This window comes from Erithacus rubecula (assembly GCF_903797595.1).
Source record: "Erithacus rubecula genome assembly, chromosome: 6".
NCBI lineage: Eukaryota > Metazoa > Chordata > Aves > Passeriformes > Muscicapidae > Erithacus > Erithacus rubecula.
In genome coordinates, this window is record NC_136688.1 from 31,714,464 (window position 1) to 31,786,552 (window position 72,089).

General features: G+C 38.9%; 3 protein-coding genes across 3 annotated transcripts; all 3 read left to right on the forward strand.

Annotated features, from left to right (window-relative positions):
- The first annotated feature begins 28,880 nt into the window (after nt 1–28,880).
- LOC306803781 (ciliary microtubule associated protein 1A-like) lies at nt 28,881–31,181 on the forward strand. The gene is made up of 6 exons (XM_079309594.1): nt 28,881–29,305; nt 29,432–29,632; nt 29,852–29,953; nt 30,308–30,429; nt 30,836–30,973; nt 31,073–31,181. The coding sequence occupies exons 1-6, from the start codon at nt 29,200–29,202 to the stop codon at nt 31,142–31,144; spliced, it is 741 nt and encodes a 246-aa protein (XP_079165720.1). The 5' UTR covers nt 28,881–29,199; the 3' UTR covers nt 31,145–31,181.
- A 1,694-nt stretch (nt 31,182–32,875) lies between these two features.
- On the forward strand, nt 32,876–35,188 carry LOC306803780 (ciliary microtubule associated protein 1A-like). Its single transcript, XM_079309593.1, has 6 exons — nt 32,876–33,285; nt 33,412–33,612; nt 33,832–33,933; nt 34,288–34,409; nt 34,816–34,953; nt 35,064–35,188. The coding sequence occupies exons 1-6, from the start codon at nt 33,180–33,182 to the stop codon at nt 35,157–35,159; spliced, it is 765 nt and encodes a 254-aa protein (XP_079165719.1). The 5' UTR covers nt 32,876–33,179; the 3' UTR covers nt 35,160–35,188.
- A 1,966-nt stretch (nt 35,189–37,154) lies between these two features.
- Nucleotides 37,155–39,158, forward strand: LOC306803549 (ciliary microtubule associated protein 1A-like; the record flags this gene model as incomplete). The annotated part of the gene is made up of 6 exons (XM_079309097.1): nt 37,155–37,287; nt 37,414–37,611; nt 37,831–37,932; nt 38,287–38,408; nt 38,815–38,952; nt 39,063–39,158. The coding sequence occupies exons 1-6, from the start codon at nt 37,182–37,184 to the stop codon at nt 39,156–39,158; spliced, it is 762 nt and encodes a 253-aa protein (XP_079165223.1). The 5' UTR covers nt 37,155–37,181.
- Between the last annotated feature and the right edge of the window lie 32,931 nt (nt 39,159–72,089).

Here is a 72,089-nt window from a genome sequence, read left to right on the forward strand (position 1 = left end):
GAGCTCTTCTATTGTTTTGCTTGAAGCAAAATTTGACATCAACACGATGTTTCACCTTAGATTGAACTTAGTGGGGAAACAACATGAAAGTAAATTAAAATCACTGCTCATTTCCCACCACTTTTGCAATAACATCTTTTTACTTTGCACCAAAAGCTGTCTAAAACCTTTGGAAGATATTTCCAAGAGGAAAAGCCAGTTTTTTTAACTTCCTTTCCCTGACTCCAAGATGCACCCAAGGCAATATATTTCAAGTTTAGGCAATATACAAAATAAATTAGATGCACTGTTTTTCCTCTGTGTGTTTTTATACCGATGAGATTATCTGCTGTGTGCTAGGCTGAGTCTGCACAAGCACAACTGAAGAGAAGGGGAGGCATATTAGAGTAAGAGAGGGAGCTGCATGTTCTGAGTCTGAGATTACCACATATGTGTAAAGTATTTTCCTGTTGGAAAAATACAGCTGTCAAAATAGATTCACAGGTAGCGTGTGAACTGGGGACTGTGGGACAGGAAGAAAGGGCAGAGGTTGAACAAAACCAGCAAAGGTTTGGCCTCCAGTTTTGGCTAAAATAAGAGATAACCTGAATTAGTGCCCAGAATTCAAACTAAAGCAGAAGTGAACTTGTCAAAGGCTTAAAATAATATTTCCTATTTTCTTGTTCTTCTGCACTTCCTAGTTGTATTCAGTTCTCTGAGTCAAGGGCCAAGGTAAAATTAAAAGTGCTGGTCTTGCATTCTGGTACACACACTGGCTCAAACAGCATAAGAAATCTCACATGAAGTCTGTTCTTATGGAGTTGCTAGGTAAACACTGCAGTTCATTAAATTAGTTTGAATAAGACCCATAAAATTTATCAATATCAAGTCTGATTTTTCCCATAATTAGACATAAAACAGTTCCTCTCATTTTCTTAAAACTCCCAAAATTTTACAAGAACTTGAATGACTATGAGTGTCAGAGGTCTCAAACTAGTATGGACCAAGATTAAGGGAGCCTCTTTCCTTTCTTTCCTTCCCTTTCTTTCTTAAAGGTATTACATGAAAGAGAACAATCATGTGGCATTTGTGCAAACAGTACAAACAAAAGCCTTGGGACTACTCAAAATGCATAAACTTAAGCATATGTGCAAAGCTTTGCTGGATTGTGCCCAAAGGGCGCATCTATAAAGAGCTACAAGTATAAAACACTGAAATTACTTCCACATGTGCTATTTAGGTCATTATGTACAGCATTTCAAAGAAAGAGAAGGAGCTTTTTCTGTTATTTGTGTCTATTTATAGACTTTGCCCAAGATTTGAAAGAACTCTTTGTGAACTATTGTTAATTGACTAATCTGTTATTTCAGGACCAGAATGATAATAAAAATAGTAAGGAAATGCTAAGTAAGGAAATATCTTCTTCTGTTATATGAAACAATCAAATGACTTCAAGAATTAGAGGAAAATTTGATCTACAGTGATATTTTAAGGAACATTTTTTCATAATTTTAAGCCCTTGGATTTGCAGACTTGCATCTTGAATTTTTTTCTTAAATATTATTTGCTGTTTGTGTGACTGTGAATTACTTGTGTTTGCTTTCCTACCAAGAACAGAGAATTATTTTTGTCACATCTTCATTTTTAACCTTTATAATGTCATGCTAATTTGGAAACATTTCTGTTTCTGGACACTTTGCTTCTGGACACAATGATAAGGTAGACCTCAACCTGTGTCCACATTGTTCAGTAGTACAGAATTATTGCAGGTTACTGATGGGGAACTTTAAGCAAAGCCACATGATTTCCAGGAAATTTCTCTTATTTCATAATATGTAATATTATTAATAAAATTAAAAATAACAATAAATTAAAAATAATAAGGACATAATTTATTAGGTATGCTAATCTCTCTTTAGGAGTGTGCAGTGTAATAATCCCTGTGTAGGTTTCCTGCACTGCCTAACAACTCCTCCCACCAAGTAAAACAACTTCTGGAAAGACCTTAGTAAATTTGCCCACTAAAACTAAGAGTTTTCAATTTATAGGTCAAGTTAACTGTAATTTTCCAAGTTTATAAATTTCAATAAAAAAATTCAGTACTATAAAATGCATTGTAGTCATCTGCAGTCTGTTCAAGATAGAAATACAACTGTCATGAAGTAAATAGGAAATGTAAAGACAATTATTGCATATTAACTCACATATATACAAAATTAAGGCTGCAGCAAATACAGTAAGCTTCCATATGCAAAATAAACAATGAATTTCCTACTTTACTCCATATGCATTACTACAATTAGAAATAGGAAGTTTTCACTGAGAAGACACTGTGAATTATGGACTTTTTTAAAGGGCAGAGATGGGAGGCAAATTTATCTGAAGGATTAGTATTATGCATGAAACTTATAACCTACCATAAAGAGAATAATATCATAACCTGCAGTTTTGTATGTGAAGATTAAAAAAATGTACACAGTAGAAAGAGATTGAATTATATGCAAGAAGATTCATAAATCTACATAGATTTTTGGAAGAAAGCAAATCATTGTGTACTAAACTCTGGAAAGTGATCCTTTCTAAGGTATGCATGAGAGTTGTCCTTAGTGAAATAAATGGAAAGGGATTTATCACCCACAAAGAAGATACTAAGCCTCAGCAGTTGTGGCTTGTTCAGGTCAAATGCACAACTAAGCTAAGGATTCAAGAAGAGAATCAGCAAATAAAACAATGTATCACATTAAAAACATATCTATGCTCTTACACAAACAGAAAAAAAAAGGTTCAAGAAGTATTTTATTTTTTCTGTGTAAATAGGCATCTAGGTTTATTGCATTTTTGGAGGTTTAGAATGTATGATTTCTTTCGTTTATATTCTTCTATTGAATGAATGATAATAGTAATAACGCTTGCAATAAACCTAAAACTCTGCTTCTGCCCTTGCTACAAAGTTATTTCAGCAGTTGCCTGTGTTGGTGTTTAGTGCATCTTCTATCACTCCCCCGTTTGTGTCCACTTTCAGTTCTTTCCTCAGCAAGTATGCAATCATTTAACAAAGAAGCCAATTTTTGCTAACAACAGCTTCCTTCTTTACAACCTCTGTCTTTATCGGTATGAACACTGCATTTCTGTGAATTTGCTGTTAAATATGAAGCATACACACATTAAAATAAACACAATGTACTAATGCTGCACAATAGTCCTTCTATGACTCTTCTATGATAATATCCATAGTTTTCTTCTCAGTATTTTTTATTTTAGTCTACAATAGAAAAACCATGCAGAGGTGCTGCTTGCCTTCCATCTGCCCTTATTTTGGAAACCAGGACAACAAATTTCATGTTATGTGGGAAATCCAATTGCACCTGCTTGCCAACTTTGTTGTATGTGTAAATGGCACAACCAGGTTAATGAATGAAGATGCAGAGGCAGAAATATGCATTCTTTACAAAGAGCATGGCTGAGTGGAGCAGTGCAGATGGAGAAGCACACTTCATGTCTGACTGGACTTCTCAGATAGTATAAAGTACATTTTGGGGTTGATACACAACTTTTTAAAACAATTGGGCCAACAGGACTGAGAAGAAATGTATGTCCTTGCAAGTTTTTGCACTATCTTTTACAGAGAGAATCATGTGAGCTTTGGGTTTGACCTTGATGTTGAGACTAGTCTTTGAGAAACTGGCCATTTATGTCATCCTATAATTCCTTTTAAAAAATAGTCTAAGTGCTGGGTGTATGTCTCCACTACAGGACAGATAGCTATGTGTAAACAAAGCAAATTGCAATTGATGTGTAGACATACCCAGTTTACTGTCTTTTTTCCTACAGAGAACTGATCCAAATAGTGATGCTTCCCAGGACAAAAGCAAAAAAATACTAACTGCTTGCAAGTGCAGAGATACATATCCTCATTTGTTAACTAAACCAAATAGTACTGGTTCATTCAGAGAATCATTTAGACAGATTGTCTTCATGCTTATTTATGCCTTTTTTGGGAGTATATTGCATAATTTAATGTACAATTTAATTTTTAAGTGCAATTTTCAGCAATGAAAATCAATTTAAAATGTTATAAAAATTATGTTTATTAAAATTTGGTGATTTATATTTTTATTTATAAAATGTGGTTTACATGATACTTTTAATTTCTGGGGTTTTTTGGTTGAAAATATCTTCTGTTTTATGCATATGTAATGACTACATTTAATTTTGAGTTTTTGGACAACAAGAAAGTCTAAAGAACACTTAGAATTTTCTTTTATTCATGAATTCCACTTTTCAGAAAACTTCCTGCAACAGGTATTTTTACAAGAGACAGAGATTAAATAAATGATACCAGTTTGTGAAGGCTTTGTTGCCTTTTGGTTTTTTCACATTAGTAGTGAGTAACATGATTTGATAGAGCTTGAGGTTGTATTAGATCACAGCTCTTAATCCTTTCTTCTTTCTTTACAGCATGAACAAAGCATTTTAAACCTCTCTTCTATCAGACACCTGTTCATAATCTTCTCTTATAATGCAAAGGTGAGGGAATATGGTGTTATAGAATTATGCTGAGCCATCAACAAACAAAAAAAAAACAAAAAAAAAATCCAGCCCACCAACTAAACCCATAACGCATGGTTAATATTTAGTTTGTTATAACAAACTTTTGAAGTTAACTATATCTTTTTATTTAGGAACTCTTGTTCCTGCATTCCTCCTAAGAAGAACAGAAATTGCAATTATTTTCTTTACCTGTTATTTAACCTGTAATAAAATCCTGTTTAGTGCTTTTCTCACAAGCTGTTAAAAAGTTCAAACCAAGAAGAAAAACTGTCCAATTGATGGTGGAGATTGCAACTCTTATTATTTTAAGAAAGAAAAAGGAGGAGGAGGAGACAGGTGCAACAACTGTCCTTCAGCTTTATTGTAGCTTGATGTTTTTTCCAGGGTAGCAGTTCTGTGGAGTAGTGGGAGAATGGAAAATGATTAGCATAGAGTCATGGCTCTGCATAAAGTTATCTCCTATGTATGAAATTCCATTAAAATTAAGAAAACCAAGAACCCTTAGAACCTCAGAAATCAGCCTCTGTTTGCCTTACCAGAGTCATTGTATAAAATGATGTTCTAGACATTTGATGACTTCTAAGTCAGTTGTCTGCTTACATAAGTTATATGTTGTGGATAAAATTATGTTGTAGATAAAGCAGGAGATATTCTTTCCCTATAATAGTGTTTTAGAATAATTAGGAATCAAATGGTAGAGTTGGAGAAAAACTGCATGTCTCTTTTTTCTTGCAAAAACAACAATCTACAGTTAAGGGAATCTCGTTCACAGGAAAAATATGATTAACCATGTCTCTCTAGTTTTAGAAATGCACTGAAAGTTCTAATTCCTCGTTTTTTCTATATGCATTGCCTAACTATACAATTCTGAGGAATACTATGTGTATTTTCAGTTGTTTGGTGAAAGTAAGAACCCAGTTTTCATGCTTCCTTGGAAAAGCATTTTGAACCAAGGAATTGCAGTAAGGGGATAGGATATTTTAATCTAATGTAAGGGCAAGCAGCACCCCTTGAAAGAACTCTACCTCAGTGGCAGCTGAATGGTATTTTAAAAGGGTATCTTGAACTAATACTATCTTTGATAATAGTATCTTTCTTCTATTTCCTTTCTCATAAGGTTTGTAGTAGTGTAAACATTGTGACAGAATAAAAGCAGTCTTCTTACGTTGACGAAATTGAAAATGTTGTCCTTCCTAATCTAAAGTTTTGCTTGAAACTGTTTCAGAAATATACACGACTTGCAGTGCAAGTCTTTAGAAGTTAGACTGAAATTAGTTTCAAGTCTCAATAAATTCAAGAAATTATAGACAATAGCAAATCTTTATTTTGTGATTCATACCTTAACTCAAACTTAGGTGTTGCCCTTAGCATTCTTAAATATAGCAGAAAGAAGCTCAAAATACAGGCTTGTACATCATTATGTCCTTTTTTTATTCTGCTCTAGTTGTAACTTCTAACAATTTTTGATTTTCTGAATGCTTAATTTGTGGGGAAGGAGGATTGTTTACCTAAAATGGAATAAATACTACAGAAGTTCTGCAGAAGTGTGGAAAAAAATCAATATATCTAATTTAGGCAGAGAGGTGCTGCATGCAGACCCAACACATATTCATCAAAAATCAAATAGGATTTTAACGTCAACATGTTCCCATGGATCTGAGCATTTGGGAAACCTCTATGGCCTTAAAATGACAAATGGTAATGTATTCCTGTTGGATCACTTCTAAATAAGTAATAATCCCATAACCCTTATATTAAATGTGTAGGCTTCACAGATGCTCTCTTCAAATCAACCGGTTATCATCGTCTGTACATGACATCACTCTAAAAGATGATCTTGGCTTGCAGCACTCATACATAAATAAATACAAGAAAAGACTTGGGGTCCACCAGGCTCAACAGCAATATTCAGAACTACTCTAACCTTTTCAGTACAGATTTTTTTGTAATTTTCAAAATAATGTAATTTCACCCCTGTTTTAGCTTGCATCCCCTTACTACCTCGTTATGGTTACTCACCTAAAACTAAGATCTTATTCAGGTTTCCCTTATACCTGTGTAACCCAAATACGTTCCAATATCCAAGCTTGAATTCAAAACCGTACCTCTTGGTTACTAATATATCATCATCTTCCTTTTTATCTACGTCACAGAAATGATGACTCAAAAATTGGTTTTATGATTTACTTGTTTATTGTGTTGCACCTTGGACATTTACATAAAATGGACTCTCCTCAGCAGAAATATACTCTTTATCCCTTCTTAATTTGGCTTAGTTTCACTATCAGATGTAGATTTACATCTATTTCTTTTTTATTTCTTACCTTTGTAATGAAAGGATGATTTATAGCATTGAACAAAAACCTTACTTCTATAAATACCTGGAAGTGATATTTAAATTCCAGAACATAACAGATGATCAAAAGGAAAATTAGTAAATATATTCTGTATATGTTTTAATGGAAAAGTTATCCTTTTTTAAAGAAAAATCGAATAATTATGATTGAAGAGGTTTCATTTAAACATTGAGTGTTGCATGCATCTTTTACTATGTGCCCTGGTGTTTTAACACTTGTGAGTCAACTGATATAATATAACATTAGGAGAATTTCACCTCCTGAGAGGAAATCTAGCTAAACAAAGTGATGTTTAATGTTCATATTATATTTATTAACTAAAATGGGTGATTAGATGTTAACCAGAGCAGAGGTTAATGATCTTTGTTATTGGATATTATAAAAATTAAGAAAAGATAAAATAGGGTTAATGATGTATCCATTATTGTTATTATGGGGAATAAACACATGCTATTGTCTGCTACACTGAAAAATTAGCCCCAAGCTGTAATTAGCAAAATTATATTATTGTCTAACCTCTGTTGTAATTAATTACTCATGACTGTACTTTTCAGTGTAGATTCTATGTGTTTTAGTTAAATCTTCATCTATGTATGTAAAAAATGGAGATATAAACTCATCTCTGATTTCATCCAACCAGTATTAAAGCTGTTATTATTGTGTAAATAGAAAATAGGAGACTTCATAAGATAAAACGTGACTAGGTAGAGGATAATTGAATTTGTTCCTCATTTTGTCTTTCATTTTTCCTTTTGTTTTGAATATCCATATTAGCAAAGTGTCCACTGGGAATTAGAAAAGAAATCAGCTGGTAAGATAAAACTACTTATTATTGGGGTTTTTTTGTTATGATTGGTTGTGCCAGCCCAGAATAAGATTGTGCTAGGCTCTTTACAAACAGAGAATACCAGATAGTCCTACCTCTGGAAAGTTTATAATCTGAATCAACAGGGTAAATGACAAGGCATAACATAAAAGAGCAGTTGAACACTGTGATGGAAGCAAACATTGCACTAGTTCCATGATTTCTTGCTGGAAGCAAGGAGGGAGGGGTGAGTTTGTTTACTGGTGGGTCACATCTCACATGGCAATGGTGGGCTCAGCACTTTGCAGAACTGTGAATACCTTTGATGATGACACTGGAAAGCAGCCTCATGGCTACACACTTTCTTCCCCACCTCCAAACTGCTCCTGCAGCTCTGCTTGGGGACTAGAAAGGTGCAGAGAGATGGGGAAAAGGGTGATGATATCAGAGACAAGAAAGCTGAGATGAAACCACTGTAATGGGAGGACAAGTTAGAAGAAAACATCTAACCACATTTTTAGCCAAAGAAAAATTACCTGCTTTGGCCATTTCTACTTTCTCCTGCTGGATCTTGTCATTGGCTTGCTTCTCTAATTGTGTGGAAATAGTGGTCAGAGGGAGAAGAAGCCACATGAAAACACCTACTGTGGGCTGAGCACACACCCCTATTGCTGGGGTGAGGAGGAAGAAAAGAAGAAAAGTCTCTTCTACTCTCTGCAGGTATAGTTCCAATTCTGTCTTTTGATAAACTATAATCTATAGATAGAGTTCATATGAAACTTCATTCAACCTGTGGGATAATCTAAACATTATTTTACTCTTCCAGACTTTAAGAGTTCAAGGCAGGTCTTTCCTCCAAATTTTTTCTATCCTCAGTGTTTTTACAGGAACTGAGCTTAAACTAACAGGTCTGTATATGATTTTAACCAGTTCCTTTAGTTAGCTAGTGTTGGCTCTTTATGCTAATCATGAATACCAATGTTGGTTTTTTTTTAGCAAATGGAATACAGAAATGCTCCAGTTGCATGTTTGACAAGAGCTGGTACAAGGCCAAAGCAGTGCATCACACACCTTTATGAATGCTCGTGGTATCCAAAGTCCAGAAACAACAGAAACAACTTACATAGTTCTAAGGGTTGTTCACAAAGACCATAGTGAAGAAATAGGTTTTAAAAATAGTTTTCAGAGAGTCAATTATTTTTTTTTGTTTTTCCACAATTTCATCTACACAAGGAGATTAGCTCAATTGAAAGAGGTAGCTAGCAATCAATAACAAAATAGAGAATGAAATAAGAACCTAAATTTTAAAATATCAAATTTAAATTTAAAAAACCTTTAATATTTCTAGCAGCTTTATATTTTATGTATTGCAAAACAAGGCCCAAGTTTTAAATAAATGGTAAGAATTTGTTTTCAAAAAATATTTTTGCAATTTTGGACCTTGTATTTTGTTTTCTCAATCTGAGTTTATATTAACAACCTTTTTTAAGTTTATGCTTAAGAATACTTAGCTTTTCTTGAATAATAAATCAAAAAAGCAGAAACACTTAAAATACCTTGCATATATTTCAGGTCTGTTAAAATCAAGCTTTGTGTATATGGATTTTGTAACTATCTTGTGGAACTTTCAGTGGAGGCATTTTGAGGCAAAGGTATTCTCAAAAAGAAAATACAAAAAATAGAGGTCGTTTACTTTTGATTTTTTGCAAGTTCAATGCCCTTATACAAAAGGAATGCCAGCTGAAAATAAGAAATTATGGGGGGAAAGAGACTGCAATACATTTTAATGAATGACTAATTTTTCAAGTATATCTATTACATACTCTAAGTTCTTTTTTTTTTTTCCCACTGAGTATACACTCATGGTAAGCATAATTCTCTATTTTGAACAGCCAAATTTGCTGAAATCCCTCATTTGTGATTGCTGCCAGACAGATGATTAAATTTTAGTTCCATCTAATCTCTGCCATAAAGGAGCATGGAGGCTGTTCAGGAAACACTGCTGTATTATCCTCTGGGTAGCTTATGGATTTCTATTGCTGCTTGTCATTCATCATGTATTTATTTTAAGAATTTTAGAATTTGCTGGCACAGGGAATCTTGACCATTGTGGGACATCTATACCACAGGGAAAAAAAAAAAAAAAAAAAAGAAAAGAAAGAAACATAATGTGACTGAAGTATGGATACATTTGCAGTACAGCAAGCAGAGCTGATATACATTCTTAGAACTGTTAGCTATTCCTTTAACTATGAAATCATCTGCTGGCAAAATGTCCTGTTTTCATCTGTTTTTCCTAGCATAAGGTAATGAGCACACCAAATACCAACTAAGACAGCAGGAGCAGACTGAACCATTCCTACTTCCTTATTACTGCACCTGCCTCTCTGGATGGTCCTAGAAACAGGAATGGCATCCCAGAAAAAGGAAGATGCCCTCTGAATATAATTAAAGACTACATGACTGTTTCTCAAGTAATTGTTTTGATGTCAAGCCAAATGCTCAACTCTTGTTGTTCGACAATACTGTTCACTCTTTTTGATCTGTGAAAGACAATTTTCTAACCAAATATTTGCATATATTGATTAATGGATGCTTGCATAATCCATATTTTATCAAATGTCTTTCTCTGTTGCATACCATCTATTTAAGTCTGTTTTTGCCTCGGCAATTCATGAATTATTTTGTTAAATACCACGCACGTTATACAGTTAGTCTCCCTCACCTGTTTAAGAATATGGGGGGTTTAATCAGGTGTGATAGCAAAAGAAAAGTGATTAATAAATTAATGTAACACACATTGTACCATTGGAGAGGAACCACTCCAGATTTTCTGCATTTAGTTAAATTCAATGTGTGAAAAGCAGTTTTCATGTTAAGCATCTCTTGCTCTTATACAATCAGAATTTTTAAATTCTGTTCTGTGATTTGTGTTAAAAATAGAGATGTAGTTTCAATAAGATTTAAGAAATCATTTGAAAGGTGTCAGATCTTGTCTTGTCTTGAATAAGCTTGTTTTCCAGAAGCAGGTGTTTAACACCTTCCAATCACTAGTCTTTTACCCAGTTGTGTCAATAATACTGAGAAAATTCTGCACTCTGAAAAGAGTCTGGACACTCACACTGTTAATATTTCATTTGTAAATCTTGACAAAAGTGACTTGACAATTTAATGACCTTAATGGTGAATCTGAATGAACAGATACAACCATAAAAAACACATCATTTGGAAAAACGTTTATTTTACCTGTATAACAACTATTCAATTTTTCTGTTGATCAAAATGGAGCCATTGTTTTCCATGGTGGTGTGTGCTCTATGAGCAGAACAGATATAAGCAGTGAAAATTATTGAATGGACAGCAAAGCATATATTTAGCTAGGTCTGAGGACTTCAAACTTCAGTATTCTCATATGTAACTCGCTAGTTTAAGCTTACTCTTTCACTGTCATGCTGGTAAGGTATTTAATGCTTCCATGCAGCTATTTCTGTATATTTCTGTACAGTCTGCTTTCCTTAAGCAGACATGAGATATGTCTGCTTCCTACTTCATCTGCATATTATCTGTAGCAACAGGCTCCTCAGTTCAATGAAGCATTTTGAAATTATGACAGCACAAGTTATGTCAATAAGAAAATGTCCTAATTTTTTTTATTCTCTATTTTATTTGTTACAGAATATTTTATAAACCGTGTATGTGTCATGCTTCAATTTATAAAATCATCCCCTTTTGCTTTTATTTCAACCTCACTGAAGATATTTCTTGGGTAAGGATGGTCTTAAGTATTTGTTAGGTGGTTGTTTTGATTCAGAAGGCATAATGTTTTGCACCTGAAAACGTGTAGAATTATGCAAATATGTGCATTATAGACACTTTTAGAAGAAGCTGGCAGTTATGATGTAAGCTGAATTATTTCTTCCATAAACAGACTGTTAGGATATTTTGTATGAAGGAACATTTTATGAGTGAAGGAAGAGCAGTAACTCAGACTATCAAATGGGAGATATTATGTAATCATTATTTATATGATGTTTTATTTCCTTCCCTCTAGCAAGTCTTTTTGTAAATGTTTATTTGATAATAGTTCAATTTTTTCCTTCCATCATTAGAATAACATTATTGGCATAATAGGTTAGTGTTTCCACAGATGTACCAAATAAGCTTAAAAGAAATTGGTAACATGAGCAGAATCAAGGATCCTTATGCTAAGCAGTACATTGGTTAGACAGTGAATCCATATTTCTGATTCAGCCACTGTATGCCCATTGAGTGGAGATGCAGATTGTCCAACTATAAGCAGTTCCCTTGCAAAATGTAAAGGGGTCAGGCATTAAACCTTTCATGGCAGAGATTAATTCTCCTATATGCCTAAAAGCCAGAGCTCATAGGCCACTTCTTTTGTTTTCTAGTTTTCCATGATCAGTTATGAACTTAAAATCTTTAGCTTTCCACCATTCACCATTAAATGCCAGATAACTTGTTTCATAGGCTAATTTTTCTATTTCATTTTTCCTCTTATGCCAACATCCATGACATTACAGAACTTTAATTTGTCTAGTGAAGTATGGTGTCAAAAAGAAAAAATTCTACATCCACATTCACAACAGAGAACTTCCCAGGTCATCTAGCAATGTGTTTTCTCAAAACAGTTTGGATTATAATTTATTGTTATTTTTTCTGGAAAAGAGATAGTAATTGGTATAATGCCACTTTGGCTATAAGCAGTCTTGTAAATCGAACAAAGAATTCTTATGTGTATATTTTCTAAAAATTAAATATGTCAATTCCTTGTATGGACTTCAAATATGTTGCACTATAGATAGTGTAATGCACAAGCATATGGAAAAAATGGGGAGGAGGTAAAGAAAAATCTGTCCTCTTTGGCAGCTGAGAAAACAGGAAGCAATGAAGGAAAGTGCTGATTTAAGGAGCATGGATCTCACCTTCTCCCAATCCATTTCCAAGGATTACTGCTTTAACATGTATTTCATCTTCTCTTCATTATGCTCCTCACCTGAGAAGATAAAGAGTATTGGTCAAAAGATTTGCAGTGAGGGAATTATTCTTTTGTTCTCTGGCAGAGGCCTCATTGAATGCCAGCAGAGAAGAACAAAAACACTGAGTCTGAAGTTGGTGTACATTGTCTGCACAGTAAGAGGGGCTTGAGTGTATTTATTGAGTTCAGATTCAAAAGGCTCACAGCATGCAGCTGTGAAGGGTGGTCCTCTGCTTCTAAGTTAAACATCTGGTGTCATCTGCGATGTTCTGAGATACCTGGGATATTCATGTTGACACAACATGTGCTGCAAGACATATGGGAATATTGACTGCTTCTGGAGTGGTGGCTGGAGGCAAGGCTGATACCATCTAAAATGGCAGAGACTTACCCAACAGCTACATCCACATGCCTTTGTTGAGGCAGGACACCCCTTTATGCATTTCCTTCTTGCTTCTTTTATCCAAGCCGGGTTAGAAAGGTTGTGCACCACTGCAACTGGAAAAAAAAAAGTTAAATATATATATTTCTGCGTTATAAGTTCAATCTCAAATGAATTGCTATTTATTGTTTTTCAGATCCATTAATTTTTGCTGTATTTCTTGGTACTTGTGCACCCTTAGGAAAATCCCAGTGAGACAGTGCTACTGCAAAAAGAACAAATCATAGCACAGGGACAGGAGGGAGCCATGGCAAACCACTCAAATTAAGGTTCTTGCTCTAATTTGCAGTTTGAAGCCCAAGTTTGAAGGAGAAGACGTCCTGTTTCCTGTGTTTACGTGCAGGGGAGGCTGCTCTTTGTGTTGAGACATGAACAAAAATAGCAGAAACCCTTGTCCCCCGTTCTTCCCTTAGTCCTCCAATAACATGTGCATTGTTCACTTTATAGTGCATTGTCACAATTCTCTCCTGGCTTCTGCATCTTGCTAGAAAGATATTCCCACAGGAAATTGGAGAAATCCTGCACCACTACCCTGAGAATGACAGGTGTGCTATAGTGAGGGCTCAGAAGATAAAGATTAATGAGAAGGAAGCAAATTGTCAGCAAACCTTTACCAGAACATTTATGCTATCTACAGGAGGAAGTGAATGATGGGGAAGAGGGATAAAATGCATTTATTTTTTGCTGTAAAAAGGCCAGAGATGACCTTATCCTAGGTTACTAGGATGTGTTCAAAAGTGAGACATTCACAGCTCTCAAAGATTTTTCGCCTGTGATGAAGAAAATAAAGCTTTTGAAGAGGCCTAATATCTAATGTAGCAAAAAATATTAGCAAAGGACATGACATCAGAAAAATATGAAATTTATTTAGGGGTGGAGCCAAGGAAATATAATCTGATATTGGATGAAGGAGCAGGAAGATTTAGACAAACGTGTACCACTCTCTCTCCAAGATATTTACAGAGGAACTTAGAGTACTTTATAAATGTTAGTAACACTGATTCACAGGTTATATTTTTCCTTTTTTGCAATGAATAAATATAGACATATATTCTAAACATATAAAAGAGATTGAGATGTAAATACTTACCTTTCCTCATCAAATATGTCCTAAGCAATTCTAACAAGATATTTTAAAAATATGTCATCTGGCAGTATCAAATAATATGCTGAAAGATGATAAAATTGATATGGTTTATTCATGAAGAAAATGAATGGCAATTATCTACTGTATCTACTGCATCAAGTAAAGCTGAAAACTAAACCAAAAAAGTACAGATAAACTCATAATAATAACATCTTCACAGAAAAACTGAAGTCTACATTTTGAGACTTATCTTTTGGACCATTCTATGTTTGGAGCTTGCCATCATTATTTTAACTCAAACAGTAATTTTGGAAACTGTTGTGTGTTATTGTAAAGGGTATTTTTAACCTGGGGTCGCTACAAGGTAAAGACAAGGAGTAGTACACAAGTTGACCTGCCACAGGAATTCCAGATAAAACCCCAGAAGTTGAGTCAGAGATAATCACGAGATCTGTAATCTGCAATAACAAACTGTTCATATATCTACCTGTCAGCCGTTTTCCTCTAAGGGAGGGACACAAGGTCACTGAAATGGCCACTTTCCATCCCTTGTTTTTACTGGACATATGGTGGGTAAATGAAGAATCAAATATTTACAGGAAAATACTTCGCTGTGGAGACTAAGTGATTTCATTTCAAATGAAATGAAATGAAATGAAATGATACTTAGCTTTTTTGTCCTTTTCTGCAAGTTCCCATAAAAAGTAATAAGCTAATCAAGGAAATACAGTTAGTACTTTTCTCAAGAGTATTTCCACTCTCAACAGTATTTCCAAGTTTTGTTAAAAGGAATATGTTTCAATTAAATAAATCAAGTTTTTTTCTTTTAAATAAAAATGAGAATGTATGGAAGGAAATGCAGAATCACAAAAATGGAAGATGGATCACTAAGTTGAGTAGAGCAGTTTTTTCTGGAACAGTACAACACATATCATCAAGTGTATGTTATGTACAAGCAGTACCACTAGCCTCCCAGTATTACTCCCTTATACATTTAAAAAAATCTCAAATCCTTAGATCCAAAAATATGTTGGTTTAGAATACTTTAACATGGTCATGCCTGTGGCTAGTCCAATAATTATTGTGTAATAACAATGATTAAAGGGGTGGGTAATGTTAGGTTGTGATGTCACGATGTCAAACTCTCAGATTTTGTTATTCTCATTTTTCTGAAAAGAATGTTGACATGGCTAGAATCAGTCATCTTCATCTCTGTTGGATAATTTGAAAGTGTGTTTGTATATTCCAGGTATGTCGTGCAGCAATATATCTATGAGCCAACTGCAGAACAGAAATTACTGTATTGCTGTGCCTATGCTCCCACTTCTCACACAATCTGGATATTTTGCAGCCTTGTATTTATTTACCAGTGCCACAGGTGGCTTAGGACAGTGCTATTCTCATTTTCCAAGGGGCAGGGAGGGAACTGTGAGCTGCCCAGGTTCACACAGGATGTCAGTGCAAGAACAGGCACTGGAGCTCTATTCTCCTGAGCCATGGCGTTGGCACTCTGACAACTGAACCCAGCTTCCTTCTCAGAGCCTGGACAGGACACAGAAACATATCCATTTGGCAAAAGGGGAGGGGAACCCCTGTGTCCCTTCCTTTTTTTGTTTTTATTTTGGAGGGGACAGTTGCAGTTCTCATGCAGGGCAAGGTTATATAAACTTGATGATGAGTAACCACAGGTTTTTCAGCATTTCCTAAAGTTTGTAAGGGGTGAATTCCAGACAGAACACTGAATGTCACCATGCAAAAAGTCATACCAATGCTTTTACCAAAGTATATAATAAATGTTAATAATAATTCATTTTTGGTTACTGTGCATCTATATGTACTATAATTTATTTTCATATGCCTATACTGTATCTGTAAAGGTAAAAGAAGCAGCACGAATAGCATATGTTTAATAAAAAGGTTTTTGCCTTTTCCCCCTTTTTTAAACCTGGTTTTATAAAGATACATTAAAAAAAATCTAGAAGCTTTTTATAGTTGAGAGAAAGGTCCATTGTTTTGAATGACTTCATGATCATACTATTTATAAAACTGAATTTGTTTTCCTGAGCTTCTGGAAAATGTGTCTTCCTGGTTAAGTTAATTTTATGTGTATGTAATATATTGCTGTTATGCCAAAATAGAGTATGGTAGTAATATTTTGTCATACTTATGAGTGTCAGTATTTTCTCTTGCTAGCTCTGTTAAGGTGTTGTCTCCATAAAAATGAGACCATAGGTTCTTTGTAGGAAAATGTATACTTTTCTCATAAACAAGATGTGGATCTCTATTACTTTTGTAGATTTAACGCATTTCTAAGATTTAAAAAATTTCTTTAATTTTCTGCATTTGAAGGAAGATGAAGAACATTCTGAGAAGTGTAACTGACTTCAGGTTTCCTATGAACCTGATAACCCTGGTTTTACAGCATAAGGTTTGCCTTGGTAGTCCTTTATGTTTCTTCAAACCAAATTGATTGAATGCTGACATGTATTTTTGTGTAGTAGATTGTGCAGTGTGTTTTGTAATGAGCTGAATTTAAGTTGCAGTTGATAGTAAATGTTAAAATAGCAAAAGTGACAATGTAGAGAATTATTATTTTCCTATCTAAGTTTGTCAGTTCTATAATGAGTTTAAAGCAGAAAATATTTTTCTTTTGGAAGTGCACTGTGTGTATCACAGCAGATGGTGGAACTAAGGGGCAAAACTGATATATGCTTAATGCCTGATAGTCATCTCTGTCTTGATTTAGTTATTACACATATACAATTTCTCATAAAGAAGAAGATTTTAAAGGCAGGAAATGGAGTTAGAAAAAATTTTAAGACAATTGCAAAAGAAAAATAATTTGATAACTGGCAGGTATTTTTTAATTCCACTCTGTTTTATTAAGTACAGCAAATTCAATAATAAAGCCATATTTGCTGTATCTAAGAAGAAAGTGGATAGAAGAAATTCTGAAGAATTGTACAGGGAGGGAGGGGGATTTTCAAAAACTCAGATAGTGGTGAGAGAGGGGGAGATATAAACTGAAGATTACTTTTAAAATCAACATTCTCTTCTTTGTGGAAAACAGAGGAAAGGGTTTTGTCACTTAAATTTGGCCCTGGCCACTGCAGTTACAGCCTGACCTTGCAGTTGTTGTAAGTATGTCTCTTGAATGGAAGAAACTTCTTTTCAGCATTAAAAACATACTACAGCAAAACTACAATTTTGCATTGTGGAGTGTATGTATTATATTGATCCTTCAATCAGAATCAATAAATCCAAGTGGGAAACCAGCAAACATCAACCTTCCACAGAAACTGTTGCACATTTTCTACAGCATTTTCATCAGTGTGTGGGATTTTTCACAGCTGCTGGTATATGCCACTGACCAGTTAAGATTATATATAATTTTTGAATTTTCATTGTGAGTATTCAGTGAAGTAAATGCTGTCACTTTCACACACACTTTCACACTATTACATGCCATCCTACATATCATTAACTTTTCATTTTGGTCCACTTCAGAAGACAGTGCTTGCCCAGTGTCACCAAAATAAACGTGGCCATGTAAATATGACAGATACATTTTCTTCACAGAGAACACCCTTGGACTTTTATAATTTACAAGACACTTCTTAAAATTCTAACAAAACCAAACTTTCCTGTGATTATATCTACTTATGTTCATTTTGTAGTATGAAATCAGAAGTTAATATCTACCACTGGTATCTACCATAAAGAAGTTTTCATTAGGGTTGTATCCAGCCCCTTTGAAAGTTCATTTTGTTCATAAATCATCCATAACAATACTGATTTAGGAAACCTGGAAGTAAATTCCACTATCACCAAGGCAATCATATGAAGAAAGGTATCCATCTTATTCATACATGTCAGCCTTATCCTTAAAAGAAAATTATTTATTTTGATTTTGCTAGACCTTCTTCCTTGTTAATATTTGGAGACTTTTTTTAAAGTGGAAGACAGGAACATTATAAGTAAATACTAATATTCAAGCTATGTCTGATCTTTCCTGGTCTTAATGCACTTAAGTCCAAATACACAATACTTTCTCATTGTCAAGTGAGTAGCTTTGAATTATTATACTTGTGGATAGAAATTAATACCAACAATCTAAGTACCAACAAAGTAAAACAGTGCCTACATCCATCTAAACATATTATGTTTTACTAAACAATAACAAATTAAGTAGGAAGGTTCTTACAGCTACTTTCTCTCATAACAGCACACTGTTCTGAGCCCTACACTTTCTGGCAGGTAATGTCACAGAATTGGCTTCCTCCCTAAATATTGGATGTTACAGTTAAGAGAAACACAAGTATGGAAACATAACATCACCTAGCATCACCTGGCATATTCTTTGATCTGTCTGTCATCTTTTCTGAAAGATGAAATCTGGTGGTCCTTACCATGTTGCACTATGCAGAGTGACTGCAGTAGTCTCCATCTCTCAGCATAATTTCTTAAAAAACAAATTCTCATTAGCATTCTGCTCCTGAACACATGTCAGAAGTCATTAAATGTAACCAAGTAACTGCATGCAGCTATCCCTTACTTCATGTATTCAGTGTGTGGGTAGGTCTATCCATATATCAAATTTATGCAACTGTAATATGAATCAATATTATTCTTTGTGCATCCTCAACAGCAATCCCATAGGCTAGCACAAGCCCATAGGTTAGAATAAATTATATTATATCTTCCCTGATAAGGATGGAATTGAGGATTTCTAGAATTCTGGAAGAATATAACTTTTCTAATGGTTAGGACAGATTATTTTTTCCACATTGAAAGCATAGAGATATGGACGTGAGAGAATGTGCTGTCATTAGTTTGAAAGGCAGTAATAAATCTAGTATCAAAATTTTGTCCAGGAAGAAATTTTATGCTTTATTGTAATTACTGGTGGTTATACAAAGAACCATCCACAGTATTTATGAACACTGTGAAAAGTGGGATCAGGTTTTCTGGAACTCCATTTATAATGACTTTGTTGAACTCAGGTTAATTATGAGAGAGGCCCATCTGAGAGAGAAGGCACACCACAGAACAAAAGGGATCAATTTTTTTCATCTACTGTTTGAATTTCATACTTTCTTCTTTCATCTGTTTTCATCTTATGGAAGCGATTATAAGTGCTAATGAGACATTTGATCTTGCTTCAGGCAGTCATTTTCTGGTTAACACAACAGAGGTATCAAGCATCTATTTTGGTATTATAGGAAGTCAGCAAGCTGGGGTCACATATCCTTTTCTCTTATACCTATCTAGTTTGCAACAGTCATTTTTTGGTACCTGAAGTACTTATTGAACTATTTTTTTTTTTTTCTGCAGGTGTTATATGAACTCCTTGTCACTAATTTATGTCAGGAGAAGATATAACTCTTACAGGTGTTTCCAATTTAGTCAAAAGTATTTGAAACTTTTTTTTTCTTTTGGGAGCTAATTCTAGTCAAGTTGAAAATTGCTGATGTGTTGTTTAGTTCAAGAAACAAGTGGTGACTGATGAGCAGAAGTAGCATTTGAACCTGGGACCCAATGAGTACAATTCAATAAATTGGCGGATAATTCTAAGGAGAACAATACTGTTTAAAAATATGATTTCTTTCATGTTGACTCAATTCTTCAGAAACCTTAACCAAACCTGGCAGTTCTGAGCCATTTTATTCATCAGTCTTATTTACCAAAAGAAAACCAGAGAATGCTTTTGGGCCTGTGTTCCTCAAGTGCTGATAATTATCTGTATAGACAGCACTGCTTGTATTACACAGTACACCTGGTGGAACTGGGAATACTACTGAAATTTGAAGGAAGAACCCTTGAGAAGACCAAAGGTATGTATACCAGGCAAACCCCAAATACTTCATTCTTTGAGATGAATTTTGTTTTTTTGAATTTGTGTTAATCACCACTGCTCTTCTATTATGGTACAATCAGTCTCCCACAGCTATCTTGAATGTGGAAATCTTGTAGTGCCTACTTTCCATGAATTAAAGTTGGTCCCAATTCGTCATTTATAAGAGACAGACTTGTGATATCTTTTCAAGAAATAAACACATGAGAACACTGGGGCTGATAAGTGGAAATACTTTCCTTTAATCCACAAGTTCCAGGTAATGCCACTAACTTTTACAAACTTGCTCTGATACTGATAGCAAATGCTGCTAAGTATGTCTGTATGTGCATAGTCTGGTAGTCAATGAAATGTGTTCCAGAGACTTATTACAAAGCAAAATAGTATTTGAAAATGCTTACTGAGTAGGCAAAAACAAGTTCATGAGATACCTTCATTTTCTCACACCTAATACTGGAGAAAAACTTTGGATTTAACTTAACAAACAGTTTTTACTAGAACACTCAGAGCATTCAAAAATCAGAAAAAAAAAAAAATCCCTCAGGACTTTGTTTTTGATATGTGAAAAAAGAAGAGTAGGCCCAGAGAGAAAGGAAAAAAATATTTCATACCAAATCTTTAAAAGATGGTGGTTTGTCCAGAATTTTACAGGGTTTTTTCCCCCCCAGGTCTGCAATTTAAAAACCACCAAATATTGGTCAATTCCTTATTTGGGAGCACCTTTTTAACCTGGATTTTAAAAAACCTGATTTTAATCCGTTACTGAAAACTGTTGTTTAATTGTATGACTGATCTTTAGGATTGGGCTTCCAGTGTAATAAATTATAAACATTAATTTTCTTTATATAATGACACATTATAGTTATTTGATGACTAGTCTGAGTTACAAAATTTCTAAGAAATTTTAGATGAAGAAAATTAATTCTGATGTAAAGATATATTAAATATGTTTTGAAGTTTTCAAGGATCTCTAGTGTTATTAACATTTTATTAGATAAATGTTCTAGAAAACATAATATTCCTGAAATAGAAAGACAAAGCAAATGTAAAGAAAATCAAAGCATGTTAAAGCTGAAATGAAAATGTACAGAAATCCTGTTTTTCTTATTATCATGCAGGAGCATGTAAAACTGAGGACTAGAATGTAGAGCCACTTAGAATCTTCTTATTATGCTTAACTTTACTATTATGTAGTTCTACACAAACTAGTAAAGACACATGCATACATAATGTCAGCTCCAGTAGAAAACATCAATCCTACAAAAAACTTACAGTCTTAGGAAGCAATTAGATGAATTAATTTTACTCAGAATATAATAGCTAAACACAGTTATTGAAGATTATTTTCAGGATCTAGACTCACATTAACAAATCATTATGTTTTAAAGTATTTTTTGAATATGTTAGATTATGTTAAATCTACTTAGAAGAGTATTAGGGAGGAAAGGACATGCATTTTTTAAACTGAACAAGTTTCTCACACATGCTGTCATATTTAGAATACTGTTTCCTGACATAGCACTTTTTTGCTCCTTCAGAATATGACTACACATTTCAGTAGTCTTCAGACTCACAGGCACATGTCAGTTTCACCAGCTGCTCATTAGTTTGTATATTTTAAAGAAGGTAGGGAAATGCAGAAAGCTTGTTTCTCATTGAGTGAATCAAGCGTGCAGTGTGAAGGTAATAATGAGGAAACATAATGGGTTAAGAGGAGAGAACTCCCACACTTAATTCCTTCCTGTTAGATGAGCTCCTTCACAAGACTGTGATCCTTGTAATGTTCACATTTATAGCAGTGTTTCTTATTTTAAAAGAGCTGTGATTCATTGTATGGAGGTGGAAAGAACTGAGCTTTTGCACATTAGCAATTTTAGGTGAAGAAAAAAACCCCTTTTTCCCTTGCCTTTGCATTTTTGGTAGAACTTTATGAGACAGAGTATTTAAGCATGATGGTTAATTTTATATCAAATTTGATCCTGCCACAAGTTACTTTCTACTTCTGCAGTCTGCTTACTCTGTCACCGAGTATTAGATGTATTACCCACAGAGCAGTAATTACATTTGACACATAATTATTATGGTTTTGATGACAAGAAGGCCTTTTCTTTTCCTGCTTTCATAACATATACTCCTGAAAGTACTGGCTGGCTGAATACAGTTAGTTTAAAAGCACTTGGATTTAAATTGAACCCTAGGACAAAGAAAGAAATGAAAAGAAAGAGCGAGCACATTTGAAAATTCCAGATGATCTCACACAGTCGATTTTGAAAAGGAAAGAAAGCCTTTAAGTGTTGTTAATGCAAAAGGAAAAAAGAGCTGCCGGGCTGCAGCCATGCCAGATCCCCAACAGGAAAGGAGTGCTTTTAAAGTTAATAAACTAAAGGTTTGGAAAAAACGGAGGCTCCTGGCAAGGCCACATAAACTACACAAATGAGTTTCTAATCTTGCCACATGGGCATTTTTCCAACTCTGCACTCTGAGTCACCCCCAGCTGCAGGCCTGGATGAGCAGTTTAATAATCCTTAGCCCTTTTTTTCCTTAAATGATCAGCATCAGAGTATCATGTTTCTGGAGCCTGGAGGCTGTGTGGTATTCAAATAGGGTGAGTTCTTGAAATTCTTCCAAACCTACCTGCAGCTGCCTCTGCCTCTCTGCTGAGGTTAGAAAAGCTGGACCTACAAACTTCGCAATTTGCCATCATCTTCTTCCTACCTCATCCCTTCTTGATTTCTCACAGTGTGCATAGGGCAAAGCAGGCTTGGAGGATGCAAAGGGCTCTACCCATCTTTTTTTTTTTTTTTTTTTTTTTTTTTAAATAATTAAAAAAGTGAACAAGGCGTGGATGGGGTAATGTCAATGCTAGGAATCCTTCTCTGGGGATTGAGTGGTTGTGAAGGAAACCTGAACAGAAAAAAATGACCCGACTTCCTCCTTGGATCCAAGAGCGGAGCAGCAGCATCAGGGAAGCTTGATGTAAAGGGTGTCCGTCCTACTGATGTGAGGTCTTCAATCAGTGCCGAGACAATGATAATCAAATTAATGTACTATAAAGCAGCTCTAATTTTAGCCTGGTTTGTTATTGTAAGAGTTCGCAGGGAAGGGTAAAGGGGGAGGTGAAGGCTGCTACAAATGACTAATGCTTCATTTCAGCCTCCTAAGCCATATTTAGTGATGCGGGATATAAACATAAGCTCTCAGTACAATTCTTCCTATTTGACTTCTGTTTCCTTTCTTCTGTCCCCTCTCCTAAAGATAGCTGCTGGCAGGCAGGTGTTTATGGCCGGCGCACCAGCTCTCCCTAGGGCGATGCCAGCGCTTTGCCTGGAGCAGTGCCCCGTCCAGCCTGGCTGCGGTGGCCCCATGGGCCAGCAGCCCTGCCCGGCTGTGCCTCTGCCAGCCAGCACAGGGAGCTGTGCCCAGCCTACCCCACACCGCCCGGATCCGTGCTGGAGCTGCCACCCCATCCCCTGCCCCGTGCCACCGGCGTGTCGCGGTGGCCCCTCTGTCAGTTTGGGATTCGCTTAGGAGTCAAAGTTTGAGATCATTACTGTGCAAAGTGGGTTCGTGTACCTCCGTGGCATTCTGTAAATCCTGGATTCTTTCTCTGCAGCGAGTCCACAGATATCTGTTAAACTGCATTTCTCTGGGGCTGTCAGGATTGCAGGCCAGCCTGAGGCACGGCAGTATGATAAAGTTTACAGGCCCTATTTAGTTAAGGCTGAAAATCTGGGACCCAGCCAATCTATACCACTCAGGGCTCTTTTCACAGTCCAAAATGATTTGGCTTAAACATTTCCAACTGTGATGAGGTCTCATTTCAGTGATTATACAGTCATTCACTTTTCCACATCAACATCAAAGTCATTAACAACTGAGTATTATTGCATTGGCTGGAATTCAGTTAAGGACTAGAGGGATGTTGCTCTTTATTAAGATAAATCATTGCCTTGGTTATGTCACCCATGAAATAATCAATTTACTGTGTTGGTTAATTTCCTCCCTCTTTGATCTGTGAATTAAATTCAGCAGATCATTGTTCCACACAACTGCAGTGGAAAGGATGCTTTAAAATAAATGCACAGCATTTTCTAATGGTACAAGTCTGGTAACTGTGTAAAACAAGACTGCATGTGGCCTGATCTATTTCAACAGTTTCCTTTGAAAGCTTCAGGGGAAAATGAACCAGTAGCACCAACTTGGGTGATACTCCCTCAAAATTTCTGAGGAGTGAACTGGAAGAAAGAGAAAAGCTAGCAGAACTGATTCGGAGGTCTTCAGAGGAGTTAGGCTGATTGCCATACCAAATGAAAATATTTCTAAATAAGTGTAAGGCCATTTCCTAATACCCTTCATGAGCTTTGCTTAACGAGATGCTTACTTTAAGTATTTTTTTTTCAAAAATCCTACTCATAACAAGTCAAATATTTTTAAAAACCCACCAAAACCAGCAGGGATGCCGACTGATATTCTGATCACCTTTTGCATTTAACTATGCATTCTGAAATTAAACTACATGTATAAATAAATCCATGTTCACTGTGAAAATCACTATACTTAACAATGAGAAACGGATGATGAGAATCTAAAGCCCAAATCTGAATCTTTGTTTTGAAGAATTTCACAGTAGTGTGGGTATTGAAGTCTCACTTTTCTAATATTAAACTCTAACGTTCCACAGATTAAATAATCCATGCTTATTAAAAGCAATACAGGTTTCTTCAGTATTTCTCTAATGTATGTTCAGATCCTTCCCTCCTCTAAAACCTATTCTCCTAGTGATAGTATTGCTGGGCTGGGCTGGCCAAGGCTAAACACACCTCCCTGGCCAAGTCCACTGCTGCATTTCCCAAACAATTTTGCAATGGTGCCACATCCCCAGCGTTAGGCACATAAACTCCTCATGTTGCAAAAGCTGTTCAGTCTATTTAAGGAAGATGGTGTACAAATTGGACTAATTGTATTATTGCCCAATCTCTCACAATTTTACTGCTAAAATTACTTTAAAATGGTCAGCATCTAATATTGTCAGACTTTAAGGTAAATAGCATGTAGGTTTCTGGTAGTGGAATTGATACAAAATTCTTTCAAAATTTACATTGTAAAATTGTATGTCTATAGTCTTAAAGATTCTAGAATATGTTTTGGTGAGAAGAAACACTATTATTTTTGAAAGAAAATGTGTATGAAAATATTATTGCTGAAATAGTTGAAATAAAATTTCTGATTAAACTAAAAAAAAAAAAAAAAATCACTTTATTTGCTAACTCCAATTCCCATTTCACTAATTCTCAGGTTAAAGTTACGAATTAGAGCAATGTATTAAGAAGATATTATACTGCTTCATGATAAGAATAACGCCCTCAATTCACTTAAAAGTTAATGAAAGCTTATTGCAGATTGGTTTCTATAGCAATTGCTTAGAGTGCTTCTCCTCACATTTAACAAAAATTGTGTGTGATTTCATGAGAGAAAAACAATTTGTATTAACAAATTACTTCAGTGCATTTGAAAGTCATCGTTATGAAACAAAATATACCCTCGCTGAGTTTGCAGAAGAATGAACACAAATGAAAGTTCAAAGTCACGATTACATAGAAATTCATGGTCAATCAGTCAGGATATTCAAAATACATGAGGAAGCTTAGTATTGAACAATTAATTGCAACTGTGGTGAACGTGATTAATGCACCTGATAATTCTATGTTGCTTATAAACCTTCTCACTTAGGCAATCAAATTGCTATTTTTTGATTAATTGCATTTGTTAGTTTCTCCCTGTCAGTTGTTTCATATTCATGGTGCTTTTGCCATTAGTTTACATTTTTAAATGAATCATTCTAAGAGCAGAAAGTGAAAACATTGCTACTCCTCAAGTGTGATTTTTTATTTTGTTGACATGAATGCATAGTAACTGCAAGTTTCTTCAAGCTGCTGTGGAATATTTATTTTTTAGCTGCCATGAGGTCATACACTTGGAGTTTTAAGATGACAGAAACTCCTGGTGGAGTTTTGAACACATTTTGCTTTTGTAATTCTGCTTCAGGCAGTAGCAGGCAAGTTAAACAATCACTGATTGACTTTTATTAACTGATCTGTAAGGCTGATAGGCTCAGGAATGCAACCTATAGACAGATTCTTGAAATACGGCCAAGACAGGAATCGTAGAGAAATTCCAAAAATAGTAGGTAATACTCGACTTGCAAACTAATTTTTGTCCTTAGATAATATTATTTATAAAATATTATTCTTTTTCTGCTTTTTATTTGAAAAGTTCATCAATAAATGGTATTATAGTTATAAAAAAAAAAAACAAAACAAACCCAAGTTACCTATCACAAATATAAAAATATAAAAATCACCTATTTTCAAGCCTATGCTATCTTACATGAAAATAAAAAAAAAATTCCACTGAGGTAACTGAAGAATTAAAGTTGAAATGTCAACAGATGTTAAATTAATGTAATGGTTTCTTTGGTATAAATGAGTTAGAATCCCTGACGAAGATGTTTCACAGTGAGACTCCTGATCTGTCCTAGGATTATCCCCTTGCTCTGGGGTAAACTGGAGCCAAGCTGTACTTGGCATGTATTTCTTTCCTTAGTTAGCAATTCTGTCCAGCTCAATAAAGAGTTGAGAAGAAGGGGCTGGAGTTACTCTAGGTTAGCCACCTGTACAGGGTGGCTAGAAACACAGAAACACAGCCCAGCTATAGAACACATTCTCCCATCCCATGCTGGTTTTCGTAGTTATTCCACATATGCCATGATCTGTCTTGAAGGATTAGAGCTGGTCAAGCCAGTTCCTGATTTTATAAACCATACATTATGTGATATCATAGATGTTGATGTCTGTGACATCTCAAATTTTTGTTTTAAAGGTTTGGCTTGGATTAATTAAATATATAGCATTTATTTAATTATTAGAACTGTAAATCAAATTAATTTCTCCTATGAACATATAGTTATCAGCATATACTCTAAGAAAAAAATTAATTAGTGATTTGGGATTTTTCTTTTTTCATTTTGATGTCAAAAAGTATCTCTCATACTCTTTGGTCCAGCAAGCATTCCATATATAAATCCCTAGACTGAAGAAGCAGTTCTATAGTTTTGATGCACTTACAGAGACAGCCTCAGGACCTCCAAGTGCATTTACACACTTGCCACCAAACACATTAATGGAATCAATGTCACTGAAATTGTTTAACATTCTTCTTAAAAACAGAGGTACAGTGGGTAGTCTGTGTTCTCTGAACCAAAAGAACACTCACGGAGGCTACTTCTTGCCACTTCATGTAATTAAACTTTTGAGTAGTATTTCTTAGCATTGGAGCACTACTGTTAAAGGTCCACAGTGGAGTACAAGGAAAAAGAAACGTGGATAAATTTATTTAAGCATTTTCATTATTTGTTTAGATGACCTTGCTGAGGAGAGGTAAAGACTCAAATCCTGTCCTTAACTGAATCAGAATGGAAACTGCACAGATATGAGAGCTGTCGAATTTATAGGTATTTAAGCTTCCATCTCTTTTAAAACCAAAAGTTGAAACTAGATCAAACTTAATTTCTGACATTTTTAACGCATTTTCCTTTCATTTGTCAAAAGAAGGAATCTAGTGTGGTATACACTACAGCTCATACTATCTGATGTTTAACTGCACCAGCACGTATTGTGCTAAGAGTTGGGGTACAGCAGGGATCCTCCACATCACTGAAATTATTTCTGAAACATACATGTAAAATCTATTATACTAATTTTTGTTTTAATTGAGCCAGCAGTATCACTTCCTTAAGTGCACTGCACAAAGATATTGTAACATGCAGTGAAAACATACAGGTATCCAGTTATTTGTGAGTAATATATCATACACAGTAATTACTACTGAAGAGTTTAATTAGTTTTAATAGGCAACTTTTAATTCTGCCATCCTTTTGTGCTGATCTGGCTACAACTTCCAGCAATATTATTCCATACTCTCACTGAACGCAGATCAATTACAGCACATCCTTTTAGGAAGTTTGAAATAAAATATGCTAAGCATATTAAAAATGTGCCAAGTATGTTACACCCACTGCCAGTTTCAATACCAGTAAATTATCCTGTCTTGCAAGTCATTGCCTATTGCTATTCAAAGACTAGGTGAATAAACTTCTAACTTTCACCCATTCTAGGCTCTGAAACCTACTGATGGCAACTCTGGAAACAGCCTTTCAGCTCGGGGCTGCCCCGCTTCATGTTTTGAATGTTCTGCACAAGGGATGGTTCTAGGAGGTCCTACCAATATACTCCAGGATAAATGCCCCCTTCTGTGGGATGCTTCTGAAGGTCTGTTATCTTTGGATCCAGCTTTAACACCACCAGCTCACTGCAAAGGTTTCCTCTGTAGCTGTTATAAGTAGGCTTCAGAATGAACACACCGTCACCTAAAAAGGCTGTTTACAGGAATGGCTGTTCTTTAAGTCTTCATAGTGAAAACAATGCCCCAATTCTGGAGAAGCTGCCATCAGTAGGCTCCAAAGCATGATCTAAAAAAACTGAGGCTGACCCACAACAAAAGAGCCAGTTCTGTGGCAGCCGCATCCATGGCCAGCCCCAGAGGAGCCCTGCAGGCAATAGGGCAGAGCTGCAGCATGAACTGCTTAAGGGTCTCAACATCACAGTGGGTTTGCTCATCACTGGATAAGAATGACCCTCTGGGATGCCACCTGGTGATGATGGATCCACCTAGCAATGGATTATGATGTCACTGAGGAGCTGGTGTCCCTGCACCTCACCCAGTCAGTGCCATATTCCAGCTAAATAAGAGCGCGTGCACACGCGCTGAGGCACCCACCCTGCCAGGCCAGGGCTGCGCTTCTCCTCTGCTGCTGCCCTGGCCAACAAGCACTGCCTGAAGGCACAGCAGGGAGCTTTTGCTGCATCTTTGCTTCTAACTTGCTGCTTACACCCAATTCCTCATTTTCCTCCATCTGCTATTATTTTTCTTCACTTTCCTTCACTTTCCTTCGTGATGCTAGATTCCCTTTCTTCCTGCTCTGGGCTGCAGAAAAACTCCATTCCAAGGCTGTGTCAGAGAAGGCCTTTGGTAGCGCTTCTGTTTTTGTTGTAGTTTCTCTAAACACCAGCATGGAGGGACCCTGGGTAGGCAACTGGAGACCTCATCCTCGAAGGGGCCCTATCCTTGCAGAGTTCAGCACCCCAGGTCCCAAGTATGGGCTCCCTGGGACAACAGGTAAGCCAACTATCATAGGGAGGCAGTGGCTGCGGGAGGCACAACACATGGCTCGCTTCCACTTAGAAAATTGACTTTCATTCCACAGTTGCAGGCACAGGTTCTTTCACAGGCTTTTCTTCCCAGGTCACCCAGGCCATGATCCCACCAGAGACAGAGCCCCTGCATACACTTTTAGAGGAACCAAAACTACTGCCACAGACTCCTGCTCCCCAGGTCCTCGATACTACATCCATTCATCCATCACCAACACTGGGAAGTATGTGTCTCCATCGGCACATGTGACTGGACGACACAACACCAAGATTGCCGTCACCCCAGGACCCAGTGAGTAGCATTTCTGCAGCCCTTCCTCCACGTCAGACAAACACGCCTAACTGCTGCCTTGTGTCACTGGGGCACAAAGCCCTCTGCTCATGCCCTGAATGGACTGCAGGGAGCTCCAGACAGGAAACAAGCAGGACTGAGCACCCCATGACATCTCCTCTTTGGCTTGCAGTTAGGTTCCGAGCTTCACAACTTCTCTCATCTCCTTCTCTTTCCTAGGTGACTACACCACAGAATCAGCAAACAAACACGTCTATCTTAGCGCACCGGTGCAGACAATGGTATTCCGACCCAAGGACACCAAAAGTTTCCGAACACCAGGTACAGAACTTGTGGACACAGACACTCTTACAGCCCGCGTGTTCTCCAGGCACAGTCTGTAACTTCTACAACAGGCCTAGCAAAAAGCCTGGGCAGCAGGACATTGTGTGTGCTCAACAAGCTTCTTGCTGTCCCAGAGCACCAAATTCTCCCATTTCACAGAAGAACCAGCAGCTCCAGTTTCAAACAGCCAATGCACACCACAGGCAACAGAAGCCAGAGGCACTGAGACAAGGGCCAGAATACCCTTCCTGCTCCTCACAGCCAGCTTGGCAGGCTGACCCTTTTCCACCCAGGCATTGCACCCTTTCCCACAAGATTGACCTCTATGCTCTCTTCCTATTTCATTTCCAGGTCCTGGCACCTATAGCCTGCCCAGAATTTTGGGACCCCGCACAGCATACACCCACGCGGAACCATGCTACTCTATGAGATGGAAGAGCCAATACCAGAGCTGTTTCCAGGACCTGGCAAAGGTGAGCTGTGCTTCTGTGCTCTCTTACAGCAGCAGCAGCAGTAGCTCAGCTGCTCTCAGAGCAGAAGGGCCCCAGTGCCTGCTCTATCCCCACGCAGCACATGCTTCCCTGCACCTGCAGCAAAGCCCAAGAAGCCACAGGGTCTCTGGCTCTGCTGTTCCCAGTATCACCGACACCTGCAGTCGCTCACTTTTCCACACCCAGCAGATCACTGGCACAAACAGCACTAATCCCCCTTGTCCTCTGGGAAATCTTCCTGTCTTCCCTAGGAGCCCTCCTTCCCAGGGTGTCAGATCTCCCACATCGCTCCTCTGGCCAGCCACCTAAAGCAGCACAGTACTTGTAGACACCCAGCAAGAATCCCCACTGCCTCTTGTACCCACCAACCTCATCGCTCCTCTTGCAGACCCCAGGTCCTGCGGCATTTCAGAAGGTGGAACTGGACGTTTACAAACCCAAGGCTCCCAAGTACACAATGGGACTTAAAACCAATCCTGCTGGCAAGGGTATGGCTCCAGGTCCAGCAGACTACAGCCTTGGAAAGGTAAGGCAGCCTGTCCCCCAACCTGTTATGCTGGACAGCTGTCACTTGAGGACAGCTCTGGAGAACTAGGCACCATCTTCACCTCTTCCCACTTTCCAGGTGTCACTGACCAAAAATCGGGATCCTGCTTACACATTTGGACTCCGACATTCACTCTACAAAGCTGATTAAATACCTGCAAAACATCTTCATTAAAGACACGTAACCTGTAGAGATGTTTTTCTGTTCCTCCTTTGTGGTGGGGGTTAGGTGTGCCTGGGTGTGGACCAGTGCATCTCACTGTCTCATGTCTATGCCTCAGTCAAAACATGGCAGGGTGAGGGTGAGGGGAGAGCAGTGAGGTAACAGTGTGAGCCAGGATGACATCTCCAAGAGCACCATTTCACCTAACCACAGCAAAACACTCCACAAGCTTTCCAGCCATGCCTTGCACACTCTCACCCCACAGCCCATGCTGGCCTCAAGGACAAAGCCCATCTCAGCATCCCCCTTTCCAGTGCACACAGGTGGCATCTGCCCAGGGTGTGCCCAGAAACACATCTGCCCTGCATCATCTCTTGCCACAGGCAGGGGCTCATTTCCACAGGCGAGTCCCCAGGCCACTGACAGTTAAGGAGACAGAACCATTATTGCCAGTCTAGAAATGCAATCATCATGGGATCCTGCAACAGCCCAGGTGGGAAGGGACCTTGGAAGGTCATCTCATCCAGCCCTCTTTTAGGAAAGGCAGTCTGGGAGGGATTAGCCAGCAGCCAGCTGGCCACAAACTTGACTGTGTCAGGTGCTGGGACTCTACTGCACCCCTGGGGAGGCTGTCTGTCCCCTCTGGCTAAGTGTTGATGTCAAAAGGACTCGCCCCTGTTTGCTAGCGAACAAGGTAGGCATTGGAGCAGGCAGCTCTCACTGGTGTTCCAGGGCAGGAGCTTCAGCTCTGTGGCAAGCACTTCAGTCTACTCAGCTGGTTATAAATTTACTAATAAACTAATTGATTTAATAAAAAAAAAAAAAGTGTTAGTTATGATTGCAAGTCGAAAATTACGAAGCATATGGTATAGGAAAGTTAGGAGTGCTGTTTTTAAAGTATTCAGCTAGGAAAACCATACCAAGAAGATACCAAATAACTTATGTCCTGTTCAAGAACCTATAGAAATTGTCATCCTCACTAGTTAGTCTGTTTGGAAACTGCCCACCTTTCCCATCTTAATTTGAATGTGAAGGATTCTAAGCAGTCAATCTCAGTAGATAAGTCCAAAGCTTCTCTTAGGGTAGGAATATTACTGAAGTTATACAACTAGTGAAACCAGCAATTCTAAAGGTTAAATTTAAGAATGGGCACATTATGCATAGTATGACAAAGAACTTTTGCAAAATTGACACAGCAGAAAAAGCATATAAAATGGATGAATTTTTGATTACTAATAAGAACAAATTTGGAGGAGGAATCCCCCCCGTTCCTGGCACTGAAATAATGAAGTGTCTGCTTAAAAGTCTGCTTAAGTTTTGTTCATTTTGTTTGATGGAAAAAACCCTGTGCTCAGGCACCATTGAACTAGATAGGGCTGTGCTGGTTCTCTGTGCTCATGGGGACACAAGCAGGACTGTGTGAGGACAAACTAGGGCTGGCCCACACCAGACTGAACCAGTTCTGTGGCAGCCGCATCCATGGCCAGCCCCAGAGGAGCCCTGCAGGCAAAATGGGAGAGCTGCAGCATGAACTGCTTAAGGGTCTCAACATCACAGTGGGTTTGCTCATCACTGGATAAGAATGATCCTCTGGGATATCACCTGGGGATGATGGATCCACCTAGCAATGGATTATGATGTCACTGAGGAGCTGGTGTCCCTCCCTGCACCTCACCCAGTCAGTGCCATATTCCAGCTGAGCACGGTTGCGTGCACACGCGCTGGAGGCACCCACCCTGCCAGGCCAGGGCTGGCTTAGCCAGTGCTGTGGACCTGGCCAGCAATTACTGCCTGAGAGCACAGCAGGAGCCTTTGCTGCATCTTTGATTCTAACTTGCTGCTTGCCCCCAGTACTCCTTCCTCATCTTCTATTTATTTTAATTTACTTTCCTTCACTTTCCTTCGTGATGCTAGATTCCCTTTCTTCCTGCTCTGGGCTACAGGAAAATTCCATTCCAAGCCTGTGCCAGAGAAAGCCCTTGGTAGCGCTTCTGTATTTCTTGTAATTTCCTTAGCCATCAGAATGGAGGGAGCCTGGGTAGGCAACTGGAGACCTCATCCTCGAAGGGGACCTATCCTTGCAGAGTTCAGCACCCCAGGCCCCAAGTATGGGCTCCCTGGGACAACAGGTGAGCCAACTATCATGGGGAGGCAGTGGCTGCGAGAGGCACAACACACGGCTTGCTTCCACTTAGAAAATTTCCTTTCATTCCACAGTTGCAGGCACAGGTTCTTTCACAGGCTTTTCTTCCCAGGTCACCCAGGTCACGATCCTACCATGGAGAGAGCCCCTGCATACTCATTTCGGGGGACCAAATGTCCTACTGCAGACTCCTGCTCACCTGGTCCTCGATACTTCATTGATTCTCGCATCACTAAAACGGGGAAGCATGTGCCTCCTACGGCACTGGTGACGGCACGCCCGAAGACCAAGATTGCTGTCACCCCAGGACCCAGTGAGTAGCATTTCTGCAGCCCTTCCTCCATGTCAGACAAACACGCCTAACTGCTGCCTTGTGTCACTGGGGCACAAAGCCCTCTGCTCATGCCCTGAATGGACTGCAGGGAGCTCCAGACAGGAAACAAGCAGGACTGAGCACACCCTGACTTCTCCTCTTTGGCTTGCAGTTAGGTTCCCAGCTTCACAACTTCTCTCATCTCCTTCTCTTTCCTAGGTGACTACACCACGGAACCAGCAAACAAACATGTCTATCTTAGCCCACCAGCAAAGAGCATGGCATCCCGACCCAAGGATCTAAAAGGCTTCCAAACGCCAGGTACGGAACTTGTGGACACAGACACTCTTACAGCCCGCGTGTCCTGCAGGCACAGTCTGTAACTTCTACAACAGGCCTAGCAAAAAGCCTGGTCAGCAGGACATTGTGTGTGCTCAACAAGCTTCTTGCTGTCCCAGAGCACCAAATTCTCCCATTTCACAGAAGAACCAGCAGCTCCAGTTTCAAACAGCCAATGCACACCACAGGCAACAGAAGCCAGAGGCTCTGGGACAAGGGCCAGGATACCTGTCATGCTCCTCACATCCAGCTCGGCAGGCTGACCCTTTTCCACCCAGGCATTGCACCCTTTCCCACAAGATTGACCTCTATGCTCTCTTCCTATTTCATTTCCAGGTCCTGCTACCTATACCCTGCCCAAAGTTTTGGGACCCCGCACAGCATACACCCACGCGGAACCATGCTACTCTATGCTGTGGAAGAGCCAATACCAGAGCTGTTTCCAGGACCTGGCAAAGGTGAGCTGTGCTTCTGTGTTCTCTTACAGCAGCAGCAGCAGTAGCTCAGCTTCTCTCAGAGCAGAAGGGCCCCAGTGCCTGCTCTATCCCCACGCAGCACATGCTTCCCTGCACCTGCAGCAAAGCCCAAGAAGCCACAGGGTCTCTGGCTCTGCTGTTCCCAGTATCACCGACACCTGCAGTCGCTCACTTTTCCACACCCAGCAGATCACTGGCACAAACAGCACTAATCCCCCTTGTCCTCTGGGAAATCTTCCTGTCTTCCCTAGGAGCCCTCCTTCCCAGGGTGTCAGATCTCCCACATCGCTCCTCTGGCCAGCCACCTAAAGCAGCACAGTACTTGTAGACACCCAGCAAGAATCCCCACTGCCTCTTGTACCCACCAACCTCATCGCTTCTCTTGCAGACCCCAGGTCCTGCGGCATTTCAGAAGGTGGAACTGGACGTTTACAAACCCAAGGCTCCCAAGTACACAATGGGACTTAAAACCAATCCTGCTGGCAAGGGTATGGCTCCAGGTCCAGCAGACTACAGCCTTGGAAAGGTAAGGCAGCCTGTCCCCCAACCTGTTATGCTGGACAGCTGTCACTTGAGGACAGCTCTGGAGAACTAGGCACCATCTTCACCTCTTTTCTTCCTACTTTTCCTTTCCAGGTGTCAGTGACTAAATCCCAGGATCCTGCTTACAGTTTTGGAATTCGGCATTCACTCTACAAAGCTTCGTTAGTGCCGGAAACACATCTTGATTAAAGACACGTAACCTGTAGAGATGTTTTTCTGTTCCTCCTTTGCGGTGGGGGTTAGGTGTGCCTGGGTGTGGACCAGTGCATCTCACTGTCTCATGTCTATGCCTCAGTCAAAACATGGCAGGGTGAGGGTGAGGGTGAGGGGAGGGCAGTGAGGTAACAGTGTGAGCCAGGATGACATCTCCAAGAGCACCATTTCACCTAACCACAGCAAAACACTGTGCAAGCTTTCCAGCCATGCCTTGCACACTCTCACCCCACAGCCCATGCTGGCCTCAAGGACAAAGCCCATCTCAGCATGCTCCTTTCCAGTGCACACAGGTGGCATCTGCCCAGGGTGTGCCCAGAAACACATCTGCCCTGCATCATCTCTTGCCACAGGCAGGGGCTCATTTCCACAGGCGAGTCCCCAGGCCACTGACAGTTAAGGAGACAGAACCATTATTGCCAGTCTAGAAATGCAATCATCATGGGATCCTGCAACAGCCCAGGTGGGAAGGGACCTTGGAAGGTAACCTCATCCAGCCCTCTTTTAGGAAAGGCAGTCTGGGAGGGATTAGCCAGCAGCCAGCCAGCCACAAACTTGACTGCTCCCGGTGCTGGGACTCTACTGCACCCCTGGGGAGGCTGTCTGTCCCCTCTGGCTAAGTGTTTATGTCAAAAGGACTCGCCCCTGTTTGCTAGCGAACAAGGTAGGCATTGGAGCAGGCAGCTCTCACTGGTGTTCCAGGGCAGGAGCCTCAGCTCTGTGGCAAGCACTTCAGTCTACTCAGCCTGTTATAAACTTACTAATACAATAATTGATTTAATAAAAAAAAAAAAAAGTGTTAGTTATGATTGCAAGTCAAAAATTATGAAGCATATGGTATAAGAAAGTTAGGAGTGCTGTTTTTAAAGTATTCAGCTAGGAAAACCATACCAAGAAGATACCAAATAACTTATGCCTTGTTCAAGAAGCTATAGAAATTGTCATCCTCACTAGTTAGTCTGTTTGGAAACTGCCCACCTTTCCCATCTTAATTTGAATGTGAAGGATTCTAAGCAGTCAATCTCAGTAGATAAGGCCAAAGCTTCTCTTAGGGTAGGAATATTACTGAAGTTATACAACTAGTGAAACCAGCAATTCTAAAGGTTAAATTTAAGAATGGGCACATTATGCATAGTATGACAAAGAACTTTTGCAAAATTGACACAGCAGAAAAAGCATATAAAATGGATGAATTTTTGATTACTAATAAGAACAAATTTGGAGGAGGAATCCCCCCCGTTCCTGGCACTGAAATAATGAAGTGTCTGCTTAAAAGTCTGCTTAAGTTTTGTTCATTTTGTTTGATGGAAAAAACCCTGTGCTCAGGCACCATTGGACTAGATAGGGCTGTGCTGGTTCTCTGTGCACATGGGGACACAAGCAGGACTGTGTGAGGACAAACTAGGGCTGGCCCACACCAGACTGAACCAGTTCTGTGGCAGCTGCATCCATGGCCAGCCCCAGAGGAGCCCTGCAGGCAAAATGGGAGAGCTGCAGCATGAACTGCTTAAGGGTCTCAACATCACAGTGGGTTTGCTCATCACTGGATAAGAATGACCCTCTGGGATATCACCTGGGGATGATGGATCCACCTAGCAATGGATTATGATGTCACTGAGGAGCTGGTGTCCCTCCCTGCCCCTCACCCAGTCAGTGCCATATTCCAGCTGAGCACGGTTGCGTGCACACGCGCTGGAGGCACCCACCCTGCCAGGCCAGGGCTGGCTTAGCCAGTGCTGTGGACCTGGCCAGCAATTACTGCCTGAGAGCACAGCAGGAGCTTTTGCTCAACTGTTTTTCTTAATTGCTACTTCCCACCAATTTTTTTTTTCCCCTCTGTGTGCTACTTGTTTTTCTTTACTTTCCTTCACTTTCTTTTGTGATGCTAGATTCCCTTTCTTCCTCCTCTGGGCAACAGGAAAACTCCATTCCGCGGCTGTGTCAGTGAAGGCCTTTAGAAGTGCTCCTTTTTTTGTTGTAGTTTCTGTAACCACCAGCATGGCAGGACCCTGGGTAGGCACCTGGAAACCTCATCCTCGAAGGGGCCCTATCCTTGCAGAGTACAGAACTCCAGGCCCCAAGTATGGGCTCCCTGGGACAACAGGTAAACCAACTATCATGGGGAGGCAGTGGCTGCGGGAGGCACAACACATGGCTCGCTTCCACTTAGAAAATTTCCTTTCATTCCACAGTTACAGGCACATGTTCTTTCACAGGTTTTTCTTCCCAGGTCACCCAGGTGATCCTACCATGGAGAGAGCCCCTGCATACTCATTTCGGGGGACCAAATGTCCTACTGCAGACTCCTGCTCACCCGGTCCTCGATATTTCATTGATTCTCGCATCACTAAAACGGGGAAGCATGTGCCTCCTACGGCACTGGTGACGGCACGCCCGAAGACCAAGATTGCTGTCACCCCAGGACCCAGTGAGTAGCATTTCTGCAGCCCTTCCTCCATGTCAGACAAACACGCCTAACTGCTGCCTTGTGTCACTGGGGCACAAAGCCCTCTGCTCATGCCCTGAATGGACTGCAGAGAGCCCCAGACAGGAAACAAGCAGGACTGAGCACACCCTGACTTCTCTTCTTTAGCTTGCAGTTAGGTTCCCAGCTTCACAACTTCTCTCATCTCCTTCTCTTTCCTAGGTGACTACACCACGGAACAAGCAAACAAACATGTCTATCTTAGCCCACCAGCAAAGAGCATGGCATCCCGACCCAAGGATCTAAAAGGCTTCCAAACGCCAGGTACGGAACTTGTGGACACAGACACTCTTACAGCCCGCATGTTCTCCAGGCACAGTCTGTAACTTCTACAACAGGCCTAGCAAAAAGCCTGGTCAGCAGGACATTGTGTGTGCTCAACAAGCTTCTTGCTGTCCCAGAGCACCAAATTCTCCCATTTCACAGAAGAACCAGCAGCTCCAGTTTCAAACAGCCAATGCACACCACAGGCAACAGAAGCCAGAGGCTCTGGGACAAGGGCCAGGATACCTGTCATGCTCCTCACATCCAGCTCGGCAGGCTGACCCTTTTCCACCCAGGCATTGCACCCTTTCCCACAAGATTGACCTCTATGCTCTCTTCCTATTTCATTTCCAGGTCCTGCTACCTATACCCTGCCCAAAGTTTTGGGACCCCGCACAGCATACACCCACGCGGAACCATGCTACTCTATGCTGTGGAAGAGCCAATACCAGAGCTGTTTCCAGGACCTGGCAAAGGTGAGCTGTGCTTCTGTGCTCTCTTACAGCAGCAGCAGCAGTAGCTCAGCTGCTCTCAGAGCAGAAGGGCCCCAGTGCCTGCTCTATCCCCACGCAGCACATGCTTCCCTGCACCTGCAGCAAAGCCCAAGAAGCCACAGGGTCTCTGGCTCCTCTGTTCCCAGTATCACCGACACCTGCAGTCGCTCACTTTTCCACACCCAGCAGATCACTGGCACAAACAGCACTAATCCCCCTTGTCCTCTGGGAAATCTTCCTGTCTTCCCTAGGAGCCCTCCTTCCCAGGGTGTCAGATCTCCCACATTGCTCCTCTGGCCAGCCACCTAAAGCAGCACAGTACTTGTAGACACCCAGCAAGAATCCCCACTGCCTCTTGTACCCACCAACCTCATCGCTTCTCTTGCAGACCCCAGGTCCTGCGGCATTTCAGAAGGTGGAACTGGACGTTTACAAACCCAAGGCTCCCAAGTACACAATGGGACTTAAAACCAATCCTGCTGGCAAGGGTATGGCTCCAGGTCCAGCAGACTACAGCCTTGGAAAGGTAAGGCAGCCTGTCCCCCAACCTGTTATGCTGGACAGCTGTCACTTGAGGACAGCTCTGGAGAACTAGGCACCATCTTCACCTCTTTTCTTCCTACTTTCCCTTTCCAGGTGTCACTGATAAAAAGTCGGGATCCTGCTTACACATTTGGACTCCGACATTCACTCTACAAAGCTTCGTTAGTGCTGGAAACACATCTTGATTAAAGACATGTAGCCCGTAGAGATATTTTTCTGTTCTCCTTTGTGGTGGGGGTTAGGTGTGCCTGGGTGTGGACCACTGGATCTCACTGTCTCATGTCTATGCCTCAGTCAAAACATGGCAGGGTGAGGGTGAGGGGAGAGCAGTGAGGTAACAGTGTGAGCCAGGATGACATCTCCAAGAGCACCATTTCACCTAACCACAGCAAAACACTCCACAAGCTTTCCAGCCATGCCTTGCACACTCTCACCCCACAGCCCATGCTGGCCTCAAGGACAAAGCCCATCTCAGCATCCCCCTTTCCAGTGCACACAGGTGGCATCTGCCCAGGGTGTGCCCAGAAACACATCTGCCCTGCATCATCTCTTGCCACAGGCAGGGGCTCATTTCCACAGATGAGTCCCCAGGCCACTGACAGTTAAGGAGACAGAACCATTATTGCCAGTCTAGAAATGCAATCATCATAGGATCCTGCAACAGCCCAGGTGGGAAGGGACCTTGGAAGGTGACCTCATCCAGCCCTCTTTTAGGAAAGGCAGTCTGAGAGGGATTAGCCAGCAGCCAGCCAGCCACAAACTTGACTGCTCCCGGTGCTGGGACTCTACTGCACCCCTGGGGAGGCTGTCTGTCCCCTCTGGCTAAGTGTTGATGCCAAAAGGATTCGTCCCTGTTTGCTAGAGAACAGGGTAGGCATTGGAGCAGGCAGCTCTCACTTGGTGTTCCAGGGCAGGAGCTTCACTTCTGTGGCAAGCACTGCCGTGAGACACAAGCCTCTTCACAAAAGTCCTGTGCTCAGGCAGCGCTGGGCTAGAAAAGGCTGTGCTGGGTCTCTGTGTGCATGGGGACACAAGCAGGTCTGTGTGAGGACAAACTGTGGCTATCCCACGGCGGATTGAGCCATTTCTGCGGCATCCCCATCGATGCCCCGCCCCAGAGGAGCCCTGCAGGCAATAGGGCAGCGCTGCAGCACCAACACCCCCCGGGCTGCCCCCGCCATCCCCCGGCAGCGGGCTCCTCCGAGGGAAAGGCCGCTTGACAGGCCGCGGGGAGCCCGCAGTCACAGCCCCGCCGCGGACACGCGTCCCCGAGCGCAGGCGGCTCTGGCCCGGCGGTGCCGGTTCGGAACATGGCGCGTCCCGGCGCTTGCAGGGGCGGCAGCCCGGCCAGAGCGGGCCCGGCCGCAGCCGGCCGCGGTGGGGAAGAGGTCCCAGGGCGAAAGGGCAGCAGTGGATGGGTGGGAGTGGGGTTTAATTTCCTCACTATCTGCATAAATAGCAGTAAATTACACTAATTTCCTCCAGTGGAAGCCGTTTCACGCGTCGTTATGTCAATTCACGAGCTTTTACACCTTGTTTTCCTTTTGTGTCTTCCGGCTGCGAGGGGGCTGCGGGGACCTCGGTTGCCTGCGGCTCCTCTCAGTCGAACCCCGAGCAGGCATCGTCCTTGTCAGGGGTGCAGGTGCCCTTCTCGGCATTTTGAAACGCCAGTGGTTAATGGGATGTATTTCAACTAATTTTACATAAAGATCTAATTAGAAAGATTGCACGAATAGGAAAAGATTTGTCAGTAGTTACTGTTGCAGGGGAGGGACAACGGCAAACGAAGCTTTGATTAACAGACTGGATGCTCCGTACTTTGTCATGCAGGAAAATTTTAGAACTTGTTTTTTTAATCTACAAAAGAAATATCATCCTACTTGCATTCACAGATGAGGTCAGTGATGCTGCGCTCTGTGGGAACGGTGCTGAGGCAGCAGTGGACAGGTTTTGTTTTGGACAGGTTTTGTGCCCCCATGTGTAAGGTGTTCTTGTCTTGCCCTGAAGCAGGGCTGGAGAAATGGTACTGAGGGTGACCTTGTCCTTCCTATTGGGACAGCCACAGATGTGCAGTGCTGGAGCTGAGCTTACCATTCACGGTGATCCAGGGATTAATGTAGTACTGAGTACCTGCAGAGCAGCTGTCTGGGATGGGATGTTTGGCTCCTTGACACGTGCTGAACTTACACGTTTTCTTAAGAGGAAGCAACAGATGTGCTGTGAACCCCCAGCTGTTGCCCTCCCTGCTCTGTCCATGCTCCATCCTCCATTACTCCTGGTTTACCTGTCATCTCGGGGACTGTGTATATGAATCCCAGGGTGGTGAACTCTGCCATGATGTGGCCACGTGAATAATGAAACCTCCAGGTACCCACCCAGGCTCCATCCATGTTGGTGTCTACCAAGCCTACAGCAAGAATAGGAGCCTGGGAACACGACATTGCCAGGCCCAGTGACACACAGGAGCTTGCTGTGACAGGTCTTCTCTATTTTCTCTTATTGCCACAAGGTTCAAGGAGATCCCCTCTGCTCAGCACTTGTCGGGCCTCATTCAGGCATTATGTTCTCTTTGGGCTCCTGGAGACAGGCTGGCAAACTTAAGAGGCTTGGGGAGCAAGAAAAGTCCGTGTGGATGGGACTGTCCAGGATGGAGTAGAGAAGGCCTTGGTGCACCTCACAAATTGGTGCCTATAGGTAGGGTTCCTAGTATGTTTTCCTCTTGAAAACACAACACATTGATGATGTCTGCAAGGCTGAAACATGCAATGAGAGAAAAAAAGTGATTTTCTTTTTAATCTAAAAGCTGCATTTTCTCGTAGTTTAGGTCACATAATATGAATGCATGTTTGAACACCTCAGACATCTGTTTCCTGTCTTATTTTTCAGTAGTCCCTTAATTTATGTTTTTTCCCGGAGATGATGATTTGGCCCTGGTGTTTGTAAGCAGAATTTTCTGCTGAATATGTTAAGGAACACCTCTGTGCTGCCACTTTTGGGACTTTGACAGCCTGAGCGTGCAAATAAAGGTGAGAGAGGCCTTTCTCCAGAGAGCAGAAAAAATGGAGCAGACTCTGTGTGCATTCTCAGGTCATGCAAAGAAACTTGGATGCCAGCCACAGATGCAGAGTGTTTTCAGACTTCTCCCCAGTAAGTAAATATAAATTGTCCATACGCTGGAACAACCAGCGTGCATAGCAATTATTCAAAATACTGATGGGTCTAATAAGTTATTTTCATATTTAAGTTTGCATCTTAGTTTTACAGAAGAGTTGTTGTGACAGTGTTACTAGTGTTACTAGCTCACAGTCTTGATGATGGGAAAGCAAGCGGCATGTACAGTCTAAGACACTGAATGTCAACCCCCCAAAAGGCAAGGCCCAAGACAACTAATTCTCTTCCTGAGACTGTGACTTGTGATTGATATGGGTTGCTGAGTTTTCTGAACATTAACCTGAATAATTTAAATATTTCCAGATTGAAAAGCTTTCTATAATCAGAAAATCTGACGTGGCTGCCACTCCTCTTTAAGAGAAGCCTGTGTAGTTCACTTGTTATGGATTTGCTTATTCTGTGAAAGTTTACAGAGAAAAATCTTTATCACAGCTCTGTTTTGTTTTCTATAGTTGTTTTTGGACATGCATGACCAGAGGGAATTGCTCTCTGTCTGGGGGAAATTATTTTTTAGACTAAAATGTGATGAGGTGGTGTATCCACTTTAATATATTCCTACATTTGAGCATAAAGGATAAGCCATGTTATACACCAGAAAAAAACCCAAACAAAACCAAACACCCTTATTCCATCTTCATTTTTTCTCTGGAAGGGATTTAAGGACTCTGGCCATCTGGATGTCTGGCAACTCAGTCAGAGCTGTGGCTACTGTGTGTGTGCAGATTAACTGTGTAGCACATGCACAGTAAGTCCAATGTGTCCAGTACACATCAGACCTGCTGCACATGTGCTGCACAGATGGTCTGTGCATACACAGTAAATCAGCTATGTTAAACCTACTGCGCATATGCAAACCATCTGTGCATTGCACATATGTATATTTTTGCATGGGAAATCCCTAGTCAGAGCATGAAAGGTTGTGGCAGAGAGGAACTCCAGTGGTAGAGGGACCGTGAGAGAGTCTGACAGTGGCATAAATTAAAGCAGCTCCTTGCCTGTTTTTGTTCATGTCTGGGCCAAAGCTGCAAATAAGTTCCTCAGAATCAGAAAATGTGACTAGCTGCTCAACAGTTTCAATCTCTGCAACAATTGGCTGCAGGACAGAATCCGTATCAAAACCATTATTTTTAAAGGCAGTGATTCTCAGCTAGAACTGCAGCTAGGTTGTCAGGTCGCTCAAAATGGACAAGGTCTGGTATTTTACTTACCCTATAAAATAGTGATGCATATGGTGCAGGACTCAGGAGTATGTTTAGCCAATTATCTTTCTTTTAATTCCCAGTAATCCTTCTGCTTCTCATCTAACTTTCAGTATTTTTACATAGGATTTTTGAGCCTGGCACAGGATGCTTACTGGATAGTACATAGGCACAGTTTACATACGTATAGAAAAATACTATCTTTTCAGTAAATATGCCAGTTGTTCCTTATTATGTTTATGGTACATCTTTAAATCTCAATTCTGACAATAGCAAGTAGGCTCTTTAAACTAAGTGTCTAATGAGCTCTAATGGTCTGAAGTTGAAGGGCTGCTTTTTTATCTCACAAGGCATCACTGCTGATCTAACACACACTTGAGGGAAGAGATACCTTCACATGCTTGAGAAGTGGGCCAGTGTGACCCTCCTGAAGTTCAGCAAGGTCAAGTGGAAGATCACACACCTGGATTGGAGCAATCATCATTTTCAATGCAGGCTGGGTGGTGAATTGAGTGAGAGCAGCCCTGCAGAGAAGGACTTAGGTGTACTGGTGGATGAAGAATCAGGTAAGCACTCTTGTCTTACCTGTCCAGTCCACTCTAAATAGCTTGTTCATTTTTTTAGCCTTCTCACCAAATAAGTCCAAGCCTTACCCATCTGAATTTCCAGTCTCAAATTCCCAGTATATACGTCCTCTAACAAGTCATGTTCCTTAATTAATATTATCTCCCCTTACCACTCCTACCTGTCTATGCTTTATGTTTCTGCTTTAATTCCTGGTTTCTCATGGAAGATTGTCAGTAGATATATGCAGTGCATTTATCCCTACTTTTATTCTGAGAAGAGCAGTAGCTTTCTTGGTCAAGAGCTTCCAGAAGAAAATCAGCTTCAAGCAAATACTATCAAGGCCAGGTTTTACAAGTTTATTAATACAGTAATAACACTACTGTGTAGTAGATCACATGAAGTGAATGCTTGAAGTGCTAGATTCCACTACACTGTAAATAATCCATTGAACCAAAGAAAAATACCCAAGTGAATAAAAGAGGCAGGATTTTTCTGTAATACAAATTAGAAACATATACCTCAGAGTTGGGCTGATTTTGAAAGAAGATGCTGGAAATGTGATAAAAGTGCAACAAACAATAAATTATGACATATGAAGTGATCTGTCATTTCTAGTCAGACTTCCAGCCTCAGTAAGCTGCAAGATAGATGGGGTACTAAAAGAGAAAGAAAAGAAAATAAAAAGATAAATAGAGGAAGGCTCTAAGGAAAGGGGGATAAGGATAGGGTTAGGAAAATTGTAGATTATATGAGGCCATCTCCTTGACCCTAGGCTACCTCCACTGGTGCAACCACTGGTCAGGGTGAAGTAAAGATGACAATAGCTATTCATCATACTGTAGACTTGAATGTAAAATGAAAACCTCAACTATCTCATATGATGCAAGTACATACAGGAAGGGATTAAATCAATGAAAGATGTTATCCCAAAGAAAAATAGAAATTCCTACTAAATTCAGTTCTTACTAGAAGAAGCTTATTTTCCCCCTGCCTTGAGCTACAAACGCATGCACGTAATACACCCTCATAGTCAGGTGTGTTGAAATTCCATAGGAGTTTCTTGACCCACCCCTCCAATTACTTTCTGTTACTAAGCTGCGTAATGTTCCCATGAATTATTTGCTTTCAAAGATGAGCAAATGATGTACGGTGAGGAAAAATAGTAATTATTTGCTTTCAGAGACACTGCTTGGTTTTCCCATCTTTGTTTACTTCAAAAGATGGTAATGGTTTTAGTTTTTTTTGCCTGAATGAAGGAATCAAAAAAGTATCCTTAGAACACCTGACATTTCTTCCTGCAAAATCTTCTACCTTGAAAAGAAGAAGTACAGCAGGTAGCAAATCATAGTTGGGGAATTTCTGCAGCTGGACTGATACATGAAAGTAAATGTTCCCCCCTGAATTACAGAGATAATGTCAGTAAGTACAGAAAAAGAACTCCTTAATAAAAAAAACCAAACAAAACAAACAAAAAACACACCTCTGTTCTTCCTCCTGTTTTTCAGCATCCCTAAAAGAAGAAAATTCAACATCAAGTGTCACAGTACCATGGTGTAAATATCTCAAAACAGTCTATTAATCTTGGCTAACAAAACACACATTTTTCAAATTTCTCAAGGCTGTGCTGCGATCCTGGGCCAGTCTGGGAATATCTTAAAAAAGTGTGTGCACATGTACACACACATTGTTTGAATGACCCCTTTATTTTTCAAAGAATGGGATTGTCCAAATTTTACGATCTTTGTACTAGAGTAAATTTATTAAAAATATCTAGTTAATGTGACCTTGCTATTTTTAGACCTGCAAAATGGATTATCCACATACAACTACATCTTCACTGTTTAATTCTGTCTTAAAATAACTGCAGGGCTTTCTCTTCCTTCCTCTAGCCCTAAAAATAACAATTGTCACAACTGAAGAACACAGCAGTACTTCAGTTATTTGTCACAGATCATTCACAGACAACAGCTTCAGTGCCTTGTTATAATTGGACAGTGAAAATGTTGAAGGGTTTCTAAAATAGAGGTGTTAGCCCCTTTGATTGACAGGCACCATTGAAATGCAGTCTGCCCAACCTTCTTCCCAAAAGCTGAGATCTCCTTCAAAACCTTAGGAAAATTTTTATACTCAATGGAAGTTGTCTATTTAAAGCATTGGTGCATAGAAATGACTAATAAATCAATCAGCGTTTGCCATTGGTCAGCAGGTGGTGAGGAATTACATTGTGCATCACTTGATAAGTTGTTTTTCTTGAATGTTATCACTCTTTTACTTGACCTTTATTATATTTTTTCTTGTTTCAATTATTTAACTGTTATGTCAGCCTAGATGTTTCACTTTTGCTTCTTCTCCCCATTCCACTGAGAGAGGGTGTGGAGTTTGGATTTAGTGAGCAGCCGTGTAGTGCTTAGTTGGCAGAAGGGTTGAAATAACTACCAGTCTGGCCAGAGTGTGTTAAAAGAAATTTGTTATAAATATTTATTATATTGGTTTTATAGACCAGTGTTGGTTACAATGTTGATTTCTTTGCTCTCACAGCTGTGTTTGTTCTCAGAGTTGTGTCCTGGAACACCCGTAATGCCTTACCTGCAGTATGTGTTCCCTGTGGTGATGTTTATTTTCCTTGGGGCCTGGGCTAAGACTATCACTGTAGGTACTTTCTAGCACTGGATTATGATCTGATTGCATTGCTGGTTGGGAAACCAATCTGTTGTACAGGCACTTCTGTTCTCTGGGAGTGATCTACTGGGAACAATTAATCACACCTATTCTCTTAGACAAAAGGTCTTTTCTCCTCAGAGAGACAACTTACAGGAGGGTTCCTTCCTTCCTTCCTTCCTTCCTTCCTTCCTTCCTTCCTTCCTTCCTTCCTTCCTTCCTTCCTTCCTTCCTTCCTTCCTTCCTTCCTTCCTTCCTTCCTTCCTTCCTTCCTTCCTTCCTTCCTTCCTTCCTTCCTTCCTTCCTTCCTTCCTTCCTTCCTTCCTTCCTTCCTTCCTTCCTTCCTTCCTTCCTTCCTTCCTTCCTTCCTTCCTTCCTTCCTTCCTTCCTTCCTTCCTTCCTTCCTTCCTTCCTCCTTCCTTCCTTCCTTCCTTCCTTCCTTCCTTCCTTCCTTCCTTCCTTCCTTCCTTCCTTCCTTCCTTCCTTCCTTCCTCCTTCCTTCCTTCCGTCCTTCCTTCCTTCCTTCCTTCCTTCCTCTTCCTTCCTTCCTTCCTTCCTTCCTTCCTTCCTTCCTTCCTTCCTTCCTTCCTTCCTTCCTTCCTTCCTTCCTTCCTTCCTTCCTTCCTTCCTTCCTTCCTTCCTTCCTTCCTTCCTTCCTTCCTTCCTTCCTTCCTTCCTTCCTTCCTTCCTTCCTCCTTCCTTCCTTCCTTCCTTCCTTCCTCTTCCTCCTCTTCCCTTCCTTCCTTCTCCTTCCTTCCTTCCTTCCTTCCTTCCTTCCTTCCTTCCTTCCTTCCTTCCTTCCTTCCTTCCTTCCCTCTTCCTTCCTTCCTTCCGTCCTTCCTTCCTTCCTTCCTTCCTTCCTTCCTTCCCCTTCCTTCCTTCCTTCCTTCCTTCCTTCCTCTTCCTCCTTCCTTTCCTTCCTTCCTTCCTTCCTTCCTTCCTTCCTTCCTTCCTTCCGTCCTTCCTTCCTTCCTTCCTTCCGTCCTTCCTTCCTTCCTTCTTCCTTCCTTCCTTTCCTTCCTTCCTTCCTTCCTTCCTTCCTTCCTTCCCTGCCTTCCTCTTCCTTCCTTCCTCCTTCCTTCCTTCCTTCCTTCCTTCCTTCCATTCCTTCCTTCCTTCCTTCCTATCCTTCCTTCCTTCCTTCCTTCCCTTCCTTCCTTCCTTCCTTCCTTCCTTCCTTCCTTCCTTTCCTTCCTTCCTTCCTTCCTTCCTTCCTTCCTTCCTTCCTTCCTTCCTTCCTTCCGTCCTTCCTTCCTTCCTTCCTTCCTTCCTTCCTTCGTCCTTCCTTCCTTCCTTCCTTCCTTCCTTCCTTCCTTCCTTCCTTCCTTCCTTCCTTCCTTCCTTCCTTCCTTCCTTCCTTCCTTCCTTCCTTCCTTCCTTCCTTCCTTCCTTCCTTCCTTCCTTCCTTCCTTCTTCCTTCCTTCCTTCTCCTTCCTTCCCTTTCCTTCCTTCCTTCCGTCCTTCCTCCTTGCCTTTCACTTCCTTCCTTCCTTCCTTCCCTTCCTTCCTTCCTTCCTTCCTTCCTCCTTCCTTCCTTCCTTTTCCTTCCTTCCTTCCTTTCCTATCCTTACCTTCCCTTCCTCCTTCTTCCTTCCTTCCTTCCTTCCCTTCCTTACTTCCTTCCTATCATCATTTCCTTCCTTCCTTCCTTCCGTCCCTTCCTTCCTTCATCTTCCTTCCTCCGTTCCTTACCTTCCTTCCTCCTTCCTTCCCGTTCCTTCCGCCTTCCTTCCTCCTTCCTTTATCCTTCCTTCCTTTCCTTCCTTCCTTCCTTCCTTCCTTCCTTCCTTCCTTCCTTCCGTCCTGTCCTTCCGTCCTTCCCTTCCTTTCCTTCCTTCCTTCCTTCCTTCGCCTTCCGTTCCTCCTTCCTTCCTGTCCCTCCTTCCTTCCTTCCTTCCTTCCTTCCCAGTAGTGTTTGAGAATTTTAAAGATTTTTGGGTAACATTTAAATACTTTTGAACCCAATCTGGTCCTTTTACTAGGAGCCAGCATGTTGCTGCATATGGTTTAGGTCTTGTTTAAAGTTTGACAATTAATTGAGAACATAATCCAGAGCTCTGACCAAATATTGGATAGCTCTGACTGGTAGAGTGTGTGGGATGATATGGGCAATTATCTGGCTGGGCACCTCCATTGTGTTTGAAACTCACCTCTGAACATGTGTTGTTGCCTCAGACCTTCCTTCCCCTACACTGGGCTCCAATTAAGACAATCATGCTTGAGGAGCAGTACTGCCCAATTTAAATGGAAAACCATGAGCTGGTTTCCCTCTGCCCTCATCCTTCTAGTGGGAAACAGGAAGAACAGGGTTGAGATAAGAACATTTTGCTGGAAACAGCCAGGAAATAAGAAACAGCAACAATATTAATTACAAAAGTGGTCAAAGGGTGATTTGCATTCAAAAATGCTCACCAAGCCCATGACAATGATGGATAAACAAAGGTGGACAGTTTCTCTGCATGCTTTCTCTGACCACAAGCCATGTGCACCTTCCTCTCAGCAATGACTCCCTTCCTTCTGCGCACCAGTGATGAGGTGAAGTGGTACAGAGCAGCAACCTAGATATTCCCTCACAGCTACTGCAAAAAAATTTAACTTTATCATGCCTGAAACCAGGACACATGGCAGTGCTGTAATTCAAGGGCAAATCAATGTAGTCTGTGTTGTTTATGTTCCATGAAAAAGGTTGTTTGCAGTCAAGTGGTAGAAAAAGACTGGTATCTTTGGAGACATATTCAAAAATGAGGTAATACCAGACTGAAGAGAGAGTTTCATACATTTCTTGCATTTAAAGCCAATGAAAGGAGAAGACAGCAGCCAAAATTCCTCACACAGAATATATGGCCCAATCTGCTGCCCACAAAAAATATATTGATACTAATAGAAGTTTTTCTCAGTTAAGGAGAATTAATTCTCCACTCAATTAAGGAGTGCAGAATTTGATTTTGAGAGAGTGCAGGTGGTTAAATGGACGAATGTGCTTACAAAAGAGTAGTTAATTAAGTACTGCAGTTTGACTGCCGTAATTTTGTGGTGGTGAGGTGGTTTGTTGGTTGAAAATTATGAAGATTATGGAGCAGTGATTTAAGAAGTTCTATTGGTATTCGCTGGTGCCAAATGTAAATATATTTGTAAAATTGAGGACAAACCAAAATAGCTGTTGTGAAGAAAGTGGGTCAATTGGATCCATCACTGAACAGGGATGCATCTTTTTTTTGTGAAAGATTTGGTTTTAAATAAAACTATTCTTCACATCTAGACACAGGTCCAAATTTCTTTTTGTGGCCATCTGGCTAATATTAACATCCTGCCCTAAAACTGCACTCTTGCTATCTTCCCAGACTTGCATCAGTCTTTTGGAAAAGTTTTATTTTTCATGATTAACAATTCACACATTTATTTTTAACCAGGAGAAACAAATATATTTCATCCTAAGAAGTGAGCTAACAGAAGAATATGCAAGGAAATGCACCTTTATTATTTTGTTTGTGGGGTGTTTGTTTGGTTTCTTTCTGGCCAAAAAAAAAAGATGAAATAAAAAGAAGAAGCGTAGAAATTAATATGTTTTACAACTGATGAACTGGATTTGTATTTCCACTGCTGAGAGCCAAAAAGTGGTGAGAAGTAAGAACACCCAAGCCAGGGCTCTTGGAACCCCTTGGAACGTGTAGCACAGGCAAGTTAGTAGTCCATAAGTCACTTTTTATCCCATGATGTTCTGAGTCAGAAGTCTGAGCTCTTGGGGCACACTTACCACTCAGATTAGCCAAACACTCTTGACCTTCCTGTTGGCATGTTTCCTGATATATATATCAAGAAGCACAGAAGCCTGTAGAGCTCTGACTCAAGGCAACACTTGTAGACTTATGGATTTGGAAACCCTGATGTCTCTGTGGCAAAAACCTTCCATAAACTAATAAACAAGACTAGAATGTATGTTTGGGCATTATTTAGTAATTATTTAGATTACTTAATTGTAGACAAGATCCCTGGCATGTTTTTTATCCAAGAAAACAGAAGTTTCCTAGTCAGGATCTCGGCAAGGTTCAGGAATCACATTAGACCAGGGATCAGAGAGTGTGCTGGGCATTGTGGTGGATGAGAAATTATTGTAGTAGAAGAGAGGGAGTTTGGTTTTATAAACACACACCATTCCATGGTGTTTGGTTTGAAAGCCAGAGAGAAGTTATTTAGGAGTTTCATTTAATGTATCATAGCCTCAAGGTATCCCGTCACACCTAGATTTTACAGTTTGTCTGTTATGTTTTGCAGGTGTAGTGGTTTAACCAAAGCTGGGATAGCAGGTTTCCAGGATCTGCAGCTCTGCATTGACTTTGCCAAAGGGGCTGCCACAGATTTAGGACAGAATGTTTCACTGTCTTGGGCCAGATTGTCTGCAATGAAAGCACTCCACAAAACAGGATTGTCCTAGGGCTATGATAATCCAACATTTCAAATATATTCCTTCTCTCCATACCATATATTCTTCATTTCCTATCAAGTATGACTCTGCTGATGCTCTGTAAAATGGTACTTTGATGATGTTCCTTTATTTATACTGGAGTTTATTAAGTTAATTATTAGATTGCAAAATATGAAGTTCAAATATGTGTTCATATATAAAGGCTTAGTTTTTAATGGGATGTATAAAAATGTCTCGTTTTCATAAAATGCAAGATGCTATACTAACTCATATCAAGACTTTTACACCTGCTACATAAGATATTTGTCTTAGAGGGGTAGCTGAAACTGCCTAATTTTGAAAGGTTTGGATAAATGTTGTTGCCTTTTTCATTTTAAAAAAACAAAGCAAATTAAAATAAGCAACTGGAATATTCAAATTCAGTTAAGCCAGTGAAGGTCAAGGTTTGCATCCCTATAGTATTTTTGCTATGGAAATAGACATTCATGTTAATAATTTATTACCTGAGGAAAATATAGTGATATCTTTTTCTTTAATCTCATCATTCTTTCTACTGAAGGTCTGAATTTTGGACAGTTCAACAAAGCTTTTCAATATAGTATTTTAAGACTCTGCAATCCTTTACTTGTCTGTCTCAGCCAGTCTTGGTAACTTTAGTATTCACAAGACATAGCGGTAATACTACTTATGTGGTCCCAATCCATAGTTAACTTCATGAGATTGTAATATGGTGCTGTGGATTTAAAATGCATTTCAGATACATAAAAGTAACATATTCATCTGGCAGGATTTTAAGCTAAGGCTATTTGTCTGGCATGTAGTATGTTCCCTGTAATATCTGTTCATCTTCAAAGGAAGATTGCCAGAGTTCGTTCTTAGTAATGGAGGTAGGAATGAGTAAAATCATATCCCAAGGCTCAGAGACATTATTTTATACCATATGTCTATTAAGACTCTGAGCAATCTAGATATCATTAGAGCTGTTTTCCCATGAGAATAGTGGTACTCTATCACACACACAGACCCAAGAGCCCTGTGTGTGAGCTTTGGTATGACTAGGTGCACTGTTCAAAATATAAAATGTGGGATAAATCCCACATGTATGTCCTTCACTGTCCCCCTGTTTGAATTTATCCAAAGACTTTATGTTAGAAAATTTTCAGTCAGCTATTGGACTCTGCAAAGCAAGTACTATTCCTCAGGTTCTTGCAGCCTCAGCTAGCAAAAATAAACTTTGCTTCATTTACACTTATGGAAATTCACCCACTAATTGCCACCACTTGGAAATTTACTTCACCTTCTTTTTCATGAGTGGAAATTCAGCAATAAGACCTGTTTAAATAATTGTGACTTGGTTAGCACAGAGCCAGGGTTTAACTGGAAACATGAGCTGCTGTAGAACAGTGGACTATATTCTGAAATGTTCAGGTCAGACTATATTTTTTCCTCTTCCTGAAAGTTTCCTGTGACGGAGGACTAACACTTCCAAGATGTTGGCACATCATTTGGGCTATAAGTAGAAAATACAATTTAAAGTATTCAATATAGTTTCTTTTGGTTATGCTACCATTATAGCATTCAGAGATACAGAAAAAGAAAAAGTAGGATTCCTGGGAAGACCTCGAGTAAAATATGGATTCTTTTTCTTCTGATCTTTGCTCCTAGGCAAGGTATTAGAGTTTGTAAGTGATATTTTTTTTTTGTTTCCAGGGAAAAAAGCTAATTACTTTTCTCTGTTTTAAATATTTTTTTTTTTTAAATTGCAAGTGTTATTTAGGATTCTAAATCTCGAGGGAGGACTTGTATTCTTACAATGGCTTACTTTCATTAACTGAGGTCCTTTAATAGCAACAGAAAATGATGCAATCTTAAGGCAGTGTTTCACAAATGATTTTGTGTTGCCTTCCCTTTAAAAGGATCTTCAGCTCCCTATAAAAACACATGTAAGGCTTGCTACTTGCTTTTCAGAAAATAGGGCAAGATAGGCAAGTCTTGTCCCTTAGTTCAGAAAATCCTAGAACATTCTTTTAGGCCACATGGGAAATTATCTCACAATAATGACCATTGGAGTAAAAAAAATTGGTCTTTCTGAAAGACAACTATTTTATTTACCTATAAAAATAACTAGTGTTTTTGAAAGTAGTATACCATACAGTTCTGTCTTTAAAGCAGAGGGAGAAAAGTCTGATGAAGTTGGACATAGCCCGTGAAATTAGATAGAGTTAGGAGGGCAAAGTTGAAGAATTAAACTATCTCCTTAAGAAAACCTACTTTGAGCAAATGTCAACTACAAACTATGCTTACAGGCATTTAAACTCACTGGCAGATGCTGACATGATAGACTGTTGCTTTTGCTGCTCTAGTCAACACAGGAACAAATTACCATGGTGCTCTACATCTTTGATTCTTGTCTTTGCTTTGCTGCTGATAAGGGTTTAAGCTCCCTGGGCCTCAGTTCTTAGTCATTTTATATTAATTCATAGCTTCCTCCTCATTCTTTTTGTAAGTTAAATTCAATATTGTGTTAGGTGAAATTTGCTTTACGATAATAGCGGTAATAAAGACTGATGGCGTCTTTACTTAATGGAGCTATTTTGTGAATCTGTACCAAGATTTTCTCATTGTGCCAAGAGCAGAGCATCTGTGATTATTGCAGTGTGGTTTGAAGCACTCAATTTCAGAGAGACAAGTTCTGCTTTTGGCTGCCTGAGTAAAACCCTCTTTCTTTCACTAGGACTCATATGTCTGCAGTGAAAAATGGTATTTGACCCCACAACATTGAAGGGGACCATCAGGGCCAGAAAAAGAAGTTACTTGGAGAGGAGCTGTGCTTCACTTAGTTCTCTTTTTCAAGACAGTGAGCTTTAAGCTGTGATCAGAATTTTCAGATATTCTTTTGCAGTGTTCATGCAATAACAGCTTTTCCAAATCTCTAAAATTTTGGCTAAGTACATTCTATTCTGCACTTCTTACATGAGTGCAGTGGAAACTCAGAACTCAGGAAAGGAGGTTGTAGCTCTCTAGGCTAGAATTTGTCTAGGGAAGTGAGTTTAAAAACATGTCCTGTAAAAATGGTCTAGGAAATCTCCCCTGCAGGTAGAAACTTTCAAATTCTTCTTTCATTTTATCTAGGATAATAGTATTCCATCCTAGAAATACGTAATATCCTAGATAGTGATTGAAAACAAAACAATGTGAGGGTCCCCAGCAACATCAGTTGGGTGATCTGATGTAATGCTTGGTTTTAAAATTTGTTTTAGCTCATTCTCCTTGTGATGTAAGTTCATTGTACTGATGTTACTGTCAAGACTGAATATTAACAGTATTATAATTATTAGTTATGTGTTCCATAATTTATTTTCCTATATTAATTATTATGAAAAACATTATGGAAAAATATTAGACTTAAAAAAGCAATGCTAAACTCCCCCCAGAACAATTAAAATATTTTATGAACACATTATTAAAATATCTAAAAAAGATAAAATAATATATTTTCACATCATTCTTTCTGATTTTTCTTTCATTCAAGAAACCTTCCTTAGATAGGGCTTTTTTTACTAAACAGAAATTGCAAGATGGTATTTTAAATACATCAATCCTTTTATTACAAGCATTGTTTTTCTGAAAGAGATCAGTAGCTGCACTAAGACAACCAAGCATTTAGTGAGGAATCTTCCAAGTTTGCTCTGCAATACAGGAAATAGTATTAGATGGGGGCTTTGTCCTCTCAATTTGTAGCCCTTTTCATGAGAAATCATGTCATTACTTATGACAGTAGATGGTGGCAAACATGGCTTTATGTCACAGAGGCCTGGGATAAACAAGAGAACTTGACCTAGCTTTTTTTTTTTTGCTTTGCTGTGCTTCTCTTCCCCTCCCCCCCCCCCCCCCTTTTTTTTTTTTTTTTTCCCGTTCCCCAGAATCTTTGTGCTAAATGGGTTGAAGTAAATTTGGGTTTTACTTCTCAGAGAGGATTCAATGTGACATGTTATGGGAAGCTGTGGCAGAAATATGTGGTAAGTAGGTCACAACAGCTCTGTTGATTAGCATATTGGTGATTTAAAACCACAGTATCAGTTATAAAGTGGTGGATGGATAACATAAAATGTTGTGCATTTATTGGGAGAAGAAATTTGTACAGCATGAGACCAAGCTGAGTAACCATGCTGTACTAGCAATATATTTATTTTTCTTAAAACCCTCATGAAATGTTTTTAGCCCTCAGCTTAGCCTGAGGCCAAATCCAAGGAAAGTAGCCTAAAGCTCATGATGAATGTTTACTGACTTTTGTGGTCAGTGTTTCTCAGGAGTAAATTGTAAAGAGCACATGAGCTACACTTTATGTTTCCACCTTCAGGCTGTGGAAAAGAGTTGGAGGAAAAGGTATACCATTTAAAATTACCCCCGAATTATGTTCACAAAATATACTTCACCTTTTCACAGCTGTGCATACTAAAGTTGCTTAAATATTGCATTTCCTACTAGGAAGTCAAATGCACCTGCCTCATGTGGTTTAAATAAATTAAGAAGCAGGTTAATTTAGGAAACGAGACAGATCATTCAACATGAAAATCTAGGGACTGAGAAATTATCTTGGGAGTTTCTGGGTGAACCTAGAGATCTGGCACATGGTAGTGTGCAGCAATACCTTCCCTAGATTACCAGCAGGATGTGCATTGCCTTTTTCCTACTGTCTTTATTCATGTTTCAGCAGCTTGCCACAAGCAATATACCGAGCTCATACAAAAACCTGTCTGTGCAGCACACAAATGTGTGCATCCAAACACATACACCACTCATTTCAGAAGATTCCATGCAACCTTAATAAAAAACTGCCTCTGAACTAGAGAATGTATCAAGCTGCACTTGTACAAGCTCTTTGCTGAACAGAGGAATTTTAGAAAATATACTTACAAGATTTTCTGCTGTGACTGCTATGGTTATGATCTATTTCCATAGTTTGGTATTTTTCCATACTCATTTTAATAAGTCATGTATATCAAATAAAGTGTCACTAGATGTAGAAGTCAATATTAATAATCTCTTTCCACATAACATCAATGTGTAGGCATGTTATACTTACCTGTACAAGATTTTGAAAAAATTTGGATAGCATATCAGGTTGGTGGTGAACTTTAAAGTTCAAGTATGATAACTCAACAGTGATTGGCTGAAAACACACAGTCTTATTCCAGACAACAATGAAATTTGTATTAGATGTCCATCAGTACAAAGTGTTTTAAAATGATTAAATTTTGTTCCAAGGTCAACTATGATAAAATTCTAAATATAATTTTTGAATACTTTAAAATAAAAATTTCAAAATGTACTTTTTTTTTTCTAATTTTGAAAACAAGAAGCAAAACAACAACTGATCTGAAAGTTGTAATCTGAAAGCAAATAAATTATATATTTTTTCCTTTGCATCAGGTAAAATCAGAAATCACTTCCAGTCAGATCACAGATGAATAGCACACTGGTCTGCATAACTGAGAAATAAAAACATTGACGTTAATTAGAACTGACTTTTGGCATTATTTTATTTTTAAGTACACAAAGCAAGAAAACACAGAATGCTGACCAAAACAGGTCCATCTACATCTTTTGAATTGTAATTCCAACACTGGAAACTGAAATTTGAGGGAATGGCAAATGTTAACATACACTCAGCTGCAATGAGTCTGTTCCCTATAGAAAAAATTTTCTTTTCAAACAGCTGAAATTTTACCTTTACTTTTGTATAATAAGGCCCAGTTCTGTTTTTCTGAGTGAGTGTAGGGTAAAAACTGAGCTTCTTTCATTGACATTCTGTCTAGTAGAGTCTTCCAACCAAGTAGCAGAAGAAATTAATATAATAGTAGTAAAGTAATCTCCAGAGTTAATTACAGGTCACTTATAGTAAACAGGCTCAGATAAAGAAAATATATTTTAATATATATGCATATATAAACCTGCAAATACATATTAAAAATATAATTCCATGTATATGAATATTTAGGAGCTCTTATTGACTACTTATGAATCCTCCTTTTATTTTTTTTTAATTTTTTTTGTTTGTTTTTTTCCTTGGTTGTTTGATTATCTTTTTGGCTTTAAATATTTGGAGCATTTAGAGAGTTAAATATTTTCAGAGCTTCTAAGTCACCCCTGTGGAGCCCAGTCTAATCCAGCAACATGTAAGCACTGGTATAGCAACCAAATGCATCCTCAATATGTAGTGCTTCATTTAGCTATGACTGACAGGTGCAAAATGCCACTGAATCAGAAATGATGGGTATAATAATGGCCAGCACAGGAGATTCATAAACCAGTTTTTCCTGGGAGCATCATCTGCAATGGATGTTCCGATATACCTAATATGGGAATATCTAATTACAATTTTCATTTGTTAAAACAAAGGAAAATATTGATAGAATAAAATAGAAATGCCCAAAGAACAGAGCCCAGATGTTCTTCATAGTGATTTTAGCCTGAGGGAAGTTTTGGGGAACAGAAGTGACTAGAGGCTATAGGTAGATTTTCTGGGTGGTATGCAAAGAATTACATATATAATTCCAGCTGTTCTTAGTGGGATGGAATCATGATTATAATAATGATTCCTTATGCACCCAGTTGAAAAACTGCCCACAAACTTTCAAATAATTAATTTTCATATGACCCTGCTTCTTCAGGTAGAAGCATTCAATAAATTAGAAGCAACCAAGACAGAGTAGGTATTTTTTACCTACTTCTAGAACAGCAAAAAAATTTAAATCTAAATCAGCCACTGTAATGTTGGTGACATTCCATTATCCCGGCCTAGGGCACTGTTTGAATAAGCAAAATTCTAACTAATTTGAGGTTTTTGACCAGACAGAGATCACTACATGCCTAGTGATTACATCTTTCTTTATTTGATGAGACATAGCATTTGAAAAGACCTCCTAAGTCATTATGCCTACTTCCACTTGCTAGCACAGGCAAATACGTCACATGAAATTAATATCAATCATGTAATTCAAAATTCTTAAAATGCAGGGGGTTTATTTGCCCTCCTTATGATATAAAAATAGCACAAAAGCAGGAGTTAGATCTTGAGAAGAAAGTTTCACAGAACTGTTTAGATTGAAATAAAGCTGCAAATGCTAATTTTCTCTCTTGAAAAGGCACTACTGGCAAATAGCAGAGAAACACAAACCCATATCTGTACCTTGCATTTCTCTCTATTATTTGTGTCGTGTACACAAGACATTTTTCCTGATCCTTCCACTTCTGTTGCCATTAATTTACATTCTGAAAAATAGTTTTTGCTGAAAAGTTAGGGACCATAAATTGCTTCTTTATGACCCTTCTAGTCCATTTGGTTATGGAGTGAAACAAGATTCAGCCTGAAAGGGAAAAGCAGATGAGAGTGACAGTGAATTTCATAAAGGGCATATAAGAGGCTGCAAGGAAGAGCCTGAATCCTCCCCCATCTCTGCTTCTCAGTTATTGGGCCACATCTCACTCAAAAGATTAAACATTTTATCTCACAGGTCATTCCATTTTATTGCAGTGTTGCCTTTAGCAATGCTATAGTTAAGGTTCTGTCAGTGTTCCTATTATAGGCCCCTATTTTCTGGAATTTATAACTTAGGGCTAGAAATTCCCTCTGGGTTAAAACTTGGAAAAATCATAGTAGGTGTTTTTTTCCAGCAGAGAATTTTCCTCCCATACAGTCTCCACTTCTTAGTATATTTTAAAAGCAAATGGGAATGCCACAACCATTTGCTTAAAGTTTTAAAATAAACTTATTTTACCTGAATCCAAGGAATTTTGCAAATATTTATTATTTAATGAAAAAAAAGAAATGGCAGTGTGATCTGAGAATCAACGAAATACTAGAAATGCAAAACTGACTTTCTGCACATGTGTATGCATACATAAATTGCTTTGCAATAAGTTTCTCTCAAGATCCAACTGAAAGCAACAAGTCCAAAATGACCCTGAAGTAAAAAAAAGGACTCAATTGAGCCTGGTTTAATTGGTTTGCCTCTTTCTCACATTAAGACTTGGATTGTTTTTTTTTAAATCTCAATGGAAAGGTCAGCTGCTGAATAGTGAAATGAGTAATGTGTTGGGGCAGCCAAGACATCGTTATTTGATGCATATCAATATGCTCTGATTGCCATAGCTGCTGGTCTGTGGGCAGATTAGGGGTGGTTTGTGTGAGCTGCTGCCCCTCCTTGGAGGGACTGAGCTGCTGCAGTGCCTTGAGGGTGGACTCTGGGGTGGGAGGTGAGTGCCATGGGCAGGGCAAGTTTGGGGCTGTACAGGAGGCTGGTGAGAGCTGGATGCAGATGCTCTCTGCCCAGGCTGGGGAAGCCTGTGGCTCCCCCCAGCAGCTGTTGCTGCTGTATGTAAGCATATGGGTCTCCTGATCTGGAAAAGTTCAAGCAGTGTGCCCATGGGAATCTCATGAGGTTTAACAAGACCAAGGTGCTGCACCTGTTGGGATAACCCCTGGTATCAACACAGGCTGTCAATGGACAGACTGAGAGCAGCCTCAGCCCTGGAAATGTTCAAGGCCAGGCTGGATGGGGCTCTGAGCAACCTGTTCTAGTGAAAGGTGTCCCTGCCCATGGCAAGGGGGTTGAAACTGGATGACCTTTAAAATTCTTTCCCACTCAAACGATTCTATGATTCTCTGTCAAACTCTTTATGAAGGACTGCAGAGCACATGAGTGGAGAAAGTAATGGTGGAGGAAGAAGAAAGAAAAGGTAAGCCAGCTCATTACAACTACTTTTATGGGCAGCTGTAGTCATCACATTTTTGAACTGAGCTATTCTTCATAATAAAAATACAGACCTAAAGGGGAAAAAAGGATGTGAGAGGAGGCTGGATAGTTAAGGAAACTGTTTTACTTTTATTTTTAGCTCAGTGGTTCAAAACCAGCATAGATCAGTAGTGACTGAAGATTGTTTCCATCTGTTCTGGTTGTTTCATGAAATCTTCTGATGATGTTGATGCGTTTACCACTGCACAGTTCACCACACCATGAGCTTCCTCCATAGCTAATACTAAGTGACAACTTTGAAATTTCAGAAGATAGGAGGACATGGAGAACGGACTAATCCTTCTCTTGATCCCCTGGTGTTGCCCAAGCAGAATTGAAACAGATGGTTTGGATGGTGTAAAAAATGTATATTGCTGCTGCTCCCACTTAACTCACAGTAGGCCTCTTATTCCAACATATCTTAGAAAAATTAAAGTTGAAGTAAAATAAAAGAAAGATGGTGTGCTGAGTCAGTGGAGGAAAGTCCTGCTATGTTAAACCAAATGCACTCTTTTACACGGGTTTTACTTGCATAGGTTCATTAATATAGGTGTTTACCATCTCAAAGGGATACTCTGGCAAGGGATGGCTAGTAATGAGAAGCACTCTGCAATATGGGTAGTGTATGGCATGCAAGTGCTTCTGTTATTTCTCCTGTGAGCAACAGAAGAGAGAATAGAATCCTACATGGACACTACCATAGGAAATTCACTGTAGTCTTTCATATTACAGCCATCACATTTTTTTCAAACTGCAGTATTACTACCTGAGCAACCAAGATTAGGATGATCTTTGCCAAGATAATAATATATCAACTGCATCAGTCTCATATCTGTAAAATGGATAAAATTAATGTTGAGATAGGGATGTAGACACAGTTTTTCTCAACATACTTTATGGGGAGCTATGTCAACGTTTTAACAAAGAATAAGATACAGATGGGTATGTCCATCAAACATCCTTATCTCAGGTTCCTATACTCTTCTTACACTTGCTTTGTTTAACAAAATCTCTATAAGAGCATTGTAGAGATTGTTTAAAATGACCATTTTCCTCCTTCCAGCACACTTTCAAGATGCCATTACTCTTTTCACTATGAAAAAAAAAGTGAAGAATAAAGAACACAAAAATTGTGCAGTCATCTTACGTAGTGTGGCGAATATAGCATAGTTTTTAATAATTTTTATGCTGATGTATGTCAGGAAGAACAAACCCAAATGCTTTTTTTGCAGCTTGAAACTTGTGGAGTTTTAACTAAAGTTGTTTCTTTAATTCAGAAAATTTCATTAAAATAAACATTACTTTCTCCCTCTTGATATTGCCAAGAGGAGTCTCACACTGATAATTAAATCTCTGTTTTAAAGTACTTTTCTCAGCAAACACAGGCTTCTAAGTTGAAGACTTCATAATAGATGTTATTAACTCTACATATAAATAGAAAATATGACTTGCAAAACATTATATTTGCTGAATGAGTTTGTCTTTTTCCAAAGTCATCTTCCTCTTAATGACTCATGAGTTTATTTTCTATTATTTAAAAATAATGTAATTATGGACTGTTCTGGAATGATTTGATGTACTTTACCTTCATATCCAAACCTATTAAATAATAGAAGTGTAAGTATTTATAATGTGCTGTATGCTTCCATTATTCAAGCTAATCCTTTTAATCCTATTTAAATTGGAAGATAGAAGTTAATCCAAATAACATCTCTCTACAAATAAATATTAATAAATCTCTCAGTCTCCCTTGTCACCTGTACTGGAAGTGATGAGTGACTTGTCTAATTTACTCTAGATAGTAAACAATGGAGGTGAAAAGCAAAGAATATAAAATTGCCACTTTAAGGCCACAATACCAAAATGCAGAGTGAAAACACTGTACAGCATTCTTCTATATATGTCTCCTTAAAAACTAAGCTTTTCTTGGTGATTCTTCTGAACTCCTGAATCTTTTTGATGCTGCAAACTAACTCTAGACTTGTGCATAGAGAATATCAACTGGGTGAAAGTTTTAGTGTGTCATGTATCACAGGAAACATTTCAATGTTATGCTGCAGTTTAGAGGACTCTGGTGTCTGATAATTTCTTTAATTTGACTTGGACTTGGGAAACCAGCAACAACCTAAGGAAGCCATGTTGAATGTGTAATTTTGGGTTTATACCATACAGCTATGGTCTGTGATCTCCACATGTGACCAGTCACCAGAAACTGTAAACCAGCAATCGTTTTTTCCCTGCTGTGAGCAACAGTTTTGAACATAACTTGCTATTTTCACACTGGTTGTTCTCCCTGTTGCACTAAAACACAACTGCAAAATGAGCTTCTGCAGCTTCTTTGGACAAAAGAAAAACTTGATGTGTCAACACAAACCTGTGGGTCCATTTTTTGTCCAAGGACACAAAATATGATCGACCTGCTAGAATGACATTTTGCTTTGTTAGGTAAATACATCATTCATTGCATCTGGAAAGTTAAAAAGATACTATGTTATGGATTGCAAAACACAAACAAATTTTCTTTTGAAAGCCCAGACTCATATGTAGGTCAATTGTTTCCTCCACTTTCTTAGCACAAAACACTTAAAAGTAAATAATGCTGCTAAAAAATATCTTCACTAAAGCCAACAAATCTCAAACTATGAGTTGGTGATCTGCAAGTTGAATAGAAATGACTTTAAGGAGTGCCAAAGTATAAAAAAATTATAAACTATCTTTTTTGATAGAGTATATTAAGAATAATGTTTCCATTTAATAAAAATTAAGGTCTGGCAGGGATTTAAATTTTCAATTAGGAACATACTAGAACAAGCAGATAAATTAAAGGAAGAAAAGTATCTGCAATGGGATACTGTACATAAAGGAATCCCAATTTTCAGATTGAGTGGTTGAACTGCTAACATAAAAACACAGTTTTTGATTTAAATTGGTCACCATGCCAGAGGACTAGAGGGTAACAGATTTTTTTCCTCCCTTAGCTGAAGAAAGAATCATGCATGGCAATACAGATCAACACCTTTTTCAGTACCAAGAAAATTAAACAAAATAAGATTTGAGAATACAAAGACAAGCAAGCAGAATTAAAGAAGAAACACTACTTGAAACAGAATGGGTTAAAAAGTAGGTTATTTAGATATTTAAATTTCTTGTGACAAAAACACATAGGGAAATGATTCAGAAAACTGAGTAAGTGAAGAAATAGAGTATGAGTTGAAACAAACAGTTGAAATGTGAAAATATTAAAATCATATTTCAGGACTGATGGAAACAGGAAAGGACTGCCAGTGAAGCAGGAAGTGTTTTTATTTGACACAATGTTTAAATGTGTCAAAAAAGGAAAAAAAAATGGAATACACTAGAAAAGATCTTCAAAAGATAATGTGATGGTGAGGGCAGTGTTCAGTGCTATAACAAATATAAAATATACTGAAAATTGTAACAAGCACTGGGCTTAGTGAGCTTTTGAACTAGCAGTGAGTACTCTGTGCAATCATTTTAATAACTGATTGAAAACATTCTTTATACAAATATATAAAAGCAAGCAATTTATGAAGGACTGCTTTTCAGAAGAAAGAAAAATTGCAACAGGAATACTCAAATAAATAAATAAATGAATGGCACAGCCTCATGCTAAATATCTATGTCTGGATCCCATCCCTCCTAAAAGCTAAAAAAGCAGGAAACACTTTGGAGTATATTGTTAAAATGCAGCAAAATTCTGTAAAGACAAAGATGTACAGAAATGGACAGAATTGTGAAGATATACCAGACACCGCTTAAAACTAGTAACAAAAGGATTTGAAAAACTCTTAAAAATATTCCTTTTGTAAGGTTTTGTTTCCTAAACGTATTTGTTTAGTAATTTTTTTTTGTGGAAGTTGTTTTCTAAACATAGTGAAATTCTGAGCTCTGCACAATTCATTTTCATGAGGAGCAGTCTTTAACTTAGGAATTTTAATTCTACTGTTGGATTTTGAAAAATAGGTTATTCTATAAAAGTAATTTTACTGAATTAATACAGGATTGTGACTACTGCAGAAGCAGAACACCAGGCCAGAGGTACTCTTTTTCTGATTAATACCATGTCTTCCTACCATGGGCTTCTGGGCTTGAGCCTACCTTCTGGAAATAATTCTGCAGCATTAAAAGACATACAATAAACCTGCAGGTAGTTTGACAGCATAGCAGAGAAGATGACCTGTGTGATGTGTGAGGCATGACGATAGTAAAAGCTACCAGGTTATCTGACTGTGTGCTTGAGCTGGACACTTGAGCATCATGCTGCACAAACAGAGGTGAAATAGAGAGCATGTGCTTTCATTTGCCTCCCACCATTTGCAACCAGTGTCAATGTAAATGTGTGTTGTAACACATTTCTTCCAATTAAGAGCTTTTGAGCTTAGACAGTTAGCTCCAAACATGATTTTATGCTGAAGAACTGTGGTCATCCAATACTGAAATTTGCTTCTAAGTCTCCTCTACCCAAATGAACTAGTGGTTAGAAGCAATGTAACACCTACTGAGGTGCAAATTTTAGGATTTGATTTTTCACTTCTTATTTTAATATTAAAAGCCAGTGTTTAATTTCTTCTCCATTTAGGTATAGAACAATGAGTTGGGACAAGCTTACTTTCTTATTTTTTTAGCAGGCAGGTGTCTTGCCCATGATTTCCACTCTAATAGTGATGGATGCCCCAGGCAAGGAAAATTTTACATAATCTTCAACAGTGAAGCTTTCTGTCAGCACCAAGTTCTTATCTTCTGAAGCCTACAAGTGTGTGTAGGTTTGCCAGTTTACATAAAGATAGGTTTCATATACTCTTAATTACCCTTTTGGAGGAGAAAGGAAGTCATATTCACAAGTGCTAAAATGATCATACTGACGCAAGTCAGCGTGCTGCTGCTAGTCTGCCTAGCCTCAGCCTCCAGTGAGTGGTGACAGACAGGTTATTCTAGAAAATGATTTAAAATATAAGCTCCTGCACTATTTCTTCTAAGCAATCTCTCCCTATTTATACTAGAGGGAGCCTGGAGAGATTGTCCTTTCTAGGCTGAGGTTAGCCTTTGGGAATAGTCACAGCAGCGAGGATCATTTCAAAACCAGTTATGTCAATTTAGTCTTTCCCTAAACATGTTATACTACAAAATATACTACAGAATAATCCAGCTGTAAAGCAATGCAAGAGTGCTTGGCATAGATTATCATAGTATTTACTATGTAGATTAAATCAATTCAAGAGATGAAATAATGACTGAGGCCACTGTATCTGAAGAAAGATATCAGTGTATATCAGTGTTTTTCCAAGAAAAGGTCAACTACAGAAATTTTGAAAGAATTGTATTTTTTCCATTTCATTAATTAAATTTCTGTGTGTTGTCACTTACTGCCACTACTCATCTTAATTAATCATTACAAGCACATTACAAGCACATGATGCACAACTGAATTGGAAGATACGGCGAATATTAAAGAAATCAAATTTCAGACAGCACACATAACTTCTGATCAATCATCTCTTAATTTTCAGTCTGCCAAGAGATGCCAACCTGTAATGTTTATTTGTGCCATGGTGATAAGAGGTGTTCTTAATGGCAGTTCCCTTGTGTTTTGTTTTCTCTCTCCAGGGCCTCGTTGCAAATAAGAGGCTCAGTTTTCATGTGTTTTTATGATGAAGCATTGTAGCTAAATGAATGCCATGGGACACCTCTTAAACAAGTAGGCTACAGAAGAGCAAACCTGTTAAAAGAGTATATTTCCTTTTCATATAGAAAAACAAGTCCTGTGCAATGAATGCTTCTACTGACACTTTAGGCATTTAAAGTGTAGTTAAAAGAAGTGTTGCTTGTTAAGGGAAATTACCTAAAAAATTCTTATACTTCAAGCAGCATTACACCACAGCATACACTGGGACCTTTAATAATACACGCTAATTACAGGTTTATAAATATTTTAAAAGAATTGCTTTTTTGTCCACTTTAGAAGGCCTTCAAATAAGCTTCAACTGTTTGGTTGGTAAGGGTCTGTGGAGTAGTGTGTTCAAGAGCAATGTGTACACAGCTGGCTATGCATGCATATAGAGAGATTGAGTCATCACTTTAAAATAGTTTTGCTTATTGGCCCCACCATGCACTTTATCTGCACAAATATTTACACCTTGAAAATAATCAAGGCCAGAAGCATCCTGCAAAATTTACAATTTACATTGACAGAATGAGTTTCAGGGGTGGGAGAAGCCCTCTAGAGCTCCTGAACTCTTCAAGGCTGTAGGAGACCCTTAGAGGCCAGGGTCAGTCAGACAAGCAGTGGGGGCTGGACTGGGGGCTGCCTGCAGCAACATCTGCAGCTCAGTGAGGTGTCTAAGTCCATCTTTCATTGGTTCAATGAGTTTTAGATCTGAACCCCAAAATCTCAGCAGTCAGTACAAGTGGAAATGAAAAAACCACATATATTACTATTTCTATAATACATCAGTGAAGATAGTCCCAAATGTTTAAAAATACATATATGCAGTTTTCAGAAGTATAAATCTATTGCATCAGAGTTAATTTTCTCAATCATTATTCACAATTAAATTACCTTTTTAGAATAGTTATATGGTTTTTCTGTTTTTACATTCCATCCACATCACCGACAATCTGTTATTTTTGCTTTGCCAATGAATGAAAGAGAGAAACATCCCTGCAGTAAGAATAGCTTGGTAATTATCCTCTTGCCATACAGCACTCAACTGGTTGTCACATTGCAGAAGTTATATTTAAAGAAACCATATTTTATTAAGTATTGCCAGAAGACAAAAGAACTGAAAATAGCAGAAAAGAAAAATAGTCACCAAGATATTTACTGCTGAGGAAAGTGTGCTGTATTTTTCGCTGTTCACTGTATTTATTGAAAAATCAATGGTAGGTCTCCTCCAGTGTGACTGTTTTGTGACAGACTTTTATTATAGGCTAACATTCCATTTCACCAGTTCATTTGTGTAAAACTTTTTGCTGGAGTGGCAAATATTGATAAGATTTCAGACTGAAAAGCAAAAAAAGAGCACTCTCTTCAAAACAGAAGGAACACTAAGTGCAGTTCATTAAAAGGCTGGAAAAAATGTGAAGCATGATTTCTAGTAATAAAGAAACTAGTGTTTCATTGTTTTCCAAGGTGCAAACAAATCTTTTATTCACAAATGTGACAGATTTTTTTAGCACATACGCACATGTGCACACATACTAGAAACATGTAATCCACACTCTCAGTATTTTAAATCTATTTATGCCTTAAGTACAAATTTAGTGAAATTCTAATGCCGTTGAAAGATTTTAAAGTGTTTTAGTAGTTTCTTTTCAGCTGGGGTGTCTGTACATTTTTGAGCTTTTTCATCACAGAAAGAGTGTTGAAGTGCAATGGGGTAACTCATGTATGTGTTTAGTCTGAAGTGTGATTGAGTCACCCAGCTTTCTCGCTTAGCAGGAAATTGTTGATGTTACATCAGTCTTTGTGGATGTTAGCATTTACAGAATCAGTAAGGAACAAAATGTGGTCATGGAGGTGACTCACTTTATGTCTATGGCTCTTGTAGGTGTATTAGGGAGTTTCATGTAGCATATTGGACTGCCTTTAATATTCAACATTTAGCTTCATTTGTGGCTTACACTGAGCTTTCAAACTGGTATCCTCCTGACAGTCTCAAAGTGGTTTTGACTGCGTTCAACTCCTTTCTCTGTAGGGGTTTAATCTCATAAAGATTTCAGCCACACAAGTACTAGTGTCAGGGGTATAATGATCACTTTGAAGTTTGTTTGCTTTCCAGTGCATTTAAACACTTTAAGTGTTCCAGAAATAGGATTAGATGCCCCAGTGAATTCATTTCATTTACCCCCAGCAGTGGTTTTCCAATACTATATGGTGTTTACATGGTATCAATTTAGTGGCATGCTGATCTCCAAGATTCATCCTCTCCCTGTACCAATTCTCCACCTCTTGATCCTATTTGAAAATTGCTGTGATTGGGCAAGTAATGCAGACAAAAGGAATATTTGGATTCTGGTATTTTTTTGGGTTTTTTTGTTTTTTGTCACTACCAAAGCTTTTTGATTCCGAAAGCAAAGGAACTTGACATGAATTTAGTGAGGCAAACCAGTCAGAAGGGCAGCCCTATTTTTTTCCCTCCATGTATCCCTATCAGCTTCTGAATTTTTTCATTCTTTTTTTCTATAGAGTGAGATTCTGTGCTTTCCTCAAGTCTTACAGTTTGACACTCATTATGGTAGTATTTGCTACTGCAGTGTCTGTCCCACTTTTCCTTCTTCTCACTCTAAGTCCTTAGTGAGAAACAGTTGATGCATCTCCACACTTCCTTAACTGCATTAAACTTCATTTTCTGGGACAGAGCCTTTATGCTTTTTAATGACTGACCTGAAATGAAACTTACCTGAGATTTTTTTTCCTTTTTTAAAATTTTTTTTCCTTTTTTTAAAATTTGAAATGGTAATTTAGCATAATCCCTGGCGTTCATAAAGAATTAAATGCACAGGGAGAAAAGGTATATTATCAATTAGAAAGTGCTTTATTTTTTTGTTTCTTCAGCATTTAATCTCTAATTATTTTTTCCATAATAAGGCATTTTATGCTGCTGCAGAATGAGCTAAATGGTTTATATTTGGGGCAATAAAGGTTTTTTCACTTCTATTACCAAAGGGAAATATTACACAGGTCTTTGACTGTCCATGGTGTATGAGCAAACACCACTTAAGCCAGACTCTGCTTCCTAAACAAGTATTTAATCTCCTCATTAAAGATATATGAAACTAGAAATCAATGAGCACTGGTGGCTAGAGCTTTATAGCGGAACTAATGGCTACACCTTGTCTAACATAAGAAACTTCACTTGTGGTTTACAGCTGCTACACATAGAGAAACATGAACCTAAAAGAAAAGGCTTTCAGTTATGCTAATAATTACAGTAATGGTTCTAGATAAGCAGGTCACATAAATGTGTGGCAAAAATCAAGCATTTTCCCTTCACATTTCATTCCCTTAAAAGACACTGTGAGCTCTAGCTATAAGGTTTAGATAAAAACAATAAAAATGCAGCTCTGTGAATAAAAACTTAATTCAATTTGTTATGAATCCTCCTACAATTGCAAGCTTGAAGTGCTGGGGATTGGGAACAGAGTGAACTGGAGAGTACAAGATACAAGTGAGTGAATGCAATGCTAATGTGATCTATTTTGTTTTCAAAATCAACAACAGGCAAAAAGTTAGCCCTATTAACAGAAAAGAGCACATCACTGATGCATTGTTTTTGGTTCTGTATCTTCTTTGCATCTAAATGATTTGCAGGCGAAACAATGCAAATTTTTTCACACACTTGAAAATGCCTGAAATAATGTAAGAAGATACCAGAGTATACAAGAGTACTTTGGGATGCATTGCCTGTATTTTGTGGAGGATGTATAGTATTGAAGAGCAAAGCCTTTTTGTACCACTGGTGCAAAATTTTGCAGGGTTTTCCATTGCAAGGAATCTCACTTGTTTCACAGGAAAACAGTTTTACCTAAACAATTATATTGTTTTAATTTGAACATTTAGTTTGAATATTGCCTAACCTAAGCTAAGGTGGGATATTTAAGAAAGAAATAAGTGATACAATTCTCCCCCTCTACCTTGTACATTTACAGTTTTAGAATTAGCTATTTCGTTGAGGTCAAGTGATCCCATTTTATCTGGATATATAATGTTAACACCTATGAACAAAACTTCAAGTGTAAAGGTTGTAGATTTGCAGAAGATAGTGTCTTTGCAGAACTTCAAGCACAGATCAATGGACAGGATGGATTCCTGATTTTACTTAATTTGTTACAGAACAGCACAGTCTGGAGTGGTAATCTCAAACATCAGAGATTACTGTGTTTGTTGTTACTAAAACCTCAATATGTCTCAATTTGTATACATCTTCAAATAAATAACATCAAAACTCTTTATGGTTTGAAGTTTTTTTTCCTTAGAAACTGTCTTGTTGAAGGTGAGAAAACTCATGAACCTTATAAAAAGATCACATAAGGAAATTATTTTTTAATAAGTTTCCATTACACACAGCCTTTAAAGCTTCCATTATGCCCCAAACTATCCTATGATGCTCCTACATGGTTTTAAAATGTGTATGCACTCATTACAGGGAAAGACAGAAAGACCAATACAGTAGTAAATGCTAAAAATATGTAGCTCTGCCTTCTTCCCATGCTTTACTTTTCCATAACTTGTACAAAAATAGCACAAGTCTAAATAATGTCTCTCAGTGATATTTTCCTGTAGTTTTCTATGATTCTTATGTTCTTGGTTTTCTTTCCTCTGGGAAGAAAACTCCAACCTAACTTACCCTAATTTTATCTGTGCTATTTTTTGCTAGTTCTCTTTTTACATATTTGTCTTAAATTTCATAATCACTTCACATTTTCCCAAAAGAATGCATTATTTAATGAGTATTGTTTTTGTAGCAGGCCATATACTAGAAAACCTCATCAGTTTGGGTAATACATTATAGAGCATTATTACAGATTTGTACCTATTTTCAAATGGCTTCCTTGGTATATTTGGATACTATCAGTATAATAAAGGTAAATGGAGCATGGGAAAGATTTTGTTATTGCTTTCTAGTGATAGTAAGTAAAACAATCCTGCAGGCAGCATGTGTTAGTCACTTAGTGCCTTTGTCAGACTGTGCTGCTTTTTGGTCACAGGATTGTCTCTCCTGACCTGAACTTGCAAAAAATCCAGAGAGCTAGAAAATTTTCCATACTCTTGGATTCACACTTCACACACATTATTACTGACTACATTGACACATGTGACAGATGCATGGCCTGTTGACTAACTTTACTTTAAAATGTCATTTATTTCATCATCACTTGTTAAATGGCACAGGTGTATGACTAATTTGCAGAGAAAAATTATGAAATTAAGTGGAGATCAGGTGGAGTGACTAACAGCACCTTTGCATATAGTCTGTCTTGTCACTTGTGAGAGCTTGGTCAATATTATAAAAAAGCCCTAAAGTCCAACCCTTTTAGGGTTCTTTCATAATAGATCAGGATCATTCTTCAAAAGCAGAGTTTGTCTTTCTTTAAAGTAATATATTATTTAACATCAGCATAAAAAAAAAAAGAAAAAGTCTGGAGCTTTCAAATCACATACCAACATAGATCCACAGGTTTTCTGCACATGTCTAAGATTAAGAGGTCTGATTCCAGAGATAGAACTGAATTATTTTAAAGTTGCACTTTTTTCTTGACCCTTGGAATTACATTTCAGCTCCCATGCATCATATCCTTAATCCAAGTCTCCCTACAAATAGTGTAATTTGCCTCAATTGCATAATTTTCTCAATTTGTTTTTTTTTAATGCAAATGAAGTCAGCTGAGGCTTCCACCCTGTTTGAATCACTTCTGCTATCTTCCATGACCATTGGTTAATTCATATCTACCATATCATACATATCTGTATGATTTTTTTTTCTCAGTTACTGAGTCCAAAGTCAATATGTCATTTCTCCATTTAAATTTAGATATAGTTGGAATGGAGATATCTGGAGTAGCATTAAAATGAGGAAAAAAAGAGTTTATTTTGTATCATATATCCTAATTTAATAGCTAATTTAGACAAAATGGATAAATCTTTTGAGGCCATTAGAATGACAGGGTTCTTTTGGATACACATTTAATTTGGGAGGAATTTGCTTTCTATTCTTCTATATCCTCACTGGCTAAGTGACTAAACTAGGAGCTCTGTTGGTCTTACTGGCTCTGTATCAACTGCATTATACCACTAGGTCTGACTTGAACTAAGACACAACAGGGAAATGGGAAACAAAAAATAAAGCAAAAACCACCTCTGGGGCTAATCCATTAACTCATTGTTACAAAGCTGAGATTGCTTTCCACAAGACAGGAAAGGGGAAGAGCAAGGAGATAAAGGTGTTATACCTTTCTAGGGAAGAACAAAGAATTTTAAGTTCCTGGGCTAATATTCTTAATATTCATAAGAGTCTTCTTTGTTCAAACCAGATATACTATGAATCATGCTTTTGACAGAAAATGCAAAAAGAACACAGAATTTTTCTTAGGGGAAAAAAAGAAATTCTTATCTTTTTCTGCAGCCATTTCTGAGTCTTGGATGTTCAGGGAAGTAAATCCAAACTTTTTCTACTTCACAGAATAATATCTAAAGTCATTAATAAGAGTCAACATAACTTTTTGCCAGTTTTCCATGTACATTACAGTACAAAAGTATATATATTGATAAATATTTTCCATTATT

Excerpts from the sequence above, each read along its gene's own strand:
- LOC306803780 (XM_079309593.1), top strand. The coding sequence starts at position 33,180 with ATGGAGGGAGCCTGGGTAGGCAACTGGAGACCTCATCCTCGAAGGGGA. Across the intron at positions 33,613-33,831 it reads TGCTGTCACCCCAGGACCCA|GTGACTACACCACGGAACCA; the intron begins GTGAGTAGCATT and ends TCTCTTTCCTAG. Across the intron at positions 34,410-34,815 it reads GTTTCCAGGACCTGGCAAAG|ACCCCAGGTCCTGCGGCATT; the intron begins GTGAGCTGTGCT and ends CTTCTCTTGCAG.
- LOC306803781 (XM_079309594.1), top strand. The coding sequence starts at position 29,200 with ATGGAGGGACCCTGGGTAGGCAACTGGAGACCTCATCCTCGAAGGGGC. Across the intron at positions 29,306-29,431 it reads TGGGCTCCCTGGGACAACAG|GTCACCCAGGCCATGATCCC; the intron begins GTAAGCCAACTA and ends TTTTCTTCCCAG. Across the intron at positions 29,954-30,307 it reads CAAAAGTTTCCGAACACCAG|GTCCTGGCACCTATAGCCTG; the intron begins GTACAGAACTTG and ends TTTCATTTCCAG.